General features: G+C 44.1%; 3 protein-coding genes and 1 non-coding gene across 4 annotated transcripts; 2 read left to right on the top strand and 2 right to left on the bottom strand.

Annotated features, from left to right (window-relative positions):
* Positions 1-38,072: 38,072 nt before the first annotated feature.
* Positions 38,073-38,146, top strand: TRNAV-CAC (transfer RNA valine (anticodon CAC)). Its single transcript has one exon. It is a non-coding gene; the product is annotated as a tRNA-Val (tRNA).
* A 3,900-nt stretch (positions 38,147-42,046) lies between these two features.
* Positions 42,047-44,505, top strand: LOC123074979 (PRA1 family protein A1). The gene is made up of 7 exons (XM_044497687.1): positions 42,047-42,272; positions 43,125-43,162; positions 43,268-43,346; positions 43,705-43,791; positions 43,879-43,973; positions 44,077-44,148; positions 44,227-44,505. The coding sequence occupies exons 1-7, from the start codon at positions 42,115-42,117 to the stop codon at positions 44,310-44,312; spliced, it is 615 nt and encodes a 204-aa protein (XP_044353622.1). The 5' UTR covers positions 42,047-42,114; the 3' UTR covers positions 44,313-44,505.
* A 55-nt stretch (positions 44,506-44,560) lies between these two features.
* Positions 44,561-46,760, bottom strand: LOC123074978 (aldo-keto reductase family 4 member C10). Its single transcript, XM_044497686.1, has 7 exons — positions 46,406-46,760; positions 46,265-46,315; positions 46,081-46,157; positions 45,714-45,801; positions 45,360-45,632; positions 45,050-45,280; positions 44,561-44,824 (listed from the first exon to the last, which is right to left on the bottom strand). The coding sequence occupies exons 1-7, from the start codon at positions 46,517-46,519 to the stop codon at positions 44,741-44,743; spliced, it is 918 nt and encodes a 305-aa protein (XP_044353621.1). The 5' UTR covers positions 46,520-46,760; the 3' UTR covers positions 44,561-44,740.
* Positions 46,761-47,199: 439 nt separating this feature from the next.
* On the bottom strand, positions 47,200-51,163 carry LOC123079749 (NADPH-dependent aldo-keto reductase, chloroplastic). Its single transcript, XM_044502548.1, has 7 exons — positions 50,857-51,163; positions 50,702-50,752; positions 50,136-50,212; positions 49,966-50,053; positions 48,965-49,240; positions 48,599-48,847; positions 47,200-47,605 (listed from the first exon to the last, which is right to left on the bottom strand). Exons 1-7 carry the CDS (start codon positions 50,965-50,967, stop codon positions 47,522-47,524), a joined length of 936 nt encoding a protein of 311 aa, XP_044358483.1. The 5' UTR covers positions 50,968-51,163; the 3' UTR covers positions 47,200-47,521.
* Positions 51,164-72,089: the final 20,926 nt, after the last annotated feature.

The raw sequence follows: 72,089 nt of genomic DNA, 5'->3' as shown, positions 1-72,089 counted from the left end.
GGATTTCAATCATAATCGTGTCATGTGGCTTTGGTGGTAAGACTATCCACAGTGGTGCAGAAATAATGCAGCCTTAGTCACCTTACCTCTCTCCACGTAGTACGTTGGGTCCCACCAGTCAGAGGGTGAAACAAACAAATTAATAAGAAAAATTAAAAGCGCCAGCGGTGTATCTTACCTCACACATCTCGCTACTGCTCGGGAACACTGTCCAATTGATCCCTCTGTTCGCTCACGTACTATTTTAAGTGAATCCTTATTATAACATGCACACAAATTTTGGGCACTTGTATTCGACTTAAGTCAGTGTGCCACCGTATCTCGTATACTTACTACTCCCTCCGTCTAGGTGTAATAAGTCACGTTAGAAGGTGCAACGGGACCAAGGTGCGTGCGTGTGCGTGTGTGTGTGTGTGTTTAACAGCATGTGTGTGATCGAGAGACCGACAGATCGACCTACTCCTACACAGAGATGTTGTGTAGTGTACGATTTTAGCCGCGAGAGTCGGTGCATCCTCTCGTTTCCGGGCGTGTCCGGTAGGGACATGCGGACAGCTGCCACGCCCGCTCCTGACCAGCCTGGCCCACCCAAAGCCCCTCCATCGCCCGCACGCGCTTCCCGCCCGAAACGGTCAGCGCCGCTCCAAAGAATCGGTGCCGCATTCATGCCCGGGCAGAGCGGACGCGACCTCTCACTGGCGCAAGAATGATGGTTGCTTCGTCCGTCCAACCTACTGCTAGGTCTATGTGATTTGACGGCTCATTGGTCTTTATTACTGAGGTGGTAGGACTGCTGGATGTCCCACGCTTTCGGCGAAAGGAGGTACTACTACTAGATTACAATTTTCTCCATTCTTACAGCGGAGGCGTGCAAGAGCAGTGAAAACACGCAGGCTCAGTGATTACATGGCCCACCTCACACTATCACCGTGCGACACCTAACTCTTTACATAGTACTCCCTCCGTTCCTAAATATTACTAGATGAGTCCCCGCGCGTTGCCGCGGAACAGCGGTATATCTCTCTGCGCAAAATTATCGATTTCATAGAACTAAAAAAACTCTATAACCGCATGACAAATGTGGTAGCCAAACTAAATAAACTCCCATCATCATTTAGATCATCCCACGTAAGGAAAAAAGATCAGCCAACTCCTACTGCATAATGGGATTATATTTTTCTTTTTGACATGTTAATGGGACTTAAAAGCTCACTTACATGCATGCTACCGGTGCATGCTTGCATGCAGACATGTTGATGTGATTTAAAACCCACTCACATGCATGTGCCACGGTATTTCTGCATGCTTGCATGTGGCTTAGTGCGGAGCCTCTCAACGTCTAGATCAGACGGCTATTATGGACTGATTTACTTCATCTAACGGCTACATCAATTTTGATGATGTGGCTCAAGGAGAGGATAGAGAATTCCTAGTAGTGGGGGCTAGCTATTACTAGTAGATAAGTCTTTGTAGAGATTCCACTACATACGGAACAAAATGAATGAATCTACACTTAAAATGCATCTATATACATCCGCATGTGGTTCATGGTGAAATCTCTACAAAGACTTATATTTAGGACGGAGGAAGTACTAGTATAGTACGTACTGTAATTTATCAGCGAGATAAATTTGTACAATGCTATGAAGCTTCCAGCTTCTGTTACATGTATCTTGCGTCCAAGGTTGCCCGTTGCAACATTTCATCAAATACAAAGGAGACTAACATGCATGCTATTGCATCTCAATGATTGACAGATCATAGCAAATATGTACTCCCTCCGTTCCAAAATAAGTGTCTCAACTTTGTGCAAACTTTAGTACAAAGTTGTACTACTACTAAAGTTGACACTTATTTTGGAACAGAGGCAGCTAAAGAAAAAAACGATCCATGCAGTCCCTAGCCCTTGAACCGTGAACCCTGACCAGGCTTCAATTTGCTGGCAACGTTCGAGCTTCCTAATAAATGAAGTTTGCAACCTTTTGACCATCGGATCATTTTGTGCAGTTTCACCAAAATCGAGATGAGCATCCCTGTGGCAAAGAAATTGAAGAAGCGTGATTAGAATAAGATTACTGGGACTAGTTGATGAGACATAAAATCATCACAAATACAGTACGTAGAAGCCAGTAGAGGTATGTGCGGGGCAAAGAAGTAGAGAAATATCCACAGGGAGTGATGTGGGCAGCTGGAGCAGTGGTGCAAGCCGGCTGTAAAGGGAGTTGTACCTGAGGGACGTAGCTCAACCTTGAGGAGGGCGGCGGGAGGTGGCAACTGCCCACGTCACGGAAGTGAGCAAGGGACGAAGGCAACCTCACCGGCTTTGTGAGAGAGAACGGCAGGGACCCCTGATCGGGATGTGCCGACAGTGGGTTTTCGCCGTCGGCGACAGCCACCGCATCTACACTAAGCATCCACCCCTTCCCCAAGCGGACGTGATCCGCCGGGATGTTAGAGATGTGGCCACAGTCGTTTTGTGCGAGAGAGTGTGAAGAGAGCAACCCCAGCAAGCAACCGTGTAGGCTGGCCCGTCCTGACTATGTATATAGTGGAGCGGTTTCCTTTTCTCTCCATATGCACCTATCATATTGCGTACGTGCCACTGAAGAAAAAAAACTATTTATAAATGACGCGGCACCTACTACTCGTTCTCCTATAACCTTGCGCTTGGCATCTCCAAAATATTAACCTTGCGATTGGCTCTTCGCCTCTTCGGGAAGTCGAGCAATAATGGTAGTGCAGTATATATCGTTCTGGCTATATGAGACCGAATGAATTGTTGCACGTCCACCACGTGGGCAAGGGTCGAGGGGCGAGGGAGAGTGCTACATACGGAGCAAAATGAGTGAATCTACACTCTAAAATACATCTATATACATCAGTGTTTGGAGTATGTACTAGTAGTTCATATTGAAATCTACTACAGGACATATATATTCCAAACAATATGATATAATCTCTATAACCAAGGTAGTAGGGACGAGGAGTAAATGAAGGGAGTAGTAAATTTTTCTCCTCGTCCTGCGAGCCACCGCGCCCGTGGGCGGGGGAGATGGCGTACTAAGCAAGCTTCTCCTCGTTCTGCGAGTTGACGGGACACATCAAAAGTACTCCAGTGTATAGAGCCTTGCCTCTAAGGTAGGCCCCACATGGTTTGCCTCTTTTTTTAACATAACACGTCAAGTCGCAATTTGTTTGTTCACCCGTGGTAGACGATCCTCCCTCCACCAAGTGGACAACCAGTACACGTGCCAAATTACCACGTGGGCTGCCTTTTTCGTACAGAAATGAGCTCCACCGTGTACCCGCGCGGGTGTGGTTGGGAAAGAGACGGGAGTACGTGCGCCGTGCATGCACCTCTTCTCTTCGTGCACGTCCCCCACCTACGTGGGTGTGTGTGAGAGATACAAACAGCGTTCGTGAGTGTTCTTTGTTTTGGGGTGGGGGTGGGGTGGGGGGTTGATTTCGTGAATTATTTGTGGGAATATGTGTCGATGACATCTCAAACAAAATTTTGCATGCAATGTGTGTGAAATGGAGGCCTATCCATATCATACATAGAGGGTCGGGCAATCCACGAGAAGAGAGGGAGCGGTCATAGCTATCGATAGAGTCGAAGAGAGGATCAAGTGGGTGGGTGCGAGATTGATGAAGAGAGCCATCGAAATTGTGTGTGTGTGCAAGTCAAAGATATAGTGCGACTGGCCTACCAGAACGTTAGAGGGCACATGTCAAGTTTGTGTGTGGCAGGGAGACATGACTAGAGCGCTCGATGTATCGGTGTGTGGGGGGGAGGGGGTGGGGGGAGGGTAGGCAGAGGCCTAACTGTAGAGGTAGAACGACTCGTATATGTGTTGAGAAGGAGAGACCCAGCTATGTCTTGAGGGAGATCGGTCGACATCCATACATAACTGAAGGACGGGAAATATGATGGGACAGAGAGAGAGAGAGAGAGAGAGGAGAGAGGGGGAGGGAGAGGGAGGGAGAGGGGTAGAGTGCTGAATGGGTGATGGAGTTGCTTCTCGAAGATGGTGGGAGAGGCCTACTAGACAAACTGAGGGTGGAACTGCAATGTTATCAATAAGAGTGGGGATGTGTTTCTGTGTGTGCCTGTGCATGATAGATCTGTCGGGACGCATCCATGGATGATGAAGGGGAACCATGTGTTTGGTAAGCAAACCTAACTAGATCGGTAGATCAATTGTTGTTTGTCGGAGGAAGGGAGAGACACAACTAATGAGGTAGATCGATTGACGTGTGGGTAAAAACGAGTTATAAGGACCTAGCTAGCTATATGTATAGCGAGAGATCGGTCAGTGTACGTCCATTTGTTAGAGGCAAATAAGGCCCAGCGAGACGGATAGACAGAGAGAATGGAGCTAGGAGGTGGTGCGAGAGGCCCAACTACTAGCTAGATAGGGGGAGGAGTGTGCGGTTGTGAGATCGATGAAAAGAGGGGCGAGAGTTTACACGTGTGTCTGACCGTATGAGAGACACGAGGCAAGGACACATAAAGGAGGAGATTGAAGGTGTGTGTGTATGTTGTAGGCAGGCATCGCTGGAGAGGTTTATCGATCGGCGTGTGTCGGAAAGGAGTTGTGGAGACTCTGGGAGAACGACCTAAAGAAAAAATGAATGTGCCCGGTGGATAGAATGCCGAGGGAGGGGGAGGGCGAGGAGGGCGTGTGCATGCACGAGAGAAAGTTAGTGGTAGCTACAAAGGTTAGAGGATTGTGTGGGTGTAAGAGACTAACAAAGATCATAATTTGATATGAAAGCGGATTCATATATTTGAATAGGAGATCATAGTGTTTTAAACATTGCATGCATGAATATAGCGGTGATACACGTGTTGTGCACATGTTATACCATAATGTGATAATGCATGGCGTTTGCAACTCACAGCTAAATGCCGAACAATCTAAACCATACTATACATCAAACAATCTCACATTTTATTTGAATTTGTGATAATGTGTGGCGTTTGCAGCTTACAACTAAATATCGAACAATCTAAACAATACTATATATCGAACATTCTCACATTTTATTTGAAGTTGTGGTAATGTGTGGTGTTTGCAACTCACATCTAAATACTTGTAGGCGTAGGGGGCGGGGCACCATAGATAATGTGATAAACACATTATACATATGAGACATGGTTTAGATTATGAAGATCTAGCTAGAGCTAGAAATGTAATGTGATTTGAAATCAAAATAAAGTGGATTCAAAAAATCTAGTTCGAGTTCATATAGTACACATAGTTCATATGTAACTCGAGACTAATCATGTGGTGTGCTGTGAAGATAATACACAAACGATGGTTTAACTTGACAAAAATGATGATTGTAGATCTTATTAAAACAGAGAAATGAATTCAAATGCTTTGACTTCACAACAATCATTACTGTAGATCTTATTCAAATAGAGAAACGAATTCAATTTTAGTTCATATTGAAGCGGTAGTATATACGTTTGGAATGCACTAAAATGTTCATTTGAGTAGTAGGTTGCATGCATTATACACGTAGCGAAATATTTTAATTGAACATAACATGAATTCAAAGTTTTGAATGACATTTGTAGTGCGCATTGATTTGGTACAGTACATGTTAGGCTTGTCCGGAAATTTCAACCCGCGCCTTGTTAGCCCGAAATATTTAAGATATATCTTGTCTCGTTGTGCTCCGACAACTCCCTCCATCTCAACCCGCGCCTTGCTATTCCGAAATTACAACGCACGCAAAAACTCCCACCTCCTGTGAAATCCCGACACGCGAAATGCCCGTGGTACCCCTGAACCGAAAGAACCGCCTCAAATCGGTGGGGGTACTTTCGTAACTTACCCCACATTTCGGACAAGCGCATCTCTAAGCCATGGTTCCCCACTGCCATCCCATCCGCCCACCCATTCGTACACCGAGGCCGCGAAAACCCGCGACGAAACCCCACACCCTGCTCCGTCCGCCACCCAGCCGGAGCCTCTTCCCCGACGACGTCGTCCACAGCAACACCTCGACGTCCCTCATCCACCGTACCGGATGAGGATCCGTCGTCGATCTCATTATCCCGCCGGTTCAGCCACCCCGTCCTCCACCTCCAAGGAGCTGCCACGATGTTCCCCTCGTCTTTCGCGCCACCTCCATTCCCACACCGCCGTCTTCACCTGCACCACCGGAAGAGCATCATCATCACCGTTTCCTCGGATGAAGCTGCGGCCTAATCGGCGCCACCAAAGAGGTTGTACACTAATCGCCGCATTTTCTTCTTGATTCGATCTCACGGTGCTGCCGGCGCTCGGTCCCGAGCCGACACGGCGCGGCTCCATGCACGGCGGCGCGCCGGTCACTTCCTCCACGACGTCGCTCCCTCGGCGGCGACGTCCACATCAGTAGGAGCTGCTGCCGCTTTAGCTCTCGCTCGCGCTGCTGCTCTGCTCTTGCTCTCGGTCCCCTGCCTGGTCTGATCTTGCTATTGCTCTTGCTCGCGCTGCTGCTCTCGCTCTTGCTCTTGCTTGCGATGCTGCTCCGATTTAGCTACACTTCAGTCGACTGAATCGACTTTTGGGTCAGTAAATTTTCAGGGGGTGGGGGGGGGGGGCTCGCCGGGGTGAAGGAAGAACCAGCCGCAGCGGGGAGGGGGGCTCGCCGGAGAGGTACCCCACTATCTATCTTCAGGTTCAGGATGGGGCGGTGGTCGCCGCCGGTGGCGGGGCGTTGGCAGGGCGGTGGCGTGGGGATCGCCGGAGAAAAAGCTCGGCACGGGGGGCCTAGAGGGATGGCCGGGGCGGCGGCGGACCGGCGGTGGGGAGTTTTTTCGGGGCGGCGCACCGCCGGCCGTGGGCGGCGGGGGGCTGCTGTTTGGCCGGTGGTGGCTGGCGGCTCACGGGGGTGGAGGTTGAAGATGAACCGCAGGCCCTTGATTTCGTATCCAACGGCTGCAAAATCGACTGACCAGAGATGAAAAAGTCAGTCGACCGACGTGTAGCCTCACCTTGCTAGTGCGTTCAGTTTCGACAGCAAAATTCAGTTTCGACAGCAAAATTCAGTTTCAACAGTTAAATTCAGTTTCGACAGTTAAGTTCAGTTTCGACAGTTAAGTTCAGTTTTGACAGTTAAGTTCAGAGATGAGCGGCTGATGTATTTTACATCTAGCACTTTGTGGTTATGTATTTTACATCATGTATTGGAGATGCTATTAGAATTCCACTCAGGTTAACGTTGTTCGTTGTCTCTCTTGTCCTGCTTCAGCCTCGGCGTCGTACAACTCACCGGAGCTGCTCCAACGACGAAACCCTCCATCACAGCGGAGCGGTACCTCGGGCTCCATCTCCAGACGCCTAAGATCTTCTTCCCCTCCTCCGACAGCAAAGTCAGCCGGAGCATCCTCACCGGCCAACCCAATCACGCTGAGATCGGCATGGCTTCGCCAAAGAGGTTGTACACTTGTTGCATCTCTTTTTTACTCTACATATTATATATATTGTCCACTGAGCACACGGATTTGTTCCTTTAGTGTCTCCTTGAAAGAAAAAACGTAGGAATTTTAATTTCACTTGTCCTCCTTTTCAAATTCCTATTCATCAAGCACAAGACTAAGAGATAGTAGCATAATAGCATTATAACCGTGCATTTTCTTGTGGTTTGACTTAATCTCACCATGCTTCTTTGCATCCTGCACTACTAGAAAAAGGGTTATAGATGGGATTGACACTAATGGCGCACCAGACAAGCGGTGCGCCATTAGTATATACGAATGGCGCACCACCTTCTGATACGCCATTAGAGTTGAAACTACTAATGGCGCACTTGGCCCAGGGTGCGCCATTAGTATCCAAATTTTTTTTAACTAGTGCGCCTGTCCAAACATACTAATGGCGCATCCAGACACAGTGCGCCATTAGTAGTTAAAACTACTAATGGCGCACCTGGCCCAGGGTGCGCCATTAGTATCCAATTTTTTTTAACTAGTGCGCCTGTCCAAACATACTAATGGCGCATCCAGACACAGTGCGCCATTAGTAGTTGAAACTACTAATGGCGCACCTAGCCCAGGGTGCGCCATTAGTACCAAATTTTTTTATTTTTATTTTTTAAACTACTAATGGCGCACCACTCCCACGGTGCGCCATTACTAGTTGAACTACTAATGGCGCACCACTCATAGGTGCGCCATTAGTAATTTTGTTACAAATTTTGTATGTTTCAAATTTTTTTTTTGAAAAACTACTAATGGCGCACGGTTGGGGTGGTGCGCCATTACTAGGTGAACTACTAATGGCGCACCACCCCCACGGTGCGCCATTAGTAACTTGGCCCATTCCACCGAATGCACCCCCCCTGTGGACCGCCTTTTCAGTTTAAAAATAAATAAAAGAAAATGATGGAAATGTCAAAAAAATAAAATAAAATAAGTTTCCCATGTGATATGTGGTCTAGTTGTTGGGAAAATTAACAAATATGAATTTCGACTTTATTTGCAAAATCTCTCTGGAATTTCTTAAAATGGGCATAACTTTTGCATACGAACTCGGATGAAAAAGTTTTTTATATGAAAAATCATCTACTCGAAAAGTTACATCCGAATTTAACGGGGGGGCCCCGTTAAACATTTTCAAAATCCTCAAAAACCTAACAGAAAAAAAGATACGGGGCTTTCAAGATCTAGATTCAAAAAAATTCAAACTTACTAGTGGCGCACCGGTTGCTAGGTGCGCCACTAGTAACAGAAAAAAAATATTTGTTTTGAATTTTTTTTGGATTTTTTTTTTCAAAAAATGATTCGTAATATGACAGGGAAGTTTCAAATATTTTTCAAAATTTCATCATACTCATGAATATGAACAAAGTCCTAGACATCAACAAGGTTTAATAGGATTGATATGATGATATATCAACAAGTGACTGTTAAGTGAGGTGGTGCAGGGGTTGGATAGAACTGCGAAGTTAAGCGTGCTCGGGCTGGAGTAGTGTGAGGATGGGTGACCTTCCGGGAAGTTTGACCACTTAGTTGCGATTTGACTTGAGATTAAGCATATTGACCCGAGATTAAGCCATAGTGACCAGAGATTAAGAAAAAACAAAAACAATTTTGACAAAATTTGAAAAAAATTTAAAATTTTTTAAAAAAAATTGAAATTTTTTTTGACAAAATTTGAAAAAAAATTAAAAAAAATTGAATTTTTTTTACTAATGGCGCACCGTGGGATGGTGCGCCATTAGTATGCCAAAGCACCTGGGTATACATGGCCCCCTGGGAGGCATACTAATGGCGCACTGTTCTGTATACTAATGGCGCACCACTAATGCGCCATTAATGGCCAAATTAGGTGCGCCATTAGTAGGCCTTTTTCTAGTAGTGCTGTGATCTTCCAATTGTTGTGAATCAAACACCCAGATTGGCAGAAATCCTGTATTTTCAAATTCTCTGTTTTGCACGTGCATTCCTATCCTATTCCTGTCTATTTCCTATCCCTGCATTGTTGGAATCCTCCAATTCCAACGAGCCCTTACAGAATTACTTCTCTTACAGATAGTTGTCAAAGAAAACCTTGCGTGGTTTGTCCCGCTCCTGCTGCGCTGTCGTCCACCCCAGCTCAGCTGCTCCAACGACAGAAGGGTCCAGCACAGCAGGGATCCGGCCTCCAGACTGTCTTTCGCCGCCTCAGATCTTCTTCCCCGCCGCTAGCAGCCATGAAAACTGCATTACCATCATCAACCAGGCAGATGACCTTGAGGACTACACGGGTCCGCAAGAGAGGTCGCACTCTTTCGTGTCTGCTTACGTTATGCATCGCTTCATATTACATGCTACTTTATCGTCCTGTTCACCGATTGGACTCTGAGTCAGCTCCAAACTAATGGTCAAACTTGAGTTTTTAAATGGTTGTGGGGTACATATCGGGGGCCGCTATCAATAGTATCTATCTACTATCTGGTTAATCTCCGGTGTCTACTATGAGTTTCATGTTGGGTGGGAAACTAACAGTAAAGAAGCCATTATCTGTATTTTTTAACTGAAGCCATTATCTGCCTGCTATTATTGGTTTTGGGTCTATCCACAGGTTGCTACCATCACTCTGGATTTCTGCATGCACTCCTTACATAATCTCACTATGTTTTATTCCTATGCATGACAGTTATTGTAAACAATGGAATTGAACATGTAGAGCAAAAGAGACGAGCCTTGCGTGGCAATAAAATTTCATGCAGACGTCGCTCCATGGTAGGCGCAAAGGCAGCCCCCCTCCACGCATTTCGGATTGTAATCGAGAGGAAGATATCTGTTCTGAGGGGGATTCAGAAGGAGAAGACAACTCCTCTTTACCCCCTGAGGTCTTCGCTCTAACTTGGCATGCTGATGTTGGTTATATCATGCATATGGTGTCTTGCATTGCTTACTTTATACATCAAATATGTCATCTGCTTAGTTCAGACATCCTTTGTGCGAATGCCATCTGTTTAGTTTATTCATCGTTTATGTGAATTATGCAACGCCATCTTGTTTAGCCAGGCATCATATATGTGAATTTTGCGCAATGCCATCCTGCTTAGCCAGTCATCTTATATGTAAATTATATCAGGCCATCCTTTTTTTTGTTACATATTACATTTGTCAACAATGTTAGTACATTCAACTGCTCTTCGTGTGCATCAGCCATTTGACACGGTAAAGGCAAATTCTGGAGTGAAAACAAGGTCTTCAGAGCAGACTATGCTATCTGATGAAGCGCATATCTCGCTGGTTACGGATAGCTCCTCAGAGGACGATTCAGAGACAGATGACCAGTCCTATTCCCCCCCCCCCGAGGTGTATGCTCTAACTTGGCAGGGTTATGTTGCTCATATCGTGCATGTGGTGTCTCGCATTGCTATGTCATTTGATTAGTTTAGACATGCTTTGTGTGAATGCCACCTGTTTAGTGTCTAATTACCATATATGTGAATTATGCATTGCCATCTTGTTGCAAGACATTATATATGTGAATTATACAATGCTATCTTGTTGCAAAGGCATTATATATGTGAATTATGCAATGCCATGTTGTTTAGCCAATCATCATGTATGTGAATTATATCATGCTATCATTTTTTTGTATTACGTGTTCCATTTGTCGACAACGTTTGTATATTCAACTACTCTTCCTGTGCATCAGCCATTTGAAGCGCTGATGGAAGTATCTGGAGTGAAAACAAGGTATTCAGAGCAGACAATGCTATCTGCTGAAGCAGACATCTTGCTGGTTACAGAGAGCTCCTCAGAGGAGGATTCAGAGACTGATGACCAATCCTATTTCCCCCCTGAGGTCTATGCTCAAACTTGGCAGGGTTATATTACCCATTTCATGCATGTTGTCTTGCATTGCTTAGTTTTTACATCATATATGGATTGCCATCTGCTTACTTGCTTACTATATAAATCATATATTTGAATTATAGCATGCCATCATGTTTACATAGTACATACACATCATCTATCTGAATTATGTCATGGCAACCCATTTAATAAAGACATCATATAGTTATATCATCTCATCCTGTTTAGTGTTTACAGTCATCATATTTTGAATTATGGCATTCTATCAGTGAATATGGCATTCTATCAGTGAATGTATGTGAATTATGGCATGCCAACCTATTTAATAAACACATTATATAGTTATGTCATGTCATCCTGTTTACATAGTCTCATATTTTGAACTATGTCTTTCCATCTTTTTTAGTTAGCCATCATAATGTGAAATTGTGTCATGCTAACCTGTTTAGTTAGCCATCATATATGTGAAATTGTGTCATGCTATCCTGTTTGGTTAGACAACATAAATATGAATTATTTCATGCCCTCTTTTATTCCCCACTATCCATTGCACCTGTCTATCATACAATGTCTATACTTTCAATTACTTTTCTTGTTTATCAGCCATTTGAATTGGAGAGCGTGATGGCAGTATCTAAGGGAGTAACAACACGGTCTTCAGAAAAGATAGTGCTACCAGTTGATGCAGATAGAACCACGGTTGTACTTGCCCAAGGACCAGATCCACCACACATAACCCAGACTCTCGCAGATTGTACCCCTACCCAGTTGGACAGAGAACCAGCTACACCCCTTCTAACCCCAACCCCGGCAGATAGTAACCCAGTTCCAGTTGACACAGCACCGTCTCCACCACAGAGCACCCAAACACGAGCAGTTAGTAAGGGAACTGCAGTGCCCAAAGCACGAGGACCACCACTCCGAATCCCAACTCAACGCTTAAAGGAGAAGAAGATTTGTTCTCAGGTCAGGTTCTGTAGCTATGGTTCATACTCCTTTGCTCTTGCATTACTGTATTTACTCATACCAACTATTTTCAAATTTGAAGGATGGAATTGAAACTCCAATGGCGCAACAGGTATGTTTTAAACCTGTTTCTTTAACTGGTTTGCTGTTGTAACCTGCTCTATGTTGATTTCAGTTTCAATTGAATAAATAGTTATGTTCTCATGTCATGCACATTACAAGTGTTGTTATTGCTCTATAGTTACCCACACATATATTCTGTCTATTCTGCTTTGTCTTGAACAAATATTATTTGAACTGTGTCTCTATCTTGATTTGGCAACAAAAACTAGAATGATATAGACCATAAAGTGACCATGGTACATAGATATATGTTTGTTTAATGCTGTTATCCTGTCCACTTTACTACTGAACTCATTTACCAAAATGAGTTTCATGTACAACATGGTAAACATGTGATGTGTCTGCTTGTTTCTCTTTTAGAATGCGGACAAAATATTGGAGAACAGTACCGCGTTATCCAATGGTAAAGGAAGTAATGCAGATAAGGTTCAAGATAGTGAGACATCCCTGTTGGTCTCCAAGAAAGCTGATAAAAACTATCTTGACGACAGTGAGGGAACCCAAAAGTCCTGTCTTGATGTAGTGTTCGAGTTACTGGCCACTACTACTGGCACAAGCTCTTCGAACTCGCTGGCTGAATCAGTTCGTCTTCTTGAGTCTCAACTTCAAGTTGAAAGACATCAATCAGATGTGCTGCGACAGGAAGCTGAAGGACTGAGGAAGTCCCTGCAGAATTCAGATGCATATTTTCTGGTGCAACAGCAAGCGCTGGAGGATTTAAGCGCCAAACAAGAGAAAGTTAATAAGCTTGCTAAGCATCTTGCCAGCATTATGGGTACCCAGGATATTGTTTCTTGAGATCTTCTGAAGTGGTTTCAGTTCTGGATTTGTTTTGCTGCGGCGTTTATTTGCGCTGGTCGCCAACTTTGACCACCAGTGTATATGATATGCTGCTTTGTTCCCTATATTTGCACTGGTGGCGAACTTTGATGCCCAGTGGATGTAATATGTGTAATAGCCGTGATAGCCTAGCGTTAGTTGCTTGCTTATTTATTTCCTTGTTGTCTTGTTTATTTGTTTGCTTGTAGTCATTGCAGTTCTTTTTCCGCGGTTAGCTAGTGGCTGCAATAACCTATTTTTTAAAACCAGGCCACAATAACCATGGGCTAATATTTACTGTAGTGACACTGGGCCTCCTACTAGACGTAGAAACAGTGGGCCTTCTACGGGCCGTAGAAACAATGGGCCTTCTACGGGCCGTAGAAACAATGGGCCTTCTGCGGGCCGTATCATCAATGGGCCTTATACGGGCCGTATGATCGATTGGCCAAACATGGGCCAAACAGACCGCATTATGGCCATAAACGGGCTAGAGTTGGAATCGTCCGTTCATGGGCCGACCATAACGGGCCATCGTTAATAGGCCGTATTTGGTGATGCTATGAAAATGGCCCAACAGACTAACGGTCCACAAACGGGCCGACTGTAATGACGGGCTGAATTTGGCCCACAAGCAGAAAATGACAGTAACGGGCCGTAAGTAACCGAATGATGCAAATGAGCCCAAGAATAAATGGGCCCTCAGAAGGCCGAAAGTTAACTTGGGCTGGAAACGGCCCAACGGAATAATGGGCCGTTAATGGGTATAAAGTGATACACTGTTCATTACGGTCCAGTTTCACCACGGGCCGTTAATGGGTGTAAAGTAATACACTGTTCATTACGGGCCAGTTTCAGCACGGGCTGCTAATGGGCCAAGAGTTACAAAGGGCCTCATATGGGCCGAAAGACGTCATGGGCTATACATGGGCCAGAAGTGAAAACGGGCTGGAATCATATTGGATGGCCTAGATGACGCTACTGGGCCTAATTCGGATAGGGCGTAACGGGCCTTGGGTTAGCGGGCTGTAAATGGGCTATATGTGAACAGGCCGTTAACAGGCTTTCCATGGGCCGGCCCGCCAGCTTTTGACCAAGTCAAACGGGCCGGCCTTTTCACAGGAATGTGCCACTGTTGGGCCGTGCCACGTCTCGACGTATCATAGGCGCCGTCTGTCCAGTGAGTGGATGACATCTGTCCCAACGATGAGCCGACACGTGTTTCCTCTAGCCAATGATGATTTTACACGTGGAAAATCCCCATTGGTCGGGGCTGTTAATGGGTTATCGGATCCAAAACCCGACCCAATAGCTTAACGGCGTTCCCTTACGGTGGATGCCACGTGTCGGTCACCCTTGATGAAAGCACTTCTGTGACGCGCGATTTATCGTCATGGAACACTTCTACGGCAGCACAGGTATGACTATCTTGATTCTGTCATAAATTTGTCATGGATGTACATGCATGACAAAAAACGCGACCTACTGTGACAAACACGTATCATCACAGAAGTGTATTTTTTTGTAGTGTACGTAGGTATATATAGGAGGAAGGAGTACGTCGGTGGAGCAACAGGGGGCCCACGAGGGTGGAGGGCGCGCCCTGGGGGGCAGGCGCGCCCCCTACCTCGTGGCCTCCTCCTTTATTTCTTGACGTAGGGTCCAAGTCTCCTGGATCATATTCGTTCTAAAAATCACGTTCCCGAAGGTTTCATTCCGTTTGGACTCCGTTTGATATTCCTTTTCTGCGAAACTCTGAAATAGGCAAAAAACAACAATTCTGGGCTGGGCCTCCGGTTAATAGGTTAGTCCCAAAAATAATATAAAAGTGAATAATAAAGCCCAATAATGTTCAAAACAGTAGATAATATAGCATGGAGCAATCAAAAATTATAGATACGTTGGAGACGTATCACGCGCCCTGGTGGGTTGTGGTCCCCACGTGGGCCCCCACACTTATCTCTTTAGCCCACATCATCACTTACCTCCAGAAAAAAATCTCCATTGCTCCCTCTCCCGTGTTCTTGAGCTCAAACCCACAGATTTCGATATCTTTGCTTGAAGCTCCATTTCCGAAACTATTTCGGGGGATTGCTGCTTGGTATGTGACTCCACCATTTGTCCATTAGTTTTGTTTTAGTGGTTTATACTTTGAATAATTAGCTACTATTGGTGCTGCTGTAGATGTGCTTGTATGTTCAATTCTTAGTGTTCTAAGTAGTTTGGATGCTTGCTATGGCCTCTATGTATCCCTATGAGTAGTTGCTATCAATTTCATAAAGTTTTGTTGACAAATTTTTGTCACCTCAAAATTTTTATTTCCCGAAAATTGTACGCGGACATGATGAACCTATTTGGAAGGAGTTCTTCGAGGAGACGATCCTCGGGGGCATCTTCTAGTGATAGTTCTGCTCGCCGGTCTTATGCTGAACCAAGTGAAAGTTCCACATGAAGTGCCGCTACCAGAACATGCTTATGTCCTTGCGATGAGTATATGATTCGAGTGGGCATTAAGGAGGAATTTGAGCAATATGTTCACAATGTCGGTCTCGGTCCCTACCTTTCAGATAAGTGTGAACAACACCAACTTCTCACTGAATCATTTGTCAAAGGATTTAAATATTTTCCACGTGAGTCTAGGGTGTCGTTTATGCTTTATGATAATCCATATACTATTCCACTAGAGAATTTTGCTTACCATTGCAAACTTCCATTTTAGGGTTCGCTTGATGAGCCGTCGACGGCTGAGTTTGAGTCTTTCTTGACTAGCCTTTGTTACGGTGAAAATAGGGGAGTGAGACAAGGAAGAATAAAGAGCATTCACTTTCCCGCAATTCAGTACTTTGCATTACTTAACGGGAAATGCATAGTGGGCAAGCAAGACTGTAGCATACTCTGTGCACCAGACTTGAGCCTCATTCACACCACTCTCACTGGTGAAAGGAATTATAACCTTGGAGCGATCGTTGCACGTAGACTTCAGTATAATGCTAAAAGTGGCTGGTTCTATGGTGGAATTTACGCCACGCGTTTAGCACGAGGGCTGGGTGTTTCACCTTTGCCCTTTGATCCTATCCTACCCACGCAGTATTTATATTTTGACACCTTAAAAGAGCATAAGATTCTCAAGGGAAAGGTTGACAACTTCACTTATAATTTAATGTTTAACCAAACATCTGTTGTGGACACATATTTGCCGACGCCTGCTCTTTTTGACTATAACAGCAAGAGAAGATATTTTGTTCTTGAGAGCGAGGCCCGAGCTCATGATGCAGCAGTGGTGGCGGCACGGCGTGCCGAGGCATCCACACCGAGAGCCTCTGTGAGCTACCACGCAGACTACTACCCTTCAGGCTACTAATCGACTGCCAAGTTAGGCCAAAAGCCTAAGCTTGCGGGAGTACGTGTTTCTCACCGACCTTATATTCATGTTCATGCATATCATTCTATTTGTCGGTGCTCTCACTTTTTCATTGTACCATACATGCTTAGATTTATTTTCTTACTTTCTTCTTTGTGTTTGAAAAACTTTAGAAAAACCAAAAAAATATTTGTAGTAATTTACTTTCTATGCATGCTTAGTAGTAGTATTAAAAAGAAAACCCAAAAAGATTTCCTTGTTCTTCTTTTGCTTGTTGGGGGCTTTCTCGTGTAAATAGTTTTTCTCGTTTTTGCTTTTTATTTGCTTGTTTAAGAAAATAAAAAACTCCAAAAATATTTCAGTGTGTTTCTCTGAATTTCTTTTCTTTTTATTCAAATCTTACCAAGGAGAAGACCACGATGAAAATGTTGAGTGGCTCTCATATGAATAATTGTTGAACTAATAAAGAGCACATTTTACCTTGTCTTCTCCTGTTGAATGAAATGTTTGCAGATTCCAGCTTAGTCCACGCCACTCTTGCACTATTATTATTTTCATATCGTTCGGTCGTGCAAGTGAAAGGCAATAATGACGATATTCGATGAACTGGCCGTGGCAAAGAGAAACTGGTATGGACTCGACTTGTTCTGTTTGTGTAAATATGTTTAACCTAGTACCCATGATTCAGCCCATTATGATTGAACATGTTTGCAATGACAATTAGAGATTATAGTTTCTCATCCCATGCATAAGTAGCTGGGAGTTGATAATGATTTATCTTGGATATCAACATAGCGTTAAAATGATTGTGATGTAGTATGATGATATGTTATCCTCCTCTGAATGTTCGAGTGGCTTGACTTGGCACATGTTTATGCATGTAGTTGAATCAAAACCAACATAGCCTCTATGATATTTATGTTCATGGTGTTCATATCCTACTCATACTAGTGTCCAATGTTACTTATGCATAATGCATGGTTATGATCGTTGTTGCTCTCTAGCTGGCTGCTTCTTAATCTTAATTGCTAGCCTTCGCCTGTACTAAGTGGGAACTCTACTTGTACATCAAAAACCTTTAACCCAAAGTAATTCCAGATGAGTCCACCATATCTACCTATATGCGGTATTACCCTGCCGTCCTAAGTAAATTTGCATGTGCCACCTCTAAAAACTTCTGAAAAAATTATCCTTTTTGTGTGCCTGGATCGTTCATGGAACAACACGAGGTGGTCGGTATCTTCCATGCTAAGCGGGTTATTCTCAGGTCAAGTGTTTATTCACCCGCCATCGCACGAGAAAATGGGTGGTAATAGGGATTCCCAGTCCCGAACTCAAAAATGCAAATAATTAAACAAAACTCCCCCAGGACTGATGTTGGTATGGACGGCACCCGTTGTTTCGGACAAGCCGTGGAGTGTGATTGATGGTGGAGGGGGAGTAAACCTTTACTTTTATCGCTTGGGAACCGCCACTAGCATGCTTAGCATAGAAGATGTTGATAATTGATGGTCGTGAAGTGAATAAGAAGGGTGCATGTCTCAAAATATCATTTATCTCTGTTTTAAAAACTGAGCTCTGGCACCTCTGCAAATCACTGCTTCCCTCTGCGAAGGGACTATCTATTTACTTTTATGCTGTGTCACCACCTTCTAAAACAAGCGCTAGAAACTAAGTAGAGCACAGCTGTCATGATTTATGCATTATGTGTACCTAATGTTGGATGCATCATGACTGGATCTTTTCTACCATGAATTACAATGTTTAGTCGCTGCTTGAACTTTGGAGGTGCTCTGCATTTATGTTTTGCGGTCTCAGAAAGGGCTAGCGAGATACCACTATTGTCATACTATATCATGGTTGTTTTGACAACGTGTTGCTGTTTGAGATATCTTATTATTGCTCGCTAGCTGATTATGTCATTGATATGAGTCATTATAATTTTTAAATGTTATTGTTGACGTGGTTAGTTATAATGTTGGCTGAAAACCTCTATGTTGTTTAAGCTTATTTATGCAAACAAGAGCAAAAGAGTTCATAAAAGTTTTTCTTTCTCACTTTCAGTTTATCAACTGAATTGCTTGAGGACAAGCAAAGGTTTAAGCTTGGGGGAGTTGATACGTCTCCAACGTATCTACTTTTTCTCACGCTTTTCCTCCTGTTTTGGACTCTAATTTGCATGATTTGAATGAAAGTAACCCTGGACTGACGCTGTTTTCAGCAGATCTACCATGGTGTTGTTTTTGTGCAGAAATAAAAGTTCTCGGAATGGAACGAGACTTTGTGAGGATTTTTTATATCAATAATAAGAATTTTTGGAGCCAAGACCTACCGGAGAGGGGCACCTGGGTGGGCACAACCCACAAGGGCGCGCCCCCTCTCCTGGCGCACTCGGGTGGGTTGTACCCACCTGGTGGCCCCGCAGACGACCCCCTGATACTATAAAATCACATATTTCCAGAAAAAAATCAGGGAGAAAGAATTATTGCGATCCACGAGATGGAGCCGCTACCAAGCCCTGTTCTTCCTCGGGAGGGCAGATCTGGAGTTCGTTTGGGGCTCCGGAGAGGGGGATCTTCGTTCTTCGTCATCACCAACCCTTCTCCATCGCCAATTCCTTGATGCTCCCCATCGGGAGTGAGTAATTCCTTCGTAGGCTCACTGGTCGGTGAGGAGTTGGATGAGATTCATCATGTAATCGAGTTAGTTTTGTTAGGGCCTGATCCCTAGTATCCACTATGTTCTTAGATTGATGTTGCTATGACTTTGCTATGCTTAATGCTTGTCACTTTGTGCCCGGGTGCCATGAACTCAGATCTGAACTGTTTATGAATTCATCATTATATCCATATTTTAGATCCGATCTTGCAAGTTATAGTCACCTACTACGGTTATGATCCGACAACCCAGGAGTGACAACAACCGGGCCCACTCTTGGTGATGATCGCAGTTTGAGGAGTTCATGTATTCACTATGTGTTAATGCTTTGTTCCGGTTCTCTATTAAAAGGAGGCCTTAATATCCCTTAGTTTCCAATATGGACCCCGCTGCCATGGGAGGGTAGGACAAAAGATGGCATGCAAGTTCTTTTAATAAAGCACGTATGACTATTTACGGAATACATGCCTACATTATATCGATGAACTGGAGCTAGTGCCGTATCGCCCTAGGTTATAACTGTCTCATGATGAATATCATCCAACAAGTCACCGATCCAATGCCTACGAATTTGTCCTATATTGATCTTGCTAAGTTACTACTGCTGCTGCTATTGTCACACTTGCTACAAAAAACTGTTATCACTGTTACTGTTACTATTGCTACTGTCACTACTATCAAAACTATCATATTACTGTGCTATTGATCACTTTGCTGCAGATAATTAATCTCCAGGTGTGGTTGAATTGACAACTCAACTGCTAATACCTTCAAATATTCTTTGGCTCCCCTTGTGTCGAATCTATAAATTTGGGTTGAATACTCTACCCTCGAAAACTGTTGCGATCCCCTATACTTGTGGGTTATCAGTCCGCATCATTGCTACTATCATCTTTCAACTTAGTTTTCTCTACGAACATATCAAAAATAAACGGGGAGCTATATCGCAAGCTATTGATCTATAATATAGATATGCAAAAACTATCAGGACTAAGTTCATGATAAATTAAGTTCGATTAATCATATTACTTAAGAACTCCCACTTAGATAGACATCCCTCAAGTCATCTAAATGATCACGTGATCCATATCAACTAAACCATGTCTGATCATCACATGAGATGGAGTAGTTTTCAATGGTGAACATCTCTATGTTGATCATATCTACTATATGATTCATGTTCGATCTTTCGATCTCAGTGTTCCGAGGCCATATCTGCATATGCTAGGCTCGTCAAGTTTAACCTGAGTATTCTGCACGTGCAAAACTGGCTTGCACCCGTTGTATGTGAATGATGACCCACAAGTATAGGGGATCTATCGTAGTCCTTTCGATAAGTAAGAGTGTCGAACCCAACGAGGAGCAGAAGGAAATGATAAGCGGTTTTCAGCAAGGTATTCTCTGCAAGCACTGAAATTATAGGTAATAGATAGTTTTGTGATAAGATAATTGGTAACGAGCAACAAGTAACAAAAATAAATAAAGTGCAGCAAGGTGGCCCAATCCTTTTTGTAGTAAAGGACAAGCCTGGAAAAACTCTTATATAGAGAAAAGCGCTCCCGAGGACACATGGGAATTATCGTCAAGCTAGTTTTCATCACGTTCATATGATTCGCGTTCGGTACTTTGATAATTTGATATGTGGGTGGACCGGTGCTTGGGTGCTGTCCTTACTTGGAAAAGCATCCCACTTATGATTAACCCCTATTGCAAGCATCCGCAACTACAAAAGAAGTATTAAGGTAAACCTAACCATAGCATGAAACATGTGGATCCAAATCAGCCCCTTACGAAGCAACGCATAAACTAGGGTTTAAGCTTCTGTCACTCTAGCAACCCATCATCTACTTATTACTTCCCAATGCCTTCCTCTAGGCCCAAACAATGGTGAAGTGTCATGTAGTCGACGTTCACATAACACCACTAGAGGATAGACAACATACATCTCATCAAAATATCGAACGAATACCAAATTCACATGACTACTAATAGCAAGACTTCTCCCATGTCCTCAGGAACAAACGTAACTACTCACAAAGCATATTCAAGTTCATAATCAGAGGAGTATTAATATGCATAAAGGATCTGAACATATGATCTTCCACCAAATAAACCAACTAGCATCAACTACAAGGAGTAATCAACACTACTAGCAACCTACAGGTACCAATCCCAGACTTAGGGACAAGAATTGGATACAAGAGATGAACTAGGGTTTGAGAGGAGATGGTGTTGGTGAAGATGTTGATGGAGATTGCCCTCTCCTGATGAGAGGAGCGTTGATGATGATGATGGCGATGATTTCCCCCTCCCGAAGGGAAGTGTCCCCGGCAGAACAGCTCTGCCGGAGCCCTAGATTGGTTCCGCCAAGGTTCCGCCTCGTGGCGGCGGAGTCTCGTCCCGAAAGCTTGCTTATGATTTTTCTTCGGACGAAAGACTTCATATACCAGAAGATGGGCATCGGAGAGCCAACAGGGGGCCCACGAGGCAGGGGGGCACGCCCAGGGGGTAGGGCGCACCCCCACCCTCGTGGCCAGGGTGTGGGCCCCCACTTGTATTTTTCTGCTCAGTATTTTTTAGTATTTCCAAAAGTGACTTTCATGGAGTTTCAGGACTTTTGGAGTTGTGCAGAATAGGTCTATAATATTTGCTCCTTTTCCATCCCAGAATTCCAGCTGCCGGCATTCTCCCTCCTTATGTAAACCTTGTAAAATAAGAGAGAATAGGCATAAGTATTGTGACATAATATGTAATAACAGCCCATATTGCAATAAATATCGATATAAAAGCATGATGCAAAATGGACGTATCAACTCCCCCAAGCTTAGATCTCGCTTGTCCTCAAGCGGAAGCTGATGACGATAAATATGTCCACATGTTTTGAGGTAGAGGTGTCAATAAAATAAAATGCGGACATGAGGGCATCATGATTATTCTCAAAACAACAACATATATGGATATTGTCATATGATTTCTTATGCTCAAGTAATAATCTATTCACAATGCAAAGTATGAATCAGAAACTTTATTGAGAACTAACAAACTATCATCTCAGTCATTGAGGCAATTGCAATTTATCATAACATCAGAAAGAGTCTATGTCAGAGCTTTCTAGCAAGTCCACATACTCAACTATCATTTAGTCTTTCATAATTGCTAACACTCACGCAATACTCGTGGTTACGGAGTTTTAATCGGACACAGAAAAAGATAGGGGCTTATAGTTTCGCCTCCCAACCTTTTACCTCAAGGGTAATGTCAACAATAATAATTCATGCTAACCCACATCCAATTAGATATATATATATCAGGATCTTTCCAACATCCTGTGCTTTCCAAAGGATAAAATGTAAAAAGGAAAGGTGAAGATCACCATGACTCTTGCATAAGGTAGAAGATAATAGTAAAAGATAGGCCCTTCGCAGAGGGAAGCAGAGGTTGCCATGCGCTTTCAGGGTTGGATGCACAAAATCTTAATGCGAAAGAACGTCACTTTATATTGCCACTTGTGATATGAACCTTTATTATGCAGTCCGTCGCTTTTGTTTCTTCCACATTACAAGATCGTATAAAGCTTATTTCCTCCACACCAATCAATCATACATATTTAGAGAGCAATTTTTTGTTGCTTGCACCGATGACAACTTACTTGAAGGATCTTATTCAATCCATAGGTAGATATGGTGGACTATCATGGCAAAACTGGGTTTAAGGGTATTTGGAAGCACAAGTAGTATCTCTACTTGGTGCAAATAATTTGGCTAGCATGAGGGGGAAAGGCAAGCTCAACATGTTGGATGATCCATGACAATATACTTTATCTCGGATATAAGAAAACATAACCCATTATGTTGTCTTCCTTATCCAACATCAACTCTTTAGCATGCCATTTTTAATGAGTGCTCACAATCATAAAAGATGTCCAAGATAGTATATTTATATGTGAAACCTCTCTTTCTTTATTACTTCCTATTAATTGCAACAATGAACAAAGCTATGTTTGTCAACTCTCAACAACTTTTAATCATCATACTCTTTCTATGTGAAGTCATTACTCTCCATAAGATCAATATGATCTCTTTTTATTTCTTTTTATTCTTTTCTCTTTTCTTTTATTCACTCAAGATCATAGCAAAATAATCAAGCCCTTGACTCAACACTAATCTTTATTATATAACTCACGGACTCAATTACATAAACGGATCATAAAGCAAACTCAAAACTAAATCATACTAAAACTTTATTCTACCAGATCAAGATACTACTAAAAGGATCGAACTAAGAAAAACGGTAAAGATAGGAGATGTGGTGGTGATACGATACCGGGGTACCTCCCCCAAGCTTGGAAGTTGCCAAGGGGAGTGGCCATACCCATGTGATTATATCTCCTTTTTTGTTGGTGAAGAAGATGATGGTTTAGTTGATGGCGTAGGCTTCTTCCTTAATTTGCGCTTGAGGACAGAATTTTGATCCCTCAGGTCATCAATCTCCTGCTCCAGGCTTAATATCTTTTTGCATAATTCCTGCTTGTTTTCCTGCAAGAGGCGAAAAGGGATAAACTCAATCTTAAATTTCTTTGCTCTATCAGGGAGGCTTGACTTTTTGAACTCCACATGCATGTCCCCAGGTTGAGGTAATGGGACTTCATTTTCATCTGAGCTCGTCTCCTCCTTTCTCTTGGGTTCATAGTCCTCTTCTTCTTCCGTAGTCCAACCACAATGCTCCACATCCCCATAGACCTTAGGATCTGCAAGGTAATCAGCCACATAGCTTTCTCCTTCCGAATCCTGGGACGACATGTTGCTCTAATCTGCAGCAGGACAGCTCGAAACAAAGACAAGAGATATTTGCATGATACAGAGGTCAAAGCCTTCGGGAGATTATATAATGAATTTTTACCGACCAAAATACGTATCGTGCAAGAAAACGGAGTCCGGAGAGCGCACGAGGTGCCCACGAGGCAGGGGGCGCGCCCTAGGGGGGTAGGGCGTGCCCTCCACCCTCGTGGATCCCTCGTGTTCTTCCCGGACTGCTTCTTATTTTTCTATTTTTCTAAATATTCCAAAACGGAGAGAAATTGCCATTAGAACTATTTTGGAGTCGGTTTACTTGCCGTACCACATACCTATTCCTTTTCGGAGTCTGAAACGTTCCGGAAAGTGTCCCTTATGTATTCCTCCGGGGTTACGATTTCAGTAACATTGGTTTCGACATTTATGGGATTACCTGAGATATAATGTTCGATTCTTTGACCGTTCACCACCTTCGGATTTGTGCCTTCGAAGTTGTTGATTCTTATGGCACCGGAACGATAGACCTCCTCGATAACGTAAGGGCCTTCCCATTTAGAGAGAAGTTTTCCTGCAAAAAATCTTAAAAGAGAGTTGTATAGCAATACATAATCACCTACATTAAACTTCATATACCAGAAGATGGGCATCGGAGAGCCAACAGGGGGCCCACGAGGCAGGGGGGCACGCCCGGGGGGTAGGGCGCGCCCCCACCCTCGTGGCCAGGGTGTGGGCCCCCACTTGTATTTCTTCCACTCAGTATTTTTTATTATTTCCAAAAATGACTTTTGTGGAGTTTCAGGACTTTTGGAGTTGTGCAGAATAGGTCTCTAATATTTGCTCCTTTTCCAGCCCAGAATTCCAGCTGCCGGCATTCTCCCTCCTTATGTAAACCTTGTAAAATAAGAGAGAATAGGCATAAGTATTGTGACATAATATGTAATAACAGCCCATAATGCAATAAATATCGATATAAAAGCATGATGCAAAATGGACGTATCAGTGAACGTAGAGCTTATCACACCCGATCATCACATGGTGTCTCAGCACGACGAACTGTAGCAACGGTGCGTACTCAGGGAGAACACTTGTACCTTGAAATTTAATGAGGGATCATCTTATAATGCTACCACCATACTAAGCAAAATAAGATGCATAAAAGATGAACATCACATGCAATCAAAATATGTGACATGATATGGCCATCATCATCTTGTGCCTTTGATCTCCATCTCCAAAGCACCGTCATGATCTCCATCGTCACCGGCTTGACACCTTGATCTCCATCGTAGCATCGTTGTCGTCTCGCCAACTATTGCTTCAACGACTATCGCTACCGCTTAGTGATAAAGTAAAGCAATTACATAGCGATTGCATTTTATACAATAAAGCGACAACCATAAGGCTCCTGCCAGTTGCCGATAACTTCTACAAAACATGATCATCTCATACAACAATTTATATCATATCACGTCTTGACCATATCACATCACAACATGCCCTGCAAAAACAAGTTAGATGTCCTCTACTTTGTTGTTGCAAGTTTTACGTGGCTGCTGCGGGCTTCTAGCAAGAACCGTTCTTACCTACGCATCAAAAGCACAACGATTTTTTGTCAAATGTGTTGTTTTAACCTTCAACAAGGACCGGTCGTAGTCAAACTCAATTCAACTAAATTTGGAGAAACAGACACCCGCTAGCCACCTGTGGGCGAAGCACGCCGGTAGAACCAGTCTCATGAACGCGGTCATGTAATGTCGGTCCCGGGCCGCTTCATCCAACAATACCGCCGAATCAAAGTAAGATGTTGGTGGTAAGCAGTATGACTATTATCGCCCACAACTCTTTGTGTTCTACTCGTGCATATCATCTACGCATAGACCTGGCTCGGATAGCACTGTTGGGGAACGTAGCATGCAATTTCAAAAAAATTCCTACGATCACGCAAGATCTATCTAGGAGATGCATAGCAACGAGACGGGGAGAGTGTGTCGATGTACCCTCGTAGACCGAAAGCGGAAGCGTTAGATTAACGCGGTTGATGTAGTCGAACGTCTTCTCGATCCAACCGATCCAAGTACCGAACGTACGGCACCTCCGTGTTCAGCACACTTTCAGCTCGATGACGTCCCTCGAACTCTTGATCCAGTAGAGGGTCGAGGGAGAGTTCCGTCAGCATGACGGCGTGGCGATGGTGTTGGTGATGTGATCCGCGCAAGGCTTTGCCTAAGCACTACGACGCTATGACCGGAGGAGTAAACTGTGGAGGGAGGCACCGGACACGGCTAAGAAACAACTGTTGTGCCTTTGGGGTTCCCCCTGCCCATGTATATAAAGGAGGGGGGAAGGGGAGGCCGGCCCAGGGGGGCGCCAAGAGGGGAAGTCCTACTAGGACTCCGTTCCTAGTAGGATTCGCCCCCCCCCTTTCCTTCCAACGGAGAGGGGGAAAGAGGAAAGGAGGGAGAAGCATAAGGAAAGAGGGGCGCCGCGCCCCCTTCCCTTGTCCAATTTGGATTGGGCAAGGGGGAGGGCGCGCGCCACCTCCTGTGGCCTGCCTCCTCTCCTCCACTATGGCCCACTAGGCCCATTAACTTCCCGGGGGGTTCCAGTAGCCTCCTAGTACTCCGAAAAATCCCCGAACCTTATCGGAACAATTCTGGTGTCTATATATAACCTTCCAATATATGAATCTTTACCTCTCGACCATTTCGAGACTCGTCGTCATGTCCGTGATCTCATCCTGGACTCTGAACAAATTTTGGTCACCAAAACACATAACTCATAATACAAATCGTCATCGAACGTTAAGTGTGCGGACCCTACGGGTTCGAGAACTATGTAGACATGACCGAGACACATCTCTGGTTAATAACCAATAGTGGAACCTGGATGCTCATATTGGCTCCTACATATTCTACGAAGATCTTTATCGGTCAAACCGCATACAACATACGTTATTCCCTTTGTCATCGGTATATGTTACTTGCCCGAGATTCGATCGTCGGTATCATCATACCTATTTCAATCTCGTTACCGGTAAGTCAGTTTACTCGTTCCGTAATGCATCATCCCATAACTAACTCATTAGTCACATTGCTTGCAAGGCTTATAGTGATGTGCATTACCGAGAGGGCCCAGACTCTCCGATACACGGAGTGACAAATCCTAATCTCGATATATGCCAACCCAACAAACACCTTCGGAGACACCTGTAGACATCTTTATAATCACCCAGTTACATTGTGACATTTGATAGCACACAAGGTGTTCCTCCGGTATTCGGGAGTTGCATAATCTCATAGTCAGAGGAATATGTATAAGTCACGAAGAAAGCAATAGCAATAAAACTTAACGATCATTATGCTAAGCTAACGGATGGGTCTTGTCCATCACATCATTCTCCTAATGATGAGATTCCGTTCATTAGATGACAACACATGTCTATGGTTACGAAACTTAACCATCTTTGATTAACGAGCTAGTCAAGTAGAGGCATACTAGGGACACTTTGTTTTGTCTATGTATTCACACATGTATCAAGTTTCCGGTTTAATACAATTCTAGCATGAATAATAAACATTTATCATGATATAAGGAAATATAAATAACAACTTTATTATTGCCTCTAGGGCATATTTCCTTCAACTAGGACACATGATTGTGTTACCAGTTTCATGGAAATGTAATCTAGGGGGGACTGATCATTTGCTTAAAAATTAGCTCGAGTAACATAGTTTACATATTACCTTGGTTTAATTTTTTTCTTCGATCGAGGAACCGACAGGAGCACTGCCTTTTCATTCAGACGAAAAAGGAGGATTTATGTACAGAGGTGTCAGGTTTCTCTGAGAAAACCTGGCAGAAAATCGCAAAACAAACCTACAAGGTATTACAATCAACCAATACCAGTCGCCTCATGGGCCCTTCCGAAGGCCAAGGCCCTCTGCTTGATGTTCTCAAATGCGATTGCTGCCACCTCCAAGTGGGTGAGGCGAGTTCCATTGTAGATGTGACAGTTATGCTCCTTCTAGATATTCCAAATGGTGTAGAGAAAACGACCGCTACAACGGCGTCTGTCCTCGATGGACAGCGGAGCGACAAACGTATGCCACTAGTTAGAGATCCCCATTGAGGTGGAAGTGCATGCGTGACCGCATGCGCCTCTCCCGTCCACACCTGGACGTGCGACCATACTGCAACGGTAAAGGAGCAGTCCTTGCACGGGTGAGTTGTTGTTTCTGGCGCCCCAAGATAAAGCGGGCATCGAGGGTCATGAGGCCAGCCCCGAACGACCAGCATGTCCGTCGTAAGGATCTTTCCATGGTGCACGAGTCAGGATAATAACTTGCATTTTGGTTCCGCGAGCACCTCCCAGATCTTAGTCGGTGAGAACCTGGGGAATGACCCTGCGAACCGGGCTGCGTAAGCCGAAGCAACGGGGTAGATGCCACTGGGGGCCCAATGCCATGAGATGGAGTCCTCCCTATCCGGGATCAGTGCAACCTCAGATGTTACTGATGCAAGAGCAATGAACTCTAGCAGCTGGGCCGGCGTCGCCAGGCGGGCGACCAATCTGATGCAGTTCTCATCATGTAGCTCCTTACACTGGTACGCGTCGGTCCTAAACAAACGGTTTAAAACCCCTTTCCGTGACGGCATTTGGAACCGTCGCCAAGTGAGTGTGGGCGATAGGGGGGTCCGTCCCACACGACCCAGAAATCGTCGGGGATAGGCCCTCATGGGACCCAGGCTGGGGCCGTGTGCGATTGGGCGAGGCATGGAAACCCAATCATTTCCGTAGGTATGTACATCCCACACGGTGAATCCCAGAAATCATTTCCGTAGGTATGTACATCCCACACGGTGAATCCCAGAAATCATTTCCGCATGTATGTACATCCCACACGGTGAATCCCAGAAATCATTTCCGTAGGTATGTACATCCCACACGGTGAATCCCATAAGTCATTTCCGTAGGTATGTACATCCCACACGGTAAATCCCAGAAAATCATTTCCGTAGGTATGTACATCCCACACAGTTCTTTGTGTGGAAACGTTTGTGCAAGGTGGCCTAATGCAAACAGTTCGCTGCCGGAAGCCGTGTGTGATTGTTAGTTGATCGAACACGCCTACTTTCTAGAAACCGTGCGGGTTGTTTGATTTCATCGCCCACGGTGCTGTCTGAGTAACCGTTTGCAATAGAAAACCCCAATAAGCAGTGTAATTAGCCTATTATTGATAATTCATGTACTAATCAAACTGATATTTCTTATAAAACATGCCAGATATTTCATATCCGTATAAAAGCAACCATGATTTCATAATCGAATTACATCAGATAGCTTCGGCACTCAGTTACGCCATTACACAACAGCACCAAGTTTCACATGCAGCATCAAAAACCTTTGGAAAGTAGCATCATACACGGTAAATAGACAGATGAATCTCATCTGGGAAACTGCAGAAGCGGAAGGCAAATATTGAGCCTTCAGTGATGTTGAATGTCCTTGCAACTTTAGGCCAGTGGCTATGGATAATTGCCCGCCCAACCTTCGTCCTCTTCAGCAAGACTTCAATATTGTACCATGGGTGTTGAATGAATACCTTCCTCGCCTCTTGACCATGCAGGTGGTTTGAGAGGTAATCATCGGTGAACTGCTTTGAAAAGTACTGAAAACAAAGCTATGCATAAATCGCTGTTGTAAATTTTGAAATGGCGCAAGGGGTAAAAACAAGGTAAAAGAGTTGGTACCATCCTATAGTTGACTGATGTCTTCTTCATTGTGCAAACAAAGATCTTGCTGTTATTCGTCGCAAGTTTCTTCATCCTAACAATCTTTCTGAGTTTCTTGACTTGACTGATATTCATGGACATCTCATTTCCCCATATGCAAAATGGGTCGAACAGTGGGTCTAAGCCTCTGACAGCAGGACCTACATGTGCAAGACCAAATTGTAAGAAACCTAAATATTAGAATGATTCCTGCAACTGCACAATAATGTGCTATTAGCCAAAGGACCCTGCTTGAACAAACCTCGATGGTAAACCGCAGTGTCTCCCATTGTTTCCCTGCAACACACATAAGGAAGATCTTGATCAGGTTAACTGAGAGTTGCCATACTATCAGTAGAATATGTATTGAGTACAGCCAAATTCGATTGGTGTCACATGCATAACAATACAAAATTGTACCCACAGCAAATGAAAATCAAATTGCAGAACTGAACCAAACAGTTAAATGGACAACAGACCAAATGAACCAAAATAGTTAACTGAGCACGACATTGCAGAATAGAAACATGTACTAGAAGATAAGACAGTTAACAAAACAAAGAATGCTTGAGAACAGTACTATGAAATGTAGCAATTGTTGGACCAAAGTGTTAACTGAACATTACATTTCAGATGACCAAACTGTTAAACATCAGATTGCATATTAACATTACAGAGGATAAATCACTAGAAGGCACTGGCGGTGGCCTCGAGAAAACATCACGAACTGTATTTTAAAGTAGACAACCGCGTGGCGGTGTCGACGGTGGCCTCGAAGACGAGGTGCTCCTCCAAGATCTGGCGGTTGACACGCATGTCAGCCATAGCAACCGTTCGTGCGTGCGGCCGCATGCTACTCAGCTCCATGTTATACTGCGTGTAAAATGGTTGTGGTCGGCGCTTAATTGGAGGAGGGAGCAGTGATTTCGGTGGAAGGTGTCGCTCCGTCAGTCGGGGCATGTGGGACGGGAAAGGAGGAGGATTGTGTGGGTGGGGTGTGGACTACCTGACCATATCGACGAGGCCGCGCAGCAAGAAGAAGGGTCAGCGGCGAGAAGGCCGCGCAGCAAAAAGAAGGGTCGCCGGCGAGGAGGCGGCGCTGCAAGAAGAAGGGTCGCCGGCGAGGAGGCGGCGCTGCAAGAAGAAGGGTAGCCAGCGAGGAGGAGGCGCTGCAATAAGAAGGGTCGCTGGCGAGGAGGCTGAGCTGCCAGTAAGCAGCAGTGAAGGTTTGAACTTGGAAAGCAAGGAGGAACAGTGGAAATGTGGCTTTTGGTAGGAGGGAGGGGGCGGGGAGATAGATATTTCCGCGGTGGCAAAAAATTTCGCTCGGTGCCGCGAGAAACTGGCGCGCAAGTGTGGTTCAAGCAGGGGCAGTGGACTATAGACGACGAAGCTTCCTGTGTAAGCCAGACAAGACGGTGCGCCAAGATATTTTATATCGCATCCCACACGATTCTTTCTAGTAAACTGTTTGTGGTATACCTGATTTTTTCATTATGTTTTGAAAGACAAAATGGTGTTACGGAGGGAAAGGATGGTGTTTGAATTGCTAGAACATTTACGTACAGTGAACATGCAACTAGTACATGAGTGTCGTGTTTAAATTTGGAATTATTCCGGGTTCGTTTGGCATTTTTATGCATTAATTGAGTTTCTGGGCATTTAATGTGCATAATTCAAATTTGAACTACAAGCACATGCTCCAATGCACCAAAGTTTGCTGAAAAATCACATGTGTGTCTTTGGGTGAATTTATAGGTCCCATGCAAGAAATGGGAATAAAATTCAAACATCTGGGTGTCGTGGCTCGGCCGGAATGATTGAGAAACTTGGTTTTTTAATTCCTGTAAATCCAAAACACGGCTGAAAATCATGAAACTTGGCATGGTGTCATGACATGGCACCAACATGCTGCAGTAATTTTTTGGCCGAATTGGGACAAGCTTTGGTGTAAGCTTCTTGCAAACCGGAGCTTCCCTCAAGAAGGCTCCTGGTTCCGAGAGGGAACGTGTCACCTCCGTGTGCGAAACGACATACGTACACTGCCTTCTCCCGCCTTAATTTTTTTACACAGGCAGATTAGACCAAATAGAAGTATCGTGCTAAATTTTGGAATTATTCCGTGTTCGTTTGGCCTTTTTATACATTAATTGAGTTTCTGGGCATTTAATGTGCATAATTTAAATTTGAACTACAAGCACAGGCTCGAGTGCACCAAAGTTGTTTGTGAAAATCACATCTGTGTACTTGGGTGAATTTCTAGGTCCCATGCAAGAGATTGGAGTGAAATTGAAACATCTGGGCGTCGTGGCTCGGTCGAAAATATGTAGAAACTTGGTTTTTTAATTCCTGTAATTCCAAAACACGCCTGAAAATCATGAAACTTGGCATGGTGTCATGACATGGCACCAACATGCTGCGGTATTTTTTTGGCCGAATTGGGACAAGCTTTGGTGTAAGCTTCTTGCAAAACGGAGCTTCCCTCAAGAAGGCTCGTGGTTCCGAGAGGGAACGTGTCACCTCCGTGTGCGAAAACGACATACGTACACTGCCTTCTCGTGCCTTAATTTTCTTACACAGCCATATTAGACCAAATAGGAGTACCGTGCTAACTTTTGGAATTATTCCGGGTTCGTTTGGCCTTTTTTATACATTAATTAAGTTTCTAGGCATTTAATGTGCATAATTAAAATTTGAACTACAAGCACAAGCTCTAGTGCACCAAAGTTGTTTGAAAAATCACATGTGTGTCTTTGGGTGAATTTCTAGGTCTCATGCAAGAGATTGGAGTGAAATTCAAACATCTGGGCGTCGTGGCTCGGCCAGAAAGATTAAGAAACTTGGTTTTTTAATTCCCGTAATTCCAAAACACGCCTGAAAATCATGAAACTTGGCATGGTGTCATGACATGGCACCAACATGCAGCGGTATTTTTTTGGCCGAATTGGGACAAGCTTTGGTGTAAACTTCTTACAAACCGGAGCTTCCCTCAAGAAGCCTCGTGGTTCCGAGAGGGAACGTGTCACCTCCGTGTGCGAAACGACATATGTACACTGCCTTCTCCCGCCTTAATTTTTTTACACAGTCAGATTAGACCAAATAGAAGTACCATGCTAAATTTTGGAATTATTCCGGGCTCGTTTCGCCTTTTTATACATTAATTGAGTTTCTGGGCATTTAATGTGCATAATTCAAATTTGAACTACAAGCACAGGCTCCAGTGCACCAAAGTTGTTTGAAAAATCACATGTGTGTCCTTGGGTGAATTTCTAGGTCCCATGCAAGAGATGGAGTGAAATTCAAACATCTGGGCGTCGTGGCTCGGCCGGAAAGATTGAGAAACTTGGTTTTTTAATTCCTGTAATTCCAAAACACGCCTGAAAATCATGAAACTTGGCATGGTGTCATGACATGGCACCAACATGCTGCGGTAATTTTTTGGCCGAATTGGGACAAGCTTTGGTGTAAGCTTCTTGCAAACCGGAGCTTCCCTCAAGAAGGCTCGTGGTTCCGAGAGGGAACGTGTCACCTCCGTGTGCGAAACGACATACGTACACTGCCTTCTCCCGCCTTAATTTTTTACACAGCCAGATTAGACCAAATAGAAGTACCGTGCTAAATTTTGGAATTATTCCGGGTTCGTTTGGCCTTTTTATACATTAATTGAGTTTCTGGGCATTTAATGTGCATAATTCAAATTTGAACTACAAGCACATGCTCCAGTGCACCAAAGTTGTTTGAAAAATCACATGTGTGTCCTTGGGTGAATTTCTAGGTCCCATGCAAGAGATGGGAGTGAAATTCAAACATCTGGGCGTCGTGGCACGGCCGGAAAGATTGAGAAACTTGGTTTTTTAATTCCTGTAATTCCAAAACACGCGTGAAAATCATGAAACTTGGCATGGTCTCATGACATGGCACCAACATGCTGTGGTAATTTTTCTGTCCGATTTGCGAAGGCGCACACATTAACAATCAACAAAGTCATTTTGGAACAAGTGCTGTCACGTTACAAAATCGGAAACACAAGTATTATTGAAACCGTGGGAATTCGACTTACCAATTACGTGCGGCCACGCGTCCCCTTTTTTTATTGGCTAGGAGGTGTCGTGCGGGGTAGGTATTTGAGTACGGGAGGCGTGCGATCAGACCCCTGCGCGTGCTCATCAGGAGGAGAGCCCTTTTGACCGCTATCTGCCGCGCACCTCCCTCCCAATGTCTTCATTAATGGCGCCCGAGCGCCTGTTCTACGGCGTGGCTATATGTCTCACTGGACGATTTAAGAGAGAAAAATGAAAATCTGAAAAGAAAGTTTTGCACGGATCTTGATGTAAGATCCGACGGACCTATATAGCATCGACTGCGACTTATAGCAAGCATGATGAATATAAGGACGATGACATTGGATAATAATTGTCTTACATATTTATAAATATAATTAAAAAAAGCCACATGCGGCAACGCCCGATATACACAAGGGCAAAAGAAGAAGGAAGACAACTAGTCTCCGCGGCGGGTGGCGACGAGCTCTTTCTTGTCCTCAAGATGTTGGTTGAAAGCATCCACGGATTCCTCCACCAGCCTTCTGCGCTTGTTGCGCAGCATGGCATTCTCGTCCATAAGTTTCTCGATGATGACGCCGGTCCTCTTCAACAAGGCAGTGGTCTGCTCCTGCTGCTCCGCACTTCCGACGATCTTCGCCCTCAGCTGGTCGCGCTCAGCCTGGAGCTTCACATTGCTCTCATTTAGTTGCCGGATGACGTCGGTAGACTGTTCAAACGAGGCTTGCAGGTCATCCTGCAACCTCGCCCACCTGGAGATCTGATCCATCTGCCTAAGGACGAGGGCACGCATGCGCCTGTAAGAGTCCTCGCCTGCCCGCGAGGCATTTTCCCAGGCCGCCGCGGCAAGGGAGGACATCTCTGCTGCATTCGCGGCACGACGGGACATCTCTTCTGCTTTCGCGGCGCGGCCAGACCAGTCTGCTGCATCGACGGCGCGGCGGGTCCTTCGTGCTGCTTCGGTGGCGCGGCGGGACCTCTCTGCTGCTACGGCCGTGCAGCGGGACATGTTGGCTGCTATCGCGGCGAGGCGGGACATCTCTCGTGCTCCCGATTCCAGGCTCGCCTCTTCCTGGTGGCAATCTCTCGACCCAGAACTCACGCTGGCCATGGTGGACGCAAGGGAACGATGATGAATGACTTGTTTGTTTTGACTTTTTGTGGATGAGGAGTTGAGGAGGAATGTGGAGTCATCTTGGAGTAGTAGTATTTATAACCGTGTAGTAATACGCTCCTAAGTGGGAAACCGTTTAGGTTTTGATCGGTGTGAACAGGTTTGCAATTTGGAATGTGACGGGACACATGCTCAAAATTTACTGACGGTTATAAGTGCGACACTATTCCCGGAAGGCGTAACGTGGGCACGTACGCCTTCTCGACCGCGCACGTGGCGTTTGCACCATAGGGTGCACCGCAATAGGCACTTTCAGCACACGTCTTGTCCCAATAACCGTGCGCGCTCGTTGTTACCATCGCGCACGCTTCTTTTAATTAGAATGGGTGTGCCCGTCTAGCGCACACACGTTGATCTATCTAACTGTTTCAGTTTGTTGTGGCTAATCGCAAACAGTTCATCCATGTGAAGTGTATGCCATCAATCGCAGACACTTTGATCTGGCTTACCCGTTTCTGTTCTGTTGCCTAATCGCAAACAGTTAATCCTTCTGAAGCGTATGCCCTCAATCACACACACCTTGATCTGGCTGACCGTTTCTTTTGTGTTGTCTAATCACAAACAGTTCATCCGAGTGAACCGTATGATGTATATCGCACACACTTTCATCTGGCTGCCCGTTTCTTTTGTGTTGTCTAATCACAAACAGTTCATCCGAGTGAACCGTATGCTGTGTATCGCACACGCCTTCATCTGGCTGCCCGTTTCTTTTGTTCCTCCTTACCGCAAACAGTTAATTGAACTGAACCGTATGCCCTACATCGCACACGCAACTAAAATCTGAACCGTGTTTGATGCGTCCTCCATCGCAAACGTTTTATACATTTCTGACGGTTTTCATACACCACCGTTTGTGATTATGGCATCGCACACAGTTTCTCGAAGGGTCTCTGATCGTAGTGTCGCGTTAGCAGCATCCTACAGTAGTGTTATTTAACCCAGGGAAGGGTTTGATTTTCAATCATCCAATATTCACAAATAAAAATAATTTCAAACATATCGAGCTCATGTGTCGTGAGAATTCCACGCTTGTATAGATCTAGTCCCTCCGTTCCTAAATATAAGTCTTTGTAGAGGTTTCACTATGGACCACATACAGATGTATATAGATACATTTTAGAGTGTAGATTCACTCATTTTGCTCCGTATGTGGTCTATAGTGAAATCTCTCCAAAGACTTATATTTAGGAACGGAGTGAGTATATACGAAGTGTTGATATGATTTGTATCCAGTGGCATAATGCGTGGTGATTATGTCTATTTCCTATTTATTTTCTATGCTTTAAACATTACCATGGTAATTTTGACCTTTACTTTGCACAAATATATTTATAAGAAGAAATTCAACATTCCTAAATTTAGGACAAATCCAATGTTACGAGTACATTTCCACCTAATCGGTTAATGTAGTTTTTTTTTGCGGGGATATCAATGTAGTTTTTGATAGTACACCAATTATCACGATATTCAACACATTTTTTATGCTTTAAACATTACCATGGTAATTTTGACCTTTACTTTGCACAGATATATTAATATAAGAAGCGATTCAATATTCCTAAAATTATGACAAATCCAATGATAGGAGTACATTTCCACCTAATAGATCAATGATAGGAGTTATGTAGTTTTCTTTACGGGGAGATCAGTGTAGTTTTTGATACAGTGCACCAATTATCATGATCTTCCAACCTGTGATTGGATGGTTAGAGGGACTGTGGTATCCCCAGCCCACCAGGGTTCAAGTCTTAGTGCTTGCATTTAATCCTGGATTTATTTCAGGATTTCCGGCGATGCGCATTCAGTGGGAGGAGACGTTCCCTTCGACGACGAGGTGCCTACGGTGACTTTGTAAATTTCAAGATGACATGCCGGCTCAGTCTTGGGTAGGGTGTGCGTGTGTGCGTGTATACATGTATATGAGCACTTGCGTTTGTACTGTGTTAAAAAAAATTATGATCTTCCTATATAATAAGAGTTCAACACATTAGTAGTAATAGTAAAATTATGGTTTTTGGTGCGGAAATGTTGTGTTTCTCTACGCTCTACTAGTTTGGAGAAGAATTGTGTTTAGGGATGTTGCGTTTTCTTGTTGTGTGGACTCGGTGCGTTTTCCTCAAGTACTACGCACTTCCGCGTCTCTTTTGCTGCGAGCACGTATTTCCATCACAATACTCCTATTCCCCGAGACGGCACTGATTCACCACAATAAATGCCGAGTTGGAATTCACTCACCTATTTACCGCTCAAAGATAAACGCAGCATTCCACCTCCGCGCGCGCTGTACTCAACCAGGTGACTTTCTCGGAGCCCCCCACACCGTCGACACCGAGTTTGGTTCTATGCGCACGGTGCGCCGCAGCGGTACGTGGCCAGGAGGCATGCACCAACCACCAACGCACAGTATGCTAGAGTACACTACACACGGTACGCCGCAGCGGTACGTTTGCAATTTGCTGGTCGTGCACAGATCGGGCACTGCAGTGTCGTGTGTGGAGCAGTTTCGCAGCATCATTTCGCGCACGAACTTTGCTTTTGCTACTACTCCTACCTAGGAGTAGGAGTGGGTCCGTTGATCATTGCGTGCACTGTACCACGCGGCGCGTCCGGCCAAAATGTGCTACGGGCCACATGGCCCACAACGTTTTACTACCCATATAAGCTAGCACGATGCCACGGAATCACAGATCTCAAAGCATGCAGCGCCCCTACTGACCGCCTCTTATATTTTTTGGCGTGGAAGTGCCCCTACTCTACCGACCTGATTGAAAAGATGCTTGGCCCGTCTCGCACATGGTTCCGATTCAATCTGAGCGCGCGCGACAAACAAACTCGCACGGCGCTCGACGCGCCCGTGATGTTTTTTAGTATGCTGCTAACCACCAACCGCCTCGCGATCTAGAATCCTAGATATTTTTCCTCAGAAATAAAAATACGACGTCTCCTGCGCACATCAAGGGCGATGTAAAATATTTCCCTAATAAAACAGAAAGGTCAAGTAAAATACTCGTTCGTCACATCATAACATGTCTGGGTGGTGTAGTTGGTTATCACGCTAGTCTCACACACTAGTGGTCCCCAGTTCGAACCTGGGCTCAGACAGGCGTCGTTTTTTTTTCTCTGCATGTTTTAGATGCGAATATCCGATTCTTTTCCCTTTTTCTTGAAGCGGATTCTTTTCCTTTATTGCAGATGGTCGGATCGCACCAAAAAAATCGCAGGGTGCACAGCGTCGGCCATCCTGATACTAATCGCTAAGAGCAACGTCAATAGTTCGTCGTAAAAGTAAGTTAAAAAAAAGTTGTCTGTGAGGTCTTTTCTCAGTTTTCTTAAACATCTTTCACTATTTTTTTTTATTTTTTCATTAAACAAACCTAGGGCCAGCAAGTCAGTGCAATAGGCAGCGTTGCGCGTCACCATTACCACGTGAGCTGGGTGACTGGTGGTGGCGGCAGTGCGTGGCGGTGCAACGGCGAGCTGCGAAGCGGGGATGCGTGGCCGTGTGGGAAGGTGCGGCGGTGAGCCCTGGCATGGCGGCGGCGCAGGAACATGGCATGCAGGAGCATCGCACTAAAATGAAACTAGAGAACGAAAACACGTTGAAACTTCATACCTCCACGGGACGTTGCCGCCATGCAGATCATGCACCCGATGACCGACACCGTCCTTCGACTCGCCAACACCACTCTGAGGAAGGACATCAACATGAAAAAAAAACGAAGTGCCATTGTTGCCATCGTGTCGGCTGCTCTAACTTCACTAGCGAACGAAGAATTCAAAGACCCTACGAAAGACAACCCGGCCACTCATTCCCACCCTTCCGCAGTCCCACTGCTGTAGTGGTCGGCCGAGGCCAGCGAACCCGCGGTGGCGCCAACAGGTCGAGGGTAAAAGCTAGCCGTCTCCTGGTCGCCTCCTCTCTAGAAAACATAGGAAAACGATTGCTAAATGGCACTATTGCAGTTCATCAAACTATCCTTTTCATGTAATCGCAGTTGTTTGTTTACTCGTCGCCGTGTAGAAGTTCGTTTCTTCGCAGTACTCAAGCCAGTCGTGCGGTGCCGAGCACTTGAGGTGTACGTACATACACCAGCAGCATATTCTCTGGACTCCGTTTCTATCCTGCAACACGTAGGCCGCGCTTGGTATGGTTGTAATTCAATACAGGTGTATTTAATTTCCAGGTGTAACTTGCCGGTCAATAGCTAGTTCCAACCGGAAACCAAAACAACCGGCGAAGATCTATATATTTTACAAGTGTATTCAGAAGGAAAAGGAGAATCCAAACAGGGCCCTAGTGTACATTGGCAGCGTGACTTCCATAGCCCGGAGCACACAGACGCGCCACCTTCCCTGTCGCTGTCACTGCCGCCACGTGTCCCGCCGGTCCAGACAGAGCGTCACATGTCGAAGCCGAGAATTATGAGAACGCAATGACGTCAAGAGGTCGAGTCCAAAACAGCGACCAATGATTAAGACGAGCAGGACAGTGGGACGTGTCAGGGTGGCGATTAGGCCGTGCAAACAAAGCGGGACGTGTCGGGGCGAGATGCGTGAGGAGCCGAGGCCCAATCAAGCAGGCAACGATCGAGATCATGGAGGCGCGACGTGGCCAGAGGAGACATGCCAGCACGTGACGTCCATCCAAAACGGGCCAATTGTTCCTCCTGTTTCTCTGAAGAAGAGGATGCGATGCAACAACCGTGCAATGATTCTCCGGAATAGCTCCGCCTCCCCAGAGAGTTTTCCTTTCGATGCACACCCGACCCGCCACACAGTGATCGAATGGTGTTTAATTTCGGCTGTGCTTTTTCTAAGAAGTGTGCAGCCGCAAGGTCCATGAAAGGGTGTGATGATTCATCAACTTCACGTATGCATACAAAAGTGGCAAAGGACGTGCCCAACTTCGACGTGGCTTTCGAGTAGCCGCGGCGAAGCGAACCGCGTCCCGGGGGTGTGGTGGAGGACTGGCCGACTGAGACAGATCACAAGAACATTCATCACTATCACCAGCATGCAACAAGATGCAAGATCACTGTCACCGGCGAACGTAAAGCCCTGATTAAACGTGAATTTTGTGCCCAGGGTGGGAGTAGAATTTGGGTGCGCGTTATATTCTTATTACGTGTACGCCTGCGAGACATTTTCCAGAGAAAACTAAAACATGGCAGCTTAAACTCGTGACCATGTGTCAATCAAAGCGTGGTCTGGTGGAAATGGATTGTATGGTTCTTGGTTGATCGACCATAATAATTGAAACACTTGGCGGATCTAGAATTGATATCGGATCAAATGTGGCCTCAAAGTTATATATTTTAAATCAATTATCAGCATCACTGAAAATTTAAATCATATATGGCCTCAGACAATATCCACAATAATTGCCACCCACATATTCCAATCCAACGTGTCACGGGGAGCTTTGCCAACGTGCAACTCAACACCACTCATGGCGGTGTCAACCCGATCTAGATATGTGAGACGTCACAACTTTGTGGATCTTTACGATGCAAACCCCCCACCAACACGCTCACTCGTGCACACACCATAATGGTGTTTTATTTTAGTTTGTGTTTTCTAAGAAGTCCATGGTCCAGTGCGATGATTCATCAACTTCACGTATGCATACAAAAGTGACAAAAGGATGTGCCCAACATTGACGTGGCTTTCGAGTAGCCGCGCCGGAGCGAGTTGCGTCCCGGTAGTCTAGTAGAGGACGGAGACAGATCACAAGAACATTATCACTATCATCAGCATGCAACAAGATGAAAGATCACCATCACTGTAAAGCCCTATTTTCTACCTAGGGGGAGTAGAATTTAAGTGCGCAATATGTTCTTATTATGTGTACGGATGTTAGAAATTGGCCAAAGAAACTAAAACATGGTAACTTAAACATGTGATGACGTGTCAACCAAAGCGTGGTGTGGTGCAAATGGATTGGATAGGTCTTGGTCGATCGACCATAATAATCTGAACACTTGTCGGATCCAGAATTGATATCGGAACAGATGTGGCCTCGGGCAATTTTAAATTTAAATCGCATATTAGCGTCGCCGGAGATTTAAACCCTATACCGCCTCAGACATTATCCTGATTAATTCTCACCCACATCTTCCAATCCAACGTGTCACGGGGAGCTTCACCAATGTGCAACTCAACATCACTATGTAAGCGTGGAGATGACCACCACTAGTCACTAGATATGTGAGGTGTCATGGCTTAGTGGATCTGCCAGAAATAGAAAAAGATCATTGAGAGCCTGTTACCTTATAATACATGTAAAGCCCTAATAAAACGTGCATTCCATGCCTGGGGTGGGGGTGGGGGGGGGGGGGGGGGGGGGGGGGGGGGGTAGAACTTGAGTGCGCATTATATTCTTATTACGTGCACGCATGCTAGAATTTTTCGAGAGAAAACTAAAACATGGCAACTTAAACTTGTGATCACATGTCAACCAAAGCATGGCCCAAAATGGATTAAATGGTCCTTGATTGATCCAGCATAATAATTCAAACACTTGGCGGATATAGAATTGATATCGGATGTGGCGCCATGCAATTTTAAATTTAAATTGATTATCGACATCATCGAAAGTTTGAAACCAGATATATCATCAGACAATATCCAGAATAATTCTCACCCACATCTTCCAATCCAACGTGTCACTAGGAGCTTCACTGATGTAAACGTAGACGTGCCATCATGATCTAGATATGTGAGATGTCACACCTTTGCAAGAAATAGAAAAAATATCATCGAGAGCCCATTACCTTATTTGAACTGTAGATCAGCAATGCAAACACGCAATGGATTAACCGGATCACGAGTTCAGGATGAACTACAAGTGGTGACCTTCCAATTTTCCAGTGTACAACTGCACGCTGCGGGGTAGTGCCACGCGTTACCCGAGACCCGATCGGGGCCGTTGGCCCATGGATCGGACGGCCAAATTTGCGTGCAGGCAGACCCGAGTCTTATTCCAAAACCAGACCGGGGTTCGCTCGCCGAATTTGAACCAAGCGTTCCCGTTAGGGTCTGGACTTCGTGGTCGGCGGCGAGCGGCGGCGATGGACGGCAGACCCGCGACGGCGGATGACGTGGTGGAGGCGATGCGGGAGTTTGTCTGGTTTCCGCCGCCGCGCCCCTCCTCCGAGTTCTTCTCCCGCTTCAGCGCCCCGCGGTCTTGCTCCAAGTGGATCAGCCGCCTCGAGTGCAACCTCTACTAGTACGATCTATCGTTCGAATCTCTGCCTGTTTCTTCGCCTCTTTCATTAATCGAATGACCAGCCGGGTAGATTGGTTGGGTACCTGTTTCGATTTGGGCTAGACGGGGCACACGGGGCAGGGGCTGCGGGCTCACGAGGAGACAGACAGAGGGTTGACGCGTGAACAATGAACTCTTCGCGGTGGTTCACTATGGAACGAGGCCGAATCTGAAGGGTGATTTTTGTGTGTTGTTGGAACCTTGGAATATTATTGCGTCAACTTTGCACATTATGGTGTCATTGCTGAAACTTTTAGCTTAGGGGGTAGTTTGGAACGATCTATCTTCATGCCTGCAAATTGCTTCTGCATTTCATAAGCATAACAAATGTCAGTTCTGTTTCAAATTCCAATTTCGACCAGTGTTGTGTAAAATAAAGATATTATTAATGTCACTGTTAATGCTCGTATCTGTCCATGAAGGGAGGTGTGTGCTAAACCATTTTATTTTGAGTTATTCACATACCACCATGATTTTGTTGAAGTAAATCTGAAAAGATGGCAGGGATTACAGAAAGTTCTTTTTTTGTTTAATGGTTTGATAAGAAATTCATCTATTTACTTTCAGTTTGTTTCAAAAAATGTTTTTAAAATTTGAACCAAAGCCCGAACAGATACCCGAGTCATGGCTTAATAACTACTCAGGTACAGAACATGTGCACCGCTTTTGAATATTTGATAGGCTAGAATGGGGTGCCTTAGTGTAGCTATAGTTTAGATTTGTACCAGTTTGTGAATGTATACTTGTGCCATTGTGCCGTTCCAAAAATCTCTTTTATTAATGTTCGTTTCCAACTGTTCTGGTGCTTTGCAGCTACGGGACCAACTACTTCATCTTGATCATATTGATAGGTATGCAATGAAACCTCTGCGCGTGCCGGTGTTTTTGGCTTCTATAAGTTACACTAAGTTTTTGGGTTTCATATTTCTGTTCTCTTGTCTATATGCAATATGCAGGGATGAGCTTCCTTCAGAAACCAGTTGCCATACTTACAGCTTTTGCAACTGGCCTCAGCATTGCATTTTTCAGTGACAGGTGTGTTTAAACATTCTCACCTCTAATGTTATGCCTACAATGAGAAAACATGCTCCTCCCAACTAAAATGAGCACGGGGTTCTGTTCATCTTTTCGATCTCCAAGTATCTTTTAGATTCCAGATGAAGGATTGGCACGAGTACCTGAGCAATTTATATGTAATATGCTCAATAGATGTGTATCACCATAGCAAGCTTTATCTGTTCTATTTAGCCGGCGGCTCCCAATAGTTTTCACTTCTATTGCTCTATTCAACATTATTCAGTTATTCCTCTTTACAGTGGGGAAACAGTGATACCTCATACTTCTACCAGGATGATTGTTACTGATTACGTACTTCTGATGTTCGATATTGCAGTTTTGCAGTTACTTCCACCGACAAGGTTATAAGCATTGTCAGAAAATTTTCACCGGATTTAGCGGCCAAGATGAGACCGTACATAAAGTGATTATCTTATTGCCTGGTTTTACTATTATTCCTTTACTCGGTTCTTGGAAGGCTTTGTTTAAATTGTTGCCAATGGTATTTCAGCTCTGTCCGTCATGGCCGACCAAGTATAAAAGGATCAACTCATATTTGTGGCCGACCTTTGTCTATGTGGGTCTTTGCCCTGTTCCTTTTTGAAGGTTGGTACAACACATGGCTCCATATGATGTCCTTTTTACCTTATTAGTTTTGCGAGATTTCAGTTACAACAGAACCAGAAATGAACTGTTAATATGTTTGCAGTTAGCTGCATTTTCTGGGTGAGCTCCTGCAATTTCCTGATAGTTCCGTGGGCACTATACGTTGGTCTACTCGGTAAGGCCATCTAATTAGAGTTCTAGAACGTTTGCGCAAAACACTGTTGCCTTAACAAGTTGAGTTTCTACCCTGCAGTAACCTTGATTCATGCCAGCTTCAGAGAACGTAATCTGAAAGGTCGTCTCAACAGATTCAGGAAGGAATTTCGAGAAGCATGGTGAAATTTCAGCGAAGCCGTAACCGTCTCTACCGGTTCGTAAATCGTACCATGGGAGCTCCTTTGTGGGTATCTTGGCTCCTGTATAGTTGAAAGTTGAATCTGTTGCATGTTATAGATGTGAAGTGAGCATCATTGCAGAGTTATGCTTGGAAAGTAGTCAGATGCACCAGGGCGCCATCCTCTGTTATGTTTTTCCTTTTCTTTAGGAGGTGAAGGGGAGGATGCAACCATAAACACATATTTGCATTCTAGTACCGTGCCAAGCCACCGGAGGAAATTATTATTATTAGCCTTCGATGTATCCTCATCATTTCTCACTTGTGATTATCTTACAGTAGAGCAAAAGCATAATTGTCAAATTTGTTCCTCGGCTGGTTGCTATTATCAGTTCCCAACACTAGTGGTGCATCCAAATTTTGATGTCTCCTTTCAAATCTCTCCGTCGAAGAGCTCTTCGCAGGTTTTGTAAATGCTCTGAGGGTGCACAAACGAATCCCCTCTGATTTGCTTAACCTGTTCCAACATGAGCATTGAACAAGACACTTGTATCAGTAACAATTCTACAATTGCATATAACAAACACAATCAGGGGTATACTGCAGCGAGCTTGCTTAGACTACTTGTATGTTATGGGGTTTCGTATATGCACACTTGCAAGTGCCAATATTGTAGCAAGCAATCTTAACATTTCCTGCACCTCGGAGGCCCAGACAAACAAATGCGATGTTCGACACTTGCCTGTTTGATTTCAGAAAGCTTGGCGCACAGTTCTTCAGGAATAGACCAGTCAAACAGATCAATGTTCTCCTTCAACCTCGACTCATTCGCACTCTTTGGAAGTACACTCTGACCCTGTTGAAGACCCCAGCGCAGAGCGATCTGCGCCGGAGTTTTTCCCAAGCTCTCGGCTACTGATGTCACCACCGGGTTACTCGCTACGTCTTTCATCCTGCCCAAGGGTGCATAGGCCTGTAGACCAAAAGCATATGATCACAACACTCCAGTTTTGCATGTCGATGTAAGCTCAGAAACACACAAGCAGACTTACTGATAGATGAACCCCGTTGGAGTGGCAAAACGCCCTCAGCTTCGCCTGTTGCCAGCCAAGGTGGCACTCGACCTGATCAACGGCGGGAGGGACACGGGCAACGCCAAGCAGATCACCCAGCTTCTTGGAGGAAAAATTGCTCACGCCGATGGCGTGAGCTTTGCCTGAATCGTACAGCTGCTCCATGGCTTGCCAGGTCTTGGGTATGTCAGGGTGGACAAAGTTCTCCGGACTTATTTCGGTGCCTTTCTTGACCTGGAATGGCCAGTGGATCTACATAGATATCCAGAACAGTCAGTTGTCTGCAGCAGAGAGATGGCAATCTTTGGATCATGATGAAGGTGACCAGCTTACTAGGTATAGATCCACATAATCCAGCTGCAGATCTTTCAGTGTGCTGTCAATTGCAAGTGGCACGTCTTTGGGTGCGAGATCGCTGCACCTACAGAGGAAGTACAGAGTTTTCTTCAAAATGCAGAAGAATTGCAGAGTTCCTGACTTCTTTAAATGCAGAAGAAGTGCAGGGTTTTGATTCTCTGGCTGTTACGATAGGAGGTGAAATGACTAGTACTGTAGTTGTAAACGAATGATAGTCTTGTAGACAGAAATATTACTCCCTCTGTTCATTTTTATAAGGCTTCGTAGATGTTTCAGACATTGTGCAAAACAGCTCAATTTCACTTGTCTGAAATGACTTATAAAAATGAACGGGAGGGAGTACCATATCTTGGAAGTGATGAAGAGGTCCTCTCGCCTGACCACGCCATCGTCGAAGAGCTTCTTCAGAGCAACACCAATCTATTACAGGAACACGCCGAGTTACTCCTCGTAATCTGTTTGTAGATCAAAGCCGTGTGCAAGCATGTGATTTACTGCTCATTTACAGGGTTAACTGACTGACTAACCTCCTTCTCGTTATGGTAGAGCGGCGCGCAGTCGATGTGCCGGTAACCTGCCTGCCATTGCCGCAGCAAGCAGACTTAGAACAGCACGCACAGGTCTGAATTGGGGAAAGAGCGGACGGAGAGAGGCGGCTGGGCTGGTACCTTGACGGCAGCGCCGAGCACGTCGGCGATGACCCCCGGGGCGGCCTTGTAGGTGCCGAGGCCCACGGAGGGGACGCGGGCGCCGGTGTTGAGCGTGAAATGGGCGGCGGCCATCCTCCGGCCACCCGCGAGCGAGACGGGGACGGGGACGCGATCACGGGCCGAGGGGACGCCGGAGTCTCCAAAAGCCGTTTCGTTTCACCGAGCAACAGAAAGAACGCGAGCAATGGTGGGCTAGTGGCCACCCAAGACGAGCCGGGATTTGTGACTCGTCTCCGGTGCTGAGCCCAAGGAGATGCGGCCGGCCACGGACCCGCTTGTCGCCGCACAACTGTGCTAAAAGCAGACGCCCCTCTCTCCCGAAGGACAGAAAGCTCGGCGCGTTCTCTGTTTTTCTGCACGCCACATGAATGAACCTAGCACATTCTCTGTTCGCCATCACGCTGGCTCCACGGGATAATAAAGCGTGAAATGTTGGGTACTGCCATAGACGATACATCACATGCAATTTTAGACCCGATAAGTGTCACATGTGTGGCACAAACACATTTTTTATGGCAAGTTCAGTGACGCGAGGATGTTCAAGTTTAATTGTACAAATTTATTTTCGGATGGCAAATTTCAGTTTATCTTTTGAATTTTTTCTTCTTCTCGGATGACAACTTGAGTTGTAAAAAATGTGAGGGCGTTCGGGATTCTCATTGCTTTGGTCAGTGGATGGGGCCAGCACCGCAAAGACGGAAAAATGGTGTCGCCACTTCCTAGCAAGAGAGAAAAATCAAGCAATCAACTTGTAAACAAACGGCCCCAGCTTTATTATCATGTGTGGAGCAACTTCTTTGGAGGAACACAATTACACCAGCAAACCAACAATCGGTACAGAACAGGTGATCCCAGTCGCAGGAACAAGCTAGGATAAGTTCATGCCTCCATTGGCAACACGCGGGTTTAGCAGAAAATCCATACCTAAAGGGGCAAATCCATGCAGTCTACTGAAGAGTTCCTCCCACAGTGGGGCTAAACCACCATACATCTCTTAAGCTTACAGTTTGACGATACATAACAAGTGACTGACACTAGTAAGGCGCCCTGCTCCCAGCCACGACAGGAGCCGTCCTAGATTTCGCCGTCCCAGAGCTCATCGTGGGTCTTGTAAACGCTGTCTTTGTTGACGATGAAGTTGCCCATGAGAAGCCTGGCCTGAAGATCACAAGAAAGGATTGGCGCGTCAGAAATAACTGTGGCAATGCACTCACGCTCGCGTGCTACTAAGAATGAATACACCTGGAAAATGTATATTCTGGTTCCCCGACGGTTAGCGACGCTATCACTAGTCACGGATCGGAATTCAGAAGGACATTATCGACGCGTATATATCCTTACGGATGTACAGGAACCTGAAGCTGTTTGTTTTGAACAACAGCTGAAGTGACAAACGGCGTTGGCCTGATTAAGAGATGCAGCACGCAGTAGCCACTGCAGCTACACGGTGAATTCAGTGGTAGTTTTGTTCTATCTGTGTTTTCCTAGAGTGTAAAAGGTATGAAGTGTTGGTCTCTTAGAAGAAATATAGGGCTGCCATAGACAGTGAATGAAAATAGTGCCCCATTCAGTCCAATACGAATAAGCAGTTTCTTATGCCATGTGAGTCACATCGAACCATTATAATTGGATACGACAAGCAATAGAATTTTCAAAATAGAAAAAAAGAGAGAGTGGAACATAACCATTGGTTATATCTTCAACTTCACTAGAATCCTTCAAACTACGCTTCTGAACTATATATTATTGCTGCTTGTTATTGCTCATGTGCTTCTAATTTTCTTTTAACAGGCATGATCAAAGGATAAAATAACATTTCTGTATGAGTATCCTGACACTGAAGCTACCCAAAACAAAGGTATAAACCTTAAACCCTATAGATTCAGAAATGCTACTTAATTATAGATGTTCTACAAGAACATTTCCGATTGGGTTTTAGAACTTCAGTGTATTCCATATAAATTTTAAATTTGGCACCAAAAATATCAGTGTAATTTTCTCCAAATTATATATAGCAGCTCTGATCTACTCCCTCCGTCCCATAATATAAGAACGTTTTTCAAGCTAAGAAATAGTAGTAAAAGAAGTCGGATCAGATACAACACAGCTAAAAGCAGACAAAAAATGCCCATACAAAGTTGCATAGCTCACCTGCTTAATCTCAGAGAACTTTGCAAGCAAGTCTTCTGGAATAGACCAGTCATAAACAGCAAGGTTCTGCTTTATCCGTTCTTCACTCACGCTCTTTGGCAGTACACTGTGACCCATCTGAATGTTCCAGCGCAACGCCACTTGTGCAGGAGTTTTGCCAAGCTTCTCTGCAATTGAGAGGACGACGGGTTCTTTGAGGACATTACCATTCATCCATGTTGAACCAGGCGAACCTAGTGGTGAGTACGCCTGCAACATGGAGATGCTGAATCATAAGCACAAGCACAATTTCTGAAAGATAATGCTATAAACACCACTAGCCAGTCACTTGACTGACGGAAATATAGAGTTAGATGGTAGACTTACAGAGAGGTGAACACCGGCCGACTGACAAAAGGTATGGAGTTTAGATTGCTGCCAACCAGGATGGCACTCCACCTGGTCAACAGCCGGAGGTATGCGAGCTACAGCAAGCAAGTCACCCAATTTCTTCGACGCGAAGTTACTCACACCAATTGCACGAGCTTTGCCAGCATCATGTAACTTCTCCATTGCTCCCCATGTAGCTGGGATGTCAGGTGGTAAGAAGTTTTCAGGGTTGCCAATGCTTGTTCCCTTCCTGACTCTAAATGGCCAATGGATCTGCAAAAATACACATGCTATTAGTTTTTCATTCGACATTATTCTTCAACAACATACTAAACCCATTCAACAAACAATCATCTATATCAAAAGTTGGACAGAGGTATTACAAATAAACCCCAAAATTATCCATAGACTTAGTAAGCAGAAGTCCACAATACAATGTCTGTCGATACCAGAATGGATAGACTTAATAAGGTTAACTGAATACTACTGATCCGAGTTGTAGAACAGGACAAAGAAATACTCCCTCCGTCCCAAAATTCTTGTCTTAGATTTGTCTAAGTACGGATGTATCAAGTCACGTTTTAGTATTAGATACATCCGTATCTAGACGGATCTAAGACAAGAATTTTGGGACGGAGGGAGTAGCTGCCAGCATATCCAATAGGTGATAAGAGGAAAGAGGAAAGCACATTTTCAATGATCCAATCAGTCTTCACATCACAATATTGGAATAGAAGCATCAATCATCGTGCAATGAACTAGCACTGGAGTAACAAAGGCAGCTGATTACTCATAGAAATGTTAGACGCTAATATATTAGTATTTCACAATAACGTCAGTTGATTTATATTTTACTAAAAAAAGAATGAATATGTGAAATAGGTACTTTTTGCAAACTGATGCCAATTGATTCATGAGATACTGGAGATAGAGACCCATAACTGAGCAAGCAACGTACTGAACTATAACTCTTTAACGGGAAGATCCATACAACTTACAAGGTAAAGATCCAAGTAGTCAAGCTGCAAGTCATCGAGAGAATCCCCAAGTGCCTCAGGCACATCTTCTGGGGCATGATGACCACACCTGAAAAAGCATGCCGATTAGCAGCAATTAGCTGGACATGAGGTATTAAAGAGATGCTATATCACAAGAAAAATTGGGTTACCATAGCTTAGAGGTGATAAACAGATCCTCACGCTTGACTACACTCTCTTCAAACAGCTTCTTCAGAGCCAAACCCACCTGGACAATCCAAAGGCGGATATTATGCATTTGTTGCTTGTTACACAACTTTGATGGAGAAAACTTGGGACATAAAGAATCTACTGGCGTCAGAAGGGCAGATGCTAGAAGCATGAGTTTTGATTGGCATCTCCAGTTGGTACACATACTCTAAAATTGTCCAAATTGGTCACTCTAAACCACTTGCTTTCTTTCTTTCTTTCTTTTTTTTGTCTGGAAAAGTAGGTAGATGGTCATGGGCTCTTTCTAAAGCAGTTCAGTAATATTCTAGTGAAAGCCGGCGTGTGAAATAGATGGACAGAAAGGAAGCTGTCATACGGCCATGAGTATGAATGGAGATTGGACAACTGAATACTGAGAATATTATGTTGTTTCTTCTTTTATCAGTGATGGCGCGTTGCAGGAAACAAGTAGGAAGTTGAAGCACGGATATGAGACGATAATGCAGGAGAGAATGGATCCAAAGGCATGGAGAAACCGGATTAGTACCTCCTTCTCGTTGTTGTAGGCCCTGGCGCAGTCGATGTGCCGGTACCCCGCCTGCACGCACGGTTTCAATCCAAGACAAATTGAAATCAGGCAAGAGGGAAAGAGGGGGGGGGGGGGGGGGGGCATTGTGGTGAGAGAAAGAGAAGGAGAGGGACCTTGACGGCGGCGTAGACGGCCTCGCCGACGATGCCGGGGTCGGACTGCCAGGTGCCGAGCCCCACGGAGGGGATCTTGGCGCCGGTGTTGAGCACGAAGTGCGTCGCCATCCCCGCTCCCAGACACCACCCGCACACGGAGGCAGTCACTTGCAGTCTCTCGCAGACGACGCTCGAAGGAAGGGGACGGAAACGGCGAGCAATGGGTGGTGCGCGGCGAGTTTATACTCGCTCACTTTGTAGGGGTGGAGCGGGTGCGGGCTGTCTCGGCACGGCCACAGCTGTGTGGTTCGTCCCGGGGCTTCGTTCGTGGTGGTGGCAGTTAGACTAGGCTAGTGCAGTAGTGCTGCGCGCGCCAAGTGGCGGGATGAGCCAGCTGCGGAGTTTTCTAGCACCAGAACCAGAAACTGAATCACACACCGTGCATACTGCGTCGGTCGGTGCCATCATCCTTTCACAGCCGCAGCGGCACGGCGTATGTGCTTCACAGACCTCCACGCAGTCGCACGTTCACATGCTTCTGTTTGTCGTCCGTCGTCTGAAGCACACTGTTTTTCAACACTGTACAGACGCAGAGACCGAGCCGGCACATCATTTTAGGATTGACGAAGTACGTCTTCATGGTAAACGTGAACGACGAAATTCTAAAATAAACCCATAAATAGTGTAAGCACTAGTAGAATTTAAACACTGGTGACTGAGCATGCCACTTTCATCCTAATCATCCAACCACTGATTCGTTCGGCACTGTTTGTTTGTTCATAGTATATAAAATTACGTGGTGCAGTCGCGTGCTTTTATTCATTTATTTGACCTGGGTGCCGTCGTGCTTTGTGTATATGCATTAGCATTACGCCGGCCCCGATGAAACGCACGGTTTACCTGCTCTGTCTCCGTCCCATGTGCCGCTTTGTTTTGCCGGATTCGATCGGTTGGTAGTAGTAGTATCTTTCTTTCTCCAGGCCGGCCGAGGAAGGGAAGTGGAGAAACCATTTTGTCCACATCGTCCAGCAAAGGGCACTTTCCCTGAATCCCCGCCTCCGTGCTCCTTTCCGGATCGGGCATGGAGGAGCGCAGGATACCGAACGCGTGGCGCAGAATCATCAATGCTGAGTAGTGGGAGTGGCCGATCAAATCGAAAATAGTGGCTGAAGATGACATGAACAGTGACGCGATCCATGGCATATATGCCACGAGTTCAGTCTCGCCGACCGACGCGAAGCTAGGACGAGACCACGTCGACCTGACATGCGACGCACGCTGCAGTGTATCACTGCACTTCGCTAGCTGCTACTACCAGGCAGGCTTGCGTTGTGCTTTTGTAGGCATCTGAATCGTAAGCAGTGACGTGTTGATTCAAGAGGTAAGGCTGGCCATAGTGGGTAACATAATCGGTATCGTGCGCTTCACAAACATGGTTATGTGGCACATAATTAAAAAAAAGATGGTTATAGTAACATAGGTAGGTACCGTATCATGCTATTATGTGTCTTGCATGGCAATAAATGAGATCACCTATGATACTAATCTATGATACTATGCACTATGAATGCATTATCATACACTAGTATTATATACTACATGATACTACTATATGATACTCCCCACTATGGCCAGCCTACTACATGATACTACTATATGATACTCCCCACTATGGCCAGCCTAACTAACTAAAGTGCGCTCGCAAATGCCATTCCCACGTATTGACGTACGTACGTACGTCGCCATGTCTCCGCCGGGGGCCATTTCCGTGCGTGTCACTGCCACTTACTTGGTCCGTTGGTGGTCAAATTTGGTGTTTTGACATTTTTCGCGAGAGTCATGGCCGTGCCTCTCGGAAACGGGAAAAAATGCATTTTCTGTTTTTTCCTTTCGCGAGAGGCACGGTTTTGCTTCCGCGAGAGGCACAGTTGTGCTTTCACGAGAGGCATGGCCGTGCCTTTCGGAAACAAAAAAACGTGTTTTCTGTCTTCTTTTTCTTTCACGAGAGGTACGGTTTTGCTTTCGCAAGAGCACAAAATAAAATCTACTTAGTGAAAAAGCAAACAGACACACACGAGAATATTCACCCCACGCTATTGCTCCGGGGCAACGGCACTAGAAAAAGGCCTTGATAACCCACAAGTATAGGGGATTAATTGTAGCCTTTCTCGATAAGTAAGAGTGTCGAATCCAATGAGGAGCTAAAGGTAGAATTTATATTCTCTTCAAGTTTTATCGACCACCGATACAACTCTACGCATACTTAACATTCGCTTTACCTAGAACAAGTATGAAACTATTTTGCGCGGATAAAATTAGAACTACTTTGCAAGAATAAAACTAGGAGTACTTTGCAAGATAATAAAACTTAGTTGTTTAGTATAGAGCCTTTTGTAACACAAAGAAAAAGATTGTCCATAGGCAATTGAATATAGCACGATAGATACTTATCATATGCAATGAGGGAGAGGCATGAGCTAACACACTTTCCGTACTTGGATCATATGCACTTATGATTGGAACTCTAGCAAGCATCCACAACTACTAAAGATTGTTAAGGTAAAACACAACCATAGCATTAAGTAACAAGTCCTCTTTACTCCAATACGCAACAACCCACTTACTTAGGATAAGCTTTGTCACTCTCACCACCCACTACAAGCAAATCATGAACGTATTGCAAAACCCTACATCGGTAATCCCACACGCTTGCGCGACACGGAGGGCACCATAGGACATCATCATATTAAAATACAACTCATATAAATCACAAAATACCGCAATTAACCCGTAGGGCAAAAGAAATCTACTCAAACATTATAGGATTGCCACACATCATTGGATAATAATATATAACATTAAGCACCATGTTTAAGTAGAGATTACAGCAGGGAGAAGAGGTGTTACACTGCTGCGTAGAGGGGGAGAGAGTTGGTGATGATTGCGGCAAAGTTGTTGGTGTAGATCATTGTCACGATGATTCCCCCGACAGCACTCCGGCGTCACCGGAAGAGAGGGGGAGAGACCCCCCTCCTCCTTCTTCTTCTTGCTTAGCCTCCCCGTAGATGGGAGGAGAGTTTCCCCTCTGGTCCATGGCCGCCATGCCTCCCGGAGGGTAGGAGCCCCTCCGAGATTGGATCTCTCTATGTTACTCTTCTGTTCCGCGTTCCTGTTTTCTGGCCGAAAACCGTTTCTTATATTCCCGGAGATCCGAAGAAGGACCCAAACCGACTTACGAGGTGCCCACAAGGCAACCCCACACGGCCAGGGGGTGGTGGCGCCCTGATGCCTTGTGAAGGATGTGGGCCTCCGTTTGCGTTGATTCCACCTCCCAAAAATCACATATATTCCAAAATAAATCTCCATAAAATTTTATCGTGTTTGGACTTCGTTTGATATGGACTTTCTGCGAAACAAAAACATGTAAAAAACAGGAACTGGCACTGGGCACTAAATCAATATATTAGTCCTAAAATAATATGAAATGTTGCCAAAAGTATATGAAAGTTGTAGAATATTGGCATGAAACAATAAAAATTATAGATACGACGGAGACGTATCAATGTGCGTGAAGTCGCCAACCATAATACCACTTGTAGGTCTCATCACACCCCGCTAGCACACTCACTGTAGTCAGTTACTCATCCCACCCTGATGTCGTTGGTCTGGTTCCACTACTGCAACTCACGCCGAGTCGTCTGTCGCATCTCAACTACAATCCGCAACTCTTGCCGAGTCTTCTACAAATGCCCAAATCATGGGGTAATGTGGTTAATTTGTTCGCCTACTGTCGGTTGCTGAATTTTTTAAGAGTTTGATTGATAATCTTCCAATTTGATTCATGAAGAAGGGGGAGATTCGTGTGTTTTATATTTCTGGGAAGTTGCTGATTTTGGGGAACAGAACTACGCTGATTATTTGGTTGGCAGAGGAATCCAAATACCAGCAGGATGGGGTGTTGGACAAGTAACTGAAGGACCGGCAAATGAGGAAGATGCAAAGTAGAAGGTTGATGATGCAGTTTATCAGATGATGACCAAGCAACAACTGTTGAATGGCCTTAGCAGCATGAGGACATGAAAGAGCTTGTGAAGATAATGGGCAAGATCGTTGTGCTCTTTAGGATGATTGTCTCTGTATTTGCAGTGTATGTAGCACTCGTGATGTATTTAGTCGCTCTGAGATGAGCACTTTGCTGAAATTAATAATGAATGAAACCTGTTTAGCAGGCTGGGCACCTAGTGTTGTAAACATCTAATGATTTCTACTAATGGAAATCCGGGAGGGGCATCCCCGTTTGCTAATAAATAAATTAGCAAAGGCCCTATCGGGTCAGCTCTATTCCCGTTGCAATGCGGCATAGGTGTTAGGTCACGTGAAAATTCAGGGTTCTCTCTTTTCATCGAACTGGTTCGATGGGGTATTTAGTTAATTAATTAATGTGAACTCCATTGATGAAATGCGATGGGACATATATCAACCTCACCAGCCACCATACCTCGGGCCACCGGGTGCCTCCGTTGAGCACTTAGGCCACCTCACTTTGCTCAATCCTCTTACGACGTCCCTTCCCGTCATCGAGAACATAGCCCCAATGCCTTGCTAGACACAACGCATCATTGATAACCCTTGATAACCAACAAGTATATGGGATCGCAACAGTTTTTGATGGTAGAGTATTCAACCCAAATTTATAGATTTGACACAAGGCGAGCCAAAGAATATTTGAAGGTATTAGAAGCTGAGTTTTCAATTCAACCACACCTGGAGATTAATTATCAGTAGCAAAGTAATATGATAGTTTTGATAGTAGTGATAGCAGTAACGGTAACAGTGATAGCAGTAACTTTGTAGCAAGTGTAACCGTGATGATAACAATAGTAACTTAGCAATAACAATATAAGATAAATTCGTAGGCATTGGATCGATGACTCGTTGGATGATATTCATCATGAGACAGTTATAACCTAGGGCGACACGGCACTAGCTCCAGTTCGTCAATATAATGTAGGCATGTATTCCGTAAATAGTCATACGTGCTTATGGGAAGAACTTGCATGACATCTTTTGTCCTACCCTCCCGTGGTAGCGGGGTCCATATTGCAAACTAAGGGATATTAAGGCCTCCTTTTAATAAAGAACCGGAACAAAGCATTAACACATAGTGAATACATGAACTCCTCAACTACGGTCATCACCGGAAGAAATCCCGGTTTCTGTCACTCCGGGGTTACCGGATCATAACACGTAGTAGGTGACTATAACTTGCAAGATCGGATCTAAAACATGGATATAATTATGATAACATAAATGGTTCAGATCTGAGTTCATGGCACCCGGGCCCAAAGTGACAAGCATTAAGCATGGCAAACTCATAGCAACATCAATCTTAGAACATAATGGATACTAGGGATCAAGCCCTAACAAAACTAACTCCATTACATGATGAATCTCATCCAACTCCTCACCGACCAGCGAGCCTACGAAGGAATTACTCACTCTCGGTGGGGAGCATCATGGAATTGGCGATGGAGAAGGGTTGGTGATGACTAAGAACGAAGATCCCCTCTCCGGAGCCCCAAACGGACTCCAGATCTGGCCTCCCGATGAAGAACAGGAGGTGACGGCGGCTCCGTCTCGTGGATCGCGATAATTCTTTCTCCCTGATTTTTTTCTGGAAAAATAGGATTTTATAGCGTCGGTTTCAGGGTCAGGGGGGCCACCAGGTGGGGCAACCCACCTAGGCGCGCCAGGAGAGGGGGCGCGCCCTGGTGGGTTGTGCCCACCCAGGGGACCCTCTCCGGTAGGTCTTGGCTCTAGAAATTCTTATTTATCAAATAAAAATTCCTCGCAAAGTTTCGTTCCATTCCGAGAACTTTTATTTCTGCACAAAAACAACACCATGGTAGTTCTGCTGAAAACAGCATCATTCCAGGGTTAGTTTCATTCAAATCATGCAAATTAGAGTCCAAAACAAGAGGAAAAGCGTTAGGAAAAGTAGATACGTTGGAGATGTATCAACTCCCCCAAGCTTAAACCTTTGCTTGTCCTCAAGCAATTCAGTTGATAAACTAAAAGTGAAAAAGAAAAACTTTTACGAACTCTTTTGCTCTTGTTTGCATAAATAATCTTAAATAGCACCCAGGTTTTCAGCCAACATTATAACTAACCATGCCGACAATAACTCTTAAAAATTATATTGACTCATATCAATGACATAATCAGCTAGCGAGCAATAATAAGATATCTCAAACAGAAACACGCTGTCAAAACAACCATGATATAATATGACAATAGTGGTATCTCACTAGCCCTTTCTGAGACCGCAAAACATAAATGCAGAGCACCTCCAAAGTTCAAGCAACGACAAAACATTGTAATTCATGGTAGAAAAGATCCAGTCATGATGCACCCAACGTTAGCTACACACAATGCATAAGTCATGACAGTCGTGCTCTCAGGTTCTAGCGCTTGTTTTAGAAGGTGATGACAAAACATAAAAGTAAATAGATAGTCCCTTCGCAGAGGGAAGCAGTGATTTGCAGAGGTGCCAGAGCTCGAGTTTTTAAAAATAGAGATAAATGATATTTTGAGGCATGCACCCTTCAAATTTACTTCACGACCATCAGTTATCAATATCTTCCATGCTAAACACGCTAGTGGCGGTTCCCAAGCGATAAAAGTAAAGGTTTACTCCCCCTCCACCATCAATCACACTCCACGGCTTGTCCGAAACAACGGGTGCCTGGTACGTCTCCGTCGTATCTATAATTTTTGATTGTTCCATGCCAATATTATACAACTTTCATATACTTTTGGCAACTTTTTATATTATTTTTGGGACTAACATATTGATCCAGTGCCAGTTCCTGTCTGTTGCATGTTTTATGTTTCGCAGAAACCCCATATCAAACGGAATCCAAACGGGATAAAAACGGACGGAGAATATTTTTGGAATATTTGGAAAATTCCGGAAGAAGAATCAACGCGAGACGGTGCCCGAGGTGGCCATGAGGCAGGGGCCGCGCCTGCCCCTCTCGTGGGCCACCCGTAAGGCAGTTGCTGCTCTTCTTTGGCCGCAAGGAAGCTAATTTTCGGAAAAAAATCTCGGCGAAGGTTTCAGTCCAATCGGAGTTACGGATCTCCATATATATACGAAACGGTGAAAGGGCAGCAGACTGGAACGCAGAAACAGAGAGACACAGAGAGACATATCCAATCTCGGAGGGGCTCTCGCCCCTCCCACGCCATGGAGGCCAAGGACCAGAGGGGAAACCCTTCTCCCATCTAGGGAGGAGGTCAAGGAAGAAGAAGACGAAAGGGCCCCCTCTCCCCTTCTCTTCCGGTGGCGCCGGAATGCTGCCGTGGCCATCATCATCACCGCAATCTTCACCAACAACTTCACCGCCATCATCACCAACTCTTCCCCCCCTCTATGCAGTGGTGTAACCTCTCTCTTACCCGCTGTAATCTCTACTTAAACATGGTGCTCAACGCTATATATTATTTCCCAATGATGTATGGCTATCCTATGATGTTTGAGTAGATCCGTTTTGTCCTATGGGCTATTTGATGATCGTGATTGGTTTGAGTTGCATGTTTTATCATTGGTGCTGTCCTATGGTGCTCTCCGTGTTGCGCAAGCGTGAGGGATCCCAGCTGTAGGGTTTGCAATATGTTCATGATTTGCTTATGGTGGGTGGCATGAGTGACAGAAGCACAGACCCGAGTAAGTAGGTTGTTTGTGTATGGGATAAAGAGGACTTGATGCTTTAATGCTATGGTTGGGTTTTACCTTAATGATCTTTAGTAGTTGCAGATGCTTGCTAGAGTTCCAATCATAAGTGCATATGATCCAAGTAGAGAAAGTATGTTAGCTTATGCCTCTCCCTCAAATAAAATTGCAATAATGATTACCGGTCTAGTTATCGATTGCCTAGGGACAAATAACTTTCTCGTGACAAAAAGCTCTCTACTAAAACTAATTTAGTTGTGTCTTTATCTAAACAGCCCCTACTTTTTATTTACGTGCTCTTTATATTCTTGCAAACCTATCCAAAAACACCTACAAAGTACTTCTAGTTTCATACTTGTTTTAGGTAAAGCGAACGTCAAGCGTGCGTAGAGTTGTATCGGTGGTCGATAGAACTTGAGGGAATATTTGTTCTATCTTTAGCTCCTCGTTGGGTTCGACACTCTTACTTATCGAAAGAGGCTACAATTGATCCCCTATACTTGTGGGTTATCAAGACCTTTTTCTGGCGCCGTTGCCGGGGAGCCATAGCGTGGGGTGAATATTCTTGTGTGTGCTTGTTTGCTTTACCACTAAGTAATTTTTATTTGTTGTTCTTTATCTTTAGTTATGGATATGGAACATGAAATACCAAAAAAATTAGGTGTACTTGCTACTCATGGAGATGGGGAACCTCCTAAAACCCTCGATGCTCATTATGTGAAAGATATTATGTACTACTTTGATAATCCTGAGATAACCCCATTCAATTATGTAATGGGAGACACGTTGGATCAACGTGAATACTTTAGGGATTATCGCTTGACTCAAAAAGGGAAACTATTATGGGATCAAATTTATATGTTGAAGTGGTATGCTAGGCAACTATGCTTGAGATATGATTATACTTGTTGCTCTAGGATGAAGTCTCCACACCTTCCCTTTTCATGCAAATTTAATGATAATGAAACCTTGGCTTCTTATGCTAGAGGTATATATGATTACTATGATGTGGAACAAATAGAAGAATTTGTTGCTTTTATGGGTGCTTATGAAATTGAATCTATGTTCAAAGAATATGAAAATCTTTATGATGCTGTTTACAGACCTGAAAATTTAGCTATCCTTAAATATTGTTATGATAATTATGAATACAATTCCGATATTGATGCGTTTATTGAGAAAATCTCCGCTGTCCCAGAAGAGACTAATATTTTGCAGGAGTCTATGGAAGAAGAAATTGATGAAACTGTGAGCTCATTGGATGAAAAAGATGAGGAGGAGAGCGAAGAACAAAAGGAGGAAGAGTGGATTAGCTACCCGTGCCCACCTTCTAATGAGAGTAACTCTTCAACTCATACATTGTTTAATTTCCCTTCGTGCTTACCGAAGGATGATTGCTATGATGACTATTATGATCCCGTTGATTCTTTTGAAATATCCCTTTTTGATGATGCTTGCTATGCTTGTGGCCAAGATGCCAATATGAATTATGCTTATCGAGATGAACTTGCTATAGTTCCTTATGTTAAATATGAAATTGTTGCTATTTCACCCACGCATGATAGTCCTATTATCTTTTTGAGTTCTCCCGATTATACTATATCAGAGAAGTTTGCTCTTATTAAGGATTATATTGATGGGTTGCCTTTTAATATTACACATGATGATTTTGATGAATATAATATGCATGTGCTTGCTGCTCCTACTTGCAATTATTATGAGAGAGGAACTATATCTCCACCTCTCTATGTTCCCAATATGATAAAATTGCAAGAAACTGTTTATACTATGCATTGGCCTTTACTTTGTGTGCATGAATTGTTCTTTTATGACATGCCGATGCATAGGAAGAGAGTTAGAATTCGTTGTTGCATGATATATGTTGCTTTGTGCTCACTACTAAATTACAAATCATTGTTAATTAAAATTGGCTTTGATATACCTTGGGATCCGGGTGGATCCATTACTTGAGCACTATATGCCTAGCTTAACAGCTTTAAAGAAAGCGCTGCCAGGGAGACAACCCGGAAGTTTTAGAGAGTAATTTATTTATGTTGAGTGCTTTTATAAAGTTTAAAAACAAAAAAATAAAGAGGGGAACCTAAAAACTTTTTCAAAAAGAAAAGCGAAAGTGAGAAAGACGAGCATTGTTAAAGTGGGAGCTAGCCTTGAACTTTGTTCATGCTCACAGAAACTTTGTGAATCTTTATTACATAAAATTTGCAACAAAAATAATTATCCCCTTGTACAATTCCATTATATTATAAAAAGAATGTGCCAAGGTTTGCCTTTAGGATGTTTACAATGCTTGTTGGTTTGTACGGTGCATGACAGAAACTTTGTCTGTAGTGCGCGATTTTTCATTTTTTACTGAAACGTCAAATGGTTCTGATTCTTTTTGCACCGTCTTTCTCTACAATTTTTTTATTTTTCCTAATTTTTGCAGAAGTTTTCAAGTATCAGAAGTATGGTGAATGTTCATATTATTACAGACTGTTCTGTTTTAGACAGATTCTGTTTTTGATGCATAGTTTGCTTGTTTTGATGAAACTATCGATTTATATCAGTGGATTAAGCCATGAAAAAGTTATATTACAGTAGCTATAATGGAAAAATAAAATATTAATTGATTTGCAATAGTACTTAGAGTGGTGATTTGCTTTATTATACTAACGGATCTTACCGAGTTTTCTGTTGAAGTTTTGTGTGGATGAAGTGTTCGAAGATCGAGGAGGTCTCGATGTGAGGAGAAGAAGGAGAGGCAAGAGCTCAAGCTTGGGGATGCCCAAGGCACCCCAAGTAAATATTCAAGGAGACTCAAGCGTCTAAGCTTAGGGATGCCCCGGAAGGCATCCCCTCTTTCTTCGACAAATATCGGTATGTTTTCGGATTCATTTCGTTCATGCGATATGTGCAAATCTTGGAGCGTCTTTTGCATTTAGTTTTCATTTTTCTTTTACGCACCATGCTGGTATGAGATAGTCCTTGGTTGATTTATAGAATGCTCATTGCACTTCACTTATATCTTTTGAGTATGGCTTTATATAATGCTTCATGTGCTTCACTTATATCATTTGAAGTTTGGATTGCCTGTTTCTCTTCACATAGAAACCGCCATTTGTAGAATGCTCTTTTGCTTCACTTATATTTGTTAGAGCGTGGGCATATCTTTTGTAGAAAGAATTAAACTCTCTTGCTTCACTTATATCTATTTAGAGAGATGACAGGAACTGGTCATTCACATGGTTAGTCATAAAATCCTACATAAAACTTGTAGATCACTGAATATGATATGTTTGATTCCTTGCAATAGTTTTGCGATATAAAGATGGTGATATTAGAGTCATGCTAGTGGGTAGTTGTGGATTAGTAGAAATACTTGTGTTGAGGTTTGTGATTCCGTAGCATGCACGTATGGTGAACCGTTATGTAACGAAGTTGGAGCATGAGGTATTTATTGATTGTCTTCCTTATGAGTGGCGGTCGGGGACGAGCGATGGTCTTTTCCTACCAATCTATCCCCCTAGGGGCATGCGTAGTAGTACTTTGCTTCGAGGGCTAATAAACTTTTGCAGTAAGTATATGAGTTCTTTATGACTAATGTGAGTCCATGGATTATACGCACTCTCACCCTTTCATCATTGCTAGCCTCTTTGGTACCGTGCATTGCCCTTTCTCACCTTGAGAGTTGGTGCAAACTTCGCCAGTGCATCCAAACCCCGTGATACGATACGCTCTATCACACATAAACCTCCTTATATCTTCCTCAAAACAGCCACCATACCTACCTATCATGGCATTTCCATAGCCATTCCGAGATATATTGCCATGCAACTTCCATCATCATCATATACATGAATTGAGCATTTATTGTCATATTGCTTTGCATGATCGTAAGATAGCTAGCATGATGTTTTCATGGCTTGTCCGTTTTTTGATGTCATTGCTACGCTAGATCATTGCACATCCCGGTACACCGCCAGAGGCATTCATATAGAGTCATATCTTTGTTCTAGTATCGAGTTGTAATATTGAGTTGTAAGTAAATAAAAGTGTGATGATCATCATTATTAGAGCATTGCCCCAGTGAGGAAAGGATGATGTAGACTATGATTCCCCCACAAGTCGGGATGAGACTCCGGACGAAAAAAAAGAGAAAGGCCCAAAAAAAGAGAAAAAAACAAAAAAATGAGGGAAAAAGAGAGAAGGGGCAATGTTACTATCCTTTTACCGCACTTGTGCTTCAAAGTAGCACCATGTTCTTCATATAGAGAGTCTCTTGAGTTATCACTTTCATATACTAGTGGGAATTTTCATTATAGAACTTGGCTTGTATATTCCAACGATGGGCTTCCTCAAATGCCCTAGGTCTTCATGAGCAAGCAAGTTGGATGCACACCCACTTAGTTTCAGTTTGAGCTTTCATATACTTATAGCTCTAGTGCATCCGTTGCATGGCAATCCCTACTCCTCACATTGACATCAATTGGTGGGCGTCTCCATAGCCCGTTGATTAGCCGCGTCGATGTGAGACTTTCTCCTTTTTTGTCTTCTCCACATAACCCCCATCATCATATTCTATTCCACCTATAGTGCTATACCCATGGCTTGCGCTCATGTATTGCGTGAGGGTTGAAAAAGCTGAAGCGCGTTAAAAAGTATGAACCAATTGCTCGGCTTGTCATCGGGGTTGTGCATGATGTGAATATTTTGTGTGGTGAAGATGGAGCATAGCCAGACTATATGATTTTGTAGGGATAACTTTCTTTGGCCATGTTATTTTGAAAAGACATGATTGCTTTATTAGTAGGCTTGAAGTATTATTGTTTTTATGTCAAATGATAGACTATTGCTTTGAATCACTCGTGTCTTAATATTCATGCCATGATTAGACATATGATCAAGATTATGCTAGGTAGCATTCCACATCAAAAATTATCTTTTTTATCATTTACCTACTCGAGGATGAGCAGGAATTAAGCTTGGGGATGCTGATACATCTCCGTCGTATCTATAATTTTTGATTGTTCCATGCCAATATTATACAACTTTCATATACTTTTGGCAACTTTTTATATTATTTTTGGGACTAACATATTGATCCAGTGCCCAGTGCCAGTTCCCGTCTGTTGCATGTTTTATGTTTCGCAGAAACCCCATATCAAACGGAATCCAAATGGGATAAAAACGGACGGAGAATATTTTTGGAATATTTGGAAAATTCCGGAAGAAGAATCAACGCGAGACGGTGCCCGAGGTGGCCACGAGGCAGGGGGCGCGCCTGTCCCCCTCGTGGGCCACCCCTAAGGCGGTTGCTGCTCTTCTTTGGCCGTAAGAAAGCTAATTTCCAGAAAAAAAATCTCGGCGAAGGTTTCAGTCCAATCGGAGTTACGGATCTCCATATATATACGAAACGGTGAAAGGGCAGCAGACTGGAACGCAGAAACAAAGAGAGAAAGATCCAATCTCGGAGGGGCTCTCGCCCCTCCCACGCCATGGAGGCCAAGGACCAGAGGGGAAACCCTCTCCCATCTAGGGAGGAGGTAAAGGAAGAAGAAGACGAAGGGGCCCCCTCTCCCCTTCTCTTCCGGTGGCGCCGGAACGCTGCCGTGGCCATCATCATCACCGCAATCTTCACCAACAACTTCACCGCCATCATCACCAACTCTTCCCCCCTCTATGCAGTGGTGTAACCTCTCTCTTACCCGCTGTAATCTCTACTTAAACATGGTGCTCAACGCTATATATTATTTCCCAATGATGTATGGATATCCTATGATGTTTGAGTAGATCCGTTTTGTCCTATGGGCTATTTGATGACCATGATTGGTTTGACTTGCATGTTTATTATTGGTGTTGTCCTATAGTGCTCTCCGTGTCGCGCAAGTGTGAGGGATCCCCGTTGTAGGGTTTGCAATATGTTTATGATTTGCTTATGGTGGGTGGCGTGAGTGAGAGAAGCACAGACCCGAGTAAGTAGGTTGTTTGCATATGGGATAAAGAGGACTTGATGCTTTAATGCTATGGTTGGGTTTTACCTTAATGATCTTTAGTAGTTGCGGATGCTTGCTAGAGTTCCAATCATAAGTGCATATGATCCAAGTAGAGAAAGTATGTTAGCTTATGCCTCTCCCTCAAATAAAATTGCAATAATGATTACCGGTCTAGTTATCGATTGCCTAGGGACAAATAACTTTCTCGTGACAAAAAGCTCTCTACTAAAACTAATTTAGTTGTGTCTTTATCTAAATAGCCCCTACTTTTTATTTACGTGCTCTTTATATTCTTGCAAACCTATCCAAAAACACCTACAAAGTACTTCTAGTTTCATACTTGTTTTAGGTAAAGCGAACGTCGAGCGTGCGTAGAGTTGTATCGGTGGTCGATAGAACTTGAGGGAATATTTGTTCTACCTTTAGCTTCTCGTTGAGTTCGACACTCTTACTTATCGAAAGAGGCTACAATTGATCCCCTATACTTGTGGGTTATCAGTGCCGTCCATACCAACAACAGCCCTAGGGGAGTTTTGTTTAATTATTTGAATTTTTGAGTTCAGGACTGGGAATCCATATTACCACCCTTTTCTGGTGCGATGGCGAGTGAATAAACACTCGACCTGAGAATATCCCGCTTAGCATGGAATATACCGACTGAAGGAAATATGCCCTAGAGGCAATAATAATGTTATTATTTATTTCCTTATTTCATGATAAATGTTTATTATTCATGCTAGAATTGTATTAACCGGAAACATAATACTTGTGTTAATACATAGACAAACAGAGTGCCACTAGTATGCCTCTACTTGACTAGCTCGTTGATCAAAGATGGTTATGTTTCCTAGCCATAGACATGAGTTGTCATTTGATTAACGGGATCACATCATTAGGAGAATGATGTGGTTGACTTGACCCATTCCGTTAGCTTAGCACTTGATCGTTTAGTAGTCTGCTATTGCTTTCTTCATGACTTATACATGTTCCTATGACTATGAGATTATGCAACTCCCATTTACCGGAGGAACACTTTGTGTGCTGCCAAACGTCACAACATAACTGGATGATTATAAAGGTGCTCTACAGGTGTCTCCGAAGGTACTTGTTGGGTTGGCGTATTTCGAGATTAGGATTTGTCACTCCGATTGTCGGAGAGGTATCTCTGGGCCCACTCAGTAATGCACATCACTATAAGCCTTGCAAGCATTGCAACTAATGAGTTAGTTGCGGGATGATGTATTACGGAACGAGTAAAGAGACTTGCCGGTAACGAGATTGAACTAGGTATTGAGATACCGACGATCGAATCTCAGGCAAGTAACATACCGATGACAAAGGGAACAACGTATGTTGTTATGCGGTTTGACCGATAAAGATCTTCGTAGAATATGTGGGAGCCAATATGAGCATCCAGGTTCCGCTATTGGTTATTGACCGCAGACATGTCTCGGTCATGTCTACATTGTTCTCGAACCCGTAGGGTCCGCACGCTTAAAGTTTCGATGACGGTTATATTATGAGTTTATGTGTTTTGATGTACCGAAGGTAGTTCGGAGTCCCGGATGAGATCGGGGACATGACAAGGAGTCTCGAAATGGTCGAGATGTAAAGATTGATATATTGGACGACTATATTCGGACATCAGAAAGGTTCTGGGGGTTATCAGATATATACCGGAGTACCGGGGGTTACCGGAACCCCCCCGGGGGTTTAATGGGCCTACATGGGCCTTAATGGAGAAGAGGAGGGGCGGCCAGGGCAGGCCGCGCCCCCCTCCCCCTCTAGTCCGAATTGGACAAGGAGGGGGGGCAGCGCCCCCCTTTCCTTCTTCTCCTCCTCCTCCTTCCCCCCTTCTCCTAATCCAACAAGGAAGGGAGGGAGTCCTACTCCCGGTGGGAGTAGGACTCCTCCTGGCACGCCTCCACCTGGCCGCCCGCCTCTCCCCCTTGCTCCTTAATATACGGGGGCAGGGGGGCACCCCAGAGACACAACAATTGATCATTGATCTCTTAGCCGTGTGCGGTGCCCCCTCCACTAGAATCCACCTCGATAATATCGTAGCGGTGCTTAGGCGAAGCCCTGCGTCGGTAGAACATCATCATCGTCACCACGCCATCGTGCTGACGAAACTCTCCCTCAAAGCTCGGCTGGATCGAAGTTCGAGGGATGTCATCGAGCTGAACGTGTGCTGAACTCGGAGGTGCCGTGCGTTCGGTACTTGATCGGTCGGATCGTGAAGACGTACGACTACATCAACCGCGTTGTGCTAACGCTTCCGCTTTTGGTCTATGAGGGTATGTGGACAACACTCTCCCCTCTCGTTGCTATGCATCACCATGATCCTGTGTGTGCGTAGGATTTTTTTGGAAATTACTACGTTCCCCAACAGTGGCATCCGAGCCTGGTTTTATGCGTAGATGTCATATGCCCGAGTAGAACACAAGTGAGTTGTGGGCGATACAAGTCATACTGCTCACCAGCATGTCATACTTTGGTTCGGCGGTATTGTTGGATGAAGCGGCCCGGACCGACATTACGCGTACACTTACGCGAGAGTGGTTCTACCGACGTGCTTTGCACATAGGTGGCTGGCGGGTGTCAGTTTCTCCAACTTTAGTTGAACCGAGTGTGGCTACGCCCGGTCCTTGCGAAGGTTAAAACAGCACCAACTTGACAAACTATCATTGTGGTTTTGATGCGTAGGTAAGAACGGTTCTTGCTCAGCCCGTAGCAGCCACGTAAAACTTGCAACAACAAAGTAGAGGACGTCTAACTTGTTTTTGCAGGGCATGTTGTGACGTGATATGGTCAAGGCATGACGCTATATTTTATTGTATGAGATGATCATGTTTTGTAACCGAGTTATCGGCAACTGGCAGGAGCCATATGGTTGTCGCTTTATTGTATGCAATGCAAACGCCCTGTAATGCTTTACTTTATCACTAAGCGGTAGCGATAGTCGTAGAAGCATAAGTTGGCGAGACGACAACGATGCTACGATGGAGATCAAGGTGTCGCGCCGGTGACGATGGTGATCATGACGGTGCTTCGAAGATGGAGATCACAAGCACAAGATGATGATGGCCATATCATATCACTTATATTGATTGCATGTGATGTTTATCTTTTATGCATCTTATCTTGCTTTGATTGACGGTAGCATTATAAGATGATCTCTCACTAAATTATCAAGGTATAAGTGTTCTCCCTGAGTATGCACCGTTGCGAAAGTTCTTCGTGCTGAGACACCACGTGATGATCGGGTGTGATAGGCTCTACGTTCAAATACAACGGGTGCAAAACAGTTGCACACGCGGAATACTCAGGTTAAACTTGACGAGCCTAGCATATAACAGATATGGCCTCGGAACACTGAGACCGAAAGGTCGAGCGTGAATCATATAGTATATATGATCAACATAGTGATGTTCACCATTGAAACTACTCCATCTCGTGTGATGATCGGACATGGTTTAGTTGATTTGGATCACGTGATCACTTAGAGGATTAGAGGGATGTCTATCTAAGTGGGAGTTCTTAAGTAATATGATTAATTGAACTTTAATTTATCATGAACTTAGTCTTGGTAGTATTAGCATATCTATGTTGTAGATCAATAGCTCGCGTTGTTGCTTCCCTATGTTTTATATATGTTCCTAGAGAAAACTAAGTTGAAAGATGTTAGTAGCAATGATGCGGATTGGATCCGTGATCTGAGGTTTATCCTCATTGCTGCACAGAAGAATTATGTCCTTGATGCACCGCTAGGTGACAGACCTATTGCAGGAGCAGATGCAGACGTTATGAACGTTTGGCTAGCTCAATATGATGACTACTTGATAGTTTAGTGCACCATGCTTAACGGCTTAGAATCGGGACTTCAAAGACGTTTTGAACGTCATGGACCATATGAGATGTTCCAGGAGTTGAAGTTAATATTTCAAGCAAATACCCGAGTTGAGAGATATGAAGTCTCCAACAAGTTCTATAGCTAAAAGATGGAGGAGAATAGCTCAAGCAGTGAGCATGTGCTCATATTGTCTGGGTACTACAATCGCTTGAATCAAGTGGGAGTTAATCTTCCAGATAAAATAGTGATTTACAGAATTCTCTAGTCACCATCACCAAGTTAGTAGAACTTCGTGATGAACTATAATATGCAAGGGATGACGAAAGTAATTCCCAAGCTCTTCGTGATGCTGAAATCGACGAAGGTAGAAATCAAGAAAAACATCAAGTGTTGATGGTTAACAAGACCACTAGTTTCAAGAAAAGGGCAAAGGGAAGAAGGGGAACTTCAAGAAGAACGACAAGCAAGTTGCTGCTCAAGTGAAGAAGCCCAAGTCTGGACCTAAGCCTGAGACTGAGTGCTTCACTGCAAAGGGACTGGTCACTGGAAGCGGAACTGCCCCAAGTATTTGGTGGATAAGAAGGATGGCAATGTGAACAAAGCTATATTTGATATACATGTTATTGATGTGTACTTTACTAGTGTTTATAGCAACCCCTCGGTATTTGATACTGGTTCAGTTGCTAAGAGTAGTAACTCGAAACGGGAGTTGCAGAATGAACAGAAACTAGTTAAGGGCGAGGTGACGATGTGTGTTGGAAGTAGTTCCAAGATTGATATGATCATCATCGCACACTCCCTATACTTTCGGGATTAGTGTTGAACCTAAATAAGTGTTATTTGGTGTTTGCGTTGAGCATGAATATGATTTTATCATGTTTATTGCAATATGGTTATTCATTTAAGTTAGAGAATAATTGTTGTTCTGTTTACATGAATAAAACCTTCTATGGTCATACACCCAATGAAAATGGTTTGTTGGATCTCGATCATAGTGATACACATATTCATAATATTGAAGCCAAAAGATGCAAAGTTAATAATGATAGTGCAACTTATTTGTGGCACTGCCGTTTAGGTCATATTGGTGTAAAGCGCATGAAGAAACTCCATGCTGATGGAATTTTGGAATCACTTGATGCTTGCGAACCATGCCTTATGGGCAAGATGACTAAAACTCCGTTCTCCGGAACAATGGATCAAGCAACTGACTTATTGGAAATAATACCTACTGATGTATGCAATCCGATGAGTGTTGAGGCTCGCGGCGGGTATCATTATTTTCTGACCTTCACAGACGATTTGAGCAGATATGGGTATATCTACTTGATGAAACACAAGTCTGAAACATTTGAAAAGTTCAAAGAATTTCAGAGTGAAGTGGAGAATCATCGTAACAAAAATAGAAGTTTCTACGATATGATCGCAGAGGTAAAATATTTGAGTTACGAGTTTGGCCTTCAATTAAAACAATGTGGAATTGTTTCACAAACTCATGCCACCTGGAACACCACAGCATAATGGTGTGTCCGAACATCATAACCGTACTTTATTGGATATAGTGCAATCTATGATGTCTCTTACCGATTTACCACTATCGTTCTGGGGTTATGCATTAGAGACAATTGCATTCACATTAAATAGGGCACCGTCTAATCCGTTGAGACGACACCGTATGAACTATGGTTTGGCAAGAAACCTAAGCTGTCGTTTCTTAAAGTTTGGGGTTGCGATGCTTATGTGAAAAAGTTTCATCCTGATAAGCTCAAACCCAAATCGGAAAAGTGCGTCTTCATAGGATACCCAAAAGTTACTGTTGGGTACACCTTCTATCACAGATCCAGAATGGATCCTTTCTAGAGAAGGAGTTTCTCTCGAAAGAAGTGAGTGGGAGGAAAGTAGAACTTGATGAGGTAAACTGTACCTGCTCCCTTATTGGAAAGTAGTTCATCATAGAAATCTGTTCCTGTGACTCCTACACCAATTAGTGAGGAAGCTAATGATGATGATCATGTAACTTCAGATCAAGTTACTACCAAACCTCGTAGGTCAACCAGAGTGAGATCCACACCAGAGTGGTACGGTAATCCTATTTTGGAGGTCATGTTACTTGACCATGACGAACCTACAAACTATGAGGAAGCGATGATGAGCCCAGATTCCGCAAAATGGCTTGAGGCCATGAAATCTGAGATGGGATCCATGTATGAGAACAAAGTGTGGACTTTGGTTGACTTGCCCGATGATCGGCAAGCCATAGAAAATAAATGGATCTTCAAGAGGAAGATGGACGCTGATAGTAGTGTTACTATCTACAAAGCTAGAATTGTCGCAAAAAGGTTTTCGACAAGTTCAAGGTGTTGACTATGATGAGATTTTCTCACTCGTAGAGATGCTTAAGTCTGTCCGAATCATGTTAGCAATTGCCGCATTTTATGAAATCTGGCAAATGGATAAACAAAACTGCATTCCTTAATGGATTTATTAAAGAAGAGTTGTATATGATGCAACCAAAAGGTTTTGTCAATCCTAAAGGTGCTAACAAAATATGCAAGCTCCAGCGATCCATCTATGGACTGGTGCAAGCATCTCAGAGTTGGAATATACGCTTTGATGAGTTGATCAAAGCATATAGTTTTATACAGACTTGCGGTGAAGCCTGTATTTACAAGAAAGTGAGTGGGTGCACTACAACATTTCTGATAAGTATATGTGAATGACATATTGTTGATAGGAAATAATGTAGAATTATTTTGCAAAGCATAAAGGAGTGTTTGAAAGGAGTTTTTCAAAGAAAGACCTCGGTGAAGCTGCTTACATATTGAGCATCAAGATCTATAGAGATAGATCAAAACGCTTGATAGGGTTTTTCAATGAGTACATACCTTAACAAGATTTTGAAGTAGTTCAAAATGGAACAGTCAAAGAAAGAGTTCTTACCTGTATTACAAGGTGTGAAATTGAGTAAGACTCAAAGCCTGACCATGGCAGAAGATAGAAAGAGAATGAAAGTCATTCCCTATGCCTCAGCCATAGGTTCGATAAAGTATGCCATGCCGTGTACCAGATCTATTGTATACCCTACACTGATTTTGGCAAGGGAGTACAATAGTGATCTAGGAGCAGATCACTGGACAGTGGTCAAAATTATCCTTAGTGGAATAAGGATATGTTTCTCGATTATGGAGGTGACAAAAAGGTTCGTCGTAAAGGGTTACGTCGATGCAAGTTTTGACACTGATCCAGATGACTCTAAGTCTTCATCTGGATACATATTGAAAGTGGGAGCAATTAGCTAAAGTAGCTCCATGCAGAGCATTGTAGACATAGAAATTTGCAAAATACATACGGATCTGAATATGGCAGCCCCGTTGACTAAACTTCTCTCACAAGCAAAACATGATCACACCTTAGTACACTTTGGGTGTTAATCACATAGCGATGTGAACTAGATTATTGAAACTAGTAAACCCTTTGGGTGTTGGTCACATGACGATGTGAACTATGGGTGTTAATCACATGGTGATGTGAACTATTGATGTTAAATCACATGGCGATGTGATCTAGATTATTGACTCTAGTGCAAGTGGGAGACTGAAGGAAATATGCCCTAGAGGCAATAATAAAGTTATTATTTATTTCCTTATTTCATGATAAAATGTTTATTATT

This window comes from Triticum aestivum, chromosome 3D (genome assembly GCF_018294505.1).
Source record: "Triticum aestivum cultivar Chinese Spring chromosome 3D, IWGSC CS RefSeq v2.1, whole genome shotgun sequence".
NCBI classification, from domain to species: domain Eukaryota; kingdom Viridiplantae; phylum Streptophyta; class Magnoliopsida; order Poales; family Poaceae; genus Triticum; species Triticum aestivum.
This window is presented reverse-complemented; position numbering and strand designations above follow the sequence as displayed.

Coding starts and splice junctions, on each gene's coding strand:
- LOC123074979 (XM_044497687.1), top strand. CDS start 42,115: ATGGACGGCAGACCCGCGACGGCGGATGACGTGGTGGAGGCGATGCGG. Junction 43,974..44,076: donor TGCCCTGTTCCTTTTTGAAG/GTTGGTACAACA, acceptor ATATGTTTGCAG/TTAGCTGCATTTTCTGGGTG. Junction 44,149..44,226: donor ACTATACGTTGGTCTACTCG/GTAAGGCCATCT, acceptor TCTACCCTGCAG/TAACCTTGATTCATGCCAGC.
- LOC123074978 (XM_044497686.1), bottom strand. CDS start 46,519: ATGGCCGCCGCCCATTTCACGCTCAACACCGGCGCCCGCGTCCCCTCC. Junction 46,316..46,405: donor TGCTCGGCGCTGCCGTCAAG/GTACCAGCCCAG, acceptor CGGCAATGGCAG/GCAGGTTACCGGCACATCGA. Junction 45,281..45,359: donor CCAACGGGGTTCATCTATCA/GTAAGTCTGCTT, acceptor TTTGGTCTACAG/GCCTATGCACCCTTGGGCAG.
- LOC123079749 (XM_044502548.1), bottom strand. CDS start 50,967: ATGGCGACGCACTTCGTGCTCAACACCGGCGCCAAGATCCCCTCCGTG. Junction 50,753..50,856: donor CCGTCTACGCCGCCGTCAAG/GTCCCTCTCCTT, acceptor CCGTGCGTGCAG/GCGGGGTACCGGCACATCGA. Junction 50,213..50,701: donor CCTACAACAACGAGAAGGAG/GTACTAATCCGG, acceptor TGGATTGTCCAG/GTGGGTTTGGCTCTGAAGAA.